General features: G+C 38.7%; 1 pseudogene; it reads right to left on the bottom strand.

The window, feature by feature from the left end:
* Window positions 1–11,506: 11,506 nt before the first annotated feature.
* Window positions 11,507–38,803, bottom strand: LOC101107311 (RAB7A-interacting MON1-CCZ1 complex subunit 1-like; annotated as a pseudogene).
* Window positions 38,804–70,794: the final 31,991 nt, after the last annotated feature.

Here is a 70,794-nt window from a genome sequence, read left to right as displayed (position 1 = left end):
AAACTGAAATCATCAGAGTGGCTTAAACAGAAAAAAGAAAATGAAACGCCGAAATATGTTGACTACAAGAAACACACTCTACATACAAAAACTACATCTAGGTATAAAGGAAAGGGGAAAGATATACTAACAAACATCCAAAGAAACCTGGAATAACTACATTAACTTCACATAAAGCTTATTCAGAAGAAGAAAGATTATCCAGGATAAAAGAAGGGCATTGTATAATGATAAAAAGAGTCAGTCTTCAAAATACATTGAACTCCTAAATGCTGATGTACCTAACAGAACATCAAAATACAGGTGGGAAAAAAATGATAAAACTGAGAAAAGAAACAAATATTCACCATTACAGTCAGAGACATCAATATCCTCCAACAGTTGATGGATCAATTCAGCACAGCTTTGCATAACCTGCACTACAGTATACCTGATCTAACTGACATCTATGGAATATTCAACAGCAGCAGAATCCATTTATTTCTCAAGCTAATGTTGATTTCACCAAGATGGACCACGTTCTAGGCCATAAAACAGACCTTAATTTTAAAAGAACAGGAATTATACAACGGATATTCTCAATCAGCAGTGGAATTAATTTAGAAAACAGTCATCAGAAAGATAGATGAAAATTCCTAATGATTTAGAAATCAAGCAGCGCCATTTCTAAATAAGGTATGGGTCAGTGCGAGATAGGCTGGGGCCTGAGACCTTCCTACCAGGGTGCTTGCACCGGGACAAATGTCTCCTTGCCCAACAGACTACAAAGAAACTATCAGAGACTAAAACTAACCGCACACTTAGGCAGTTATTAATAAAATGACGCAAAAATGCCACAAAACAACTTTGCCTTTCTTAGATGCCACAAGAAAAAGCAGGCTACTGCTGGTGATGCCTGCACCGGGGACCGCTAAGGCGGTGAACAGACCACTCAAACTATACCTCCTGCCCAAGCCAAAGACCCACCCCCACCTCGTTACCTCATTTAAGGAACCAGCTGGCCAAGGACACCTGTTTCTTGTTTTTGCTCCCTCCAGCTGCACCACGAAACCTATTAAAGCTTTGTTGGAAATTTTCCTTGCACCTGCTAACCAATTTCTGTTGATTAAACAGTCCAAGGGCCCAGGAGGGTATCAAAAGCGAAATCGAAAAATATTTTAACTGACTAAAACTTAAAATACAACTTACTAGAATCTACAAAATGCAACTACTGTGTGGCTTAGAGGGAAAAGTTTAGGGATTTTGAAAATTCCTAGATCTTTCGAACTCTTGCCGGACCCCAGAAGTCTTTTAAAAACAAAGTAGCATCTCCAGCACAAGTGTCTGGCAGCCCCGAGCAAGCCATCAAGGAAAATGTTAGTTCTTCTCCCGTAAATAAGAACTCCCCAATCCTGGACGGCTTTCTGGGAATGTCTTCCCAAGACAGAAGAGAGGCCCACACAGCGCGGAAGGAGAAAACTGAAGCGGTGTCTGCACCTCCACCCCTTGGCCCCTAGGAGGAGCCCAGAGAGCTCCGGCCCCTGGCATGCCGCAGCCACTGCAGAGTATACGCCTCGTCGGGAAAACACTGACCCGCCTGCCCTCTGAAGGCCGGACGGGCAGCGTCCCCACGTCCTCAGAAGGAAGAGCCAATGCCCAACCAGACGACTCTTCCAGGAGTGGGCTCCTATAGCCAGAATTTGACGTCTCTGAGGATGCTGTCAACAAAGCCCCCACCCAACCCCCTCACCAAGGAGACTAGGAAAAGGGGCCCAGCCTCAAACCTTCCCTGGGAGACCGAGGCAGGTAAAGGCCCCAGAGCAGGTAGAGGAGGGCCCTATTCCGTCGCCTTTGCTTCCAGCGTGGACTAAGATGAGCTGGGTGACCCAAACTTTAACCTGTTCCAAGGATGCAGAGAGACCCGGCTCCCCACGAAGACCCTCAAACAGGCTGGCAGAGCCTGAGGCTGGACGGCTCAGAGCAGGGCCTTTGACAACCAAACTCACCTTGGTGGAGCAAGGTGCTTTCCGCCTCCGTTGGATGACACCCCTCCACTGTAGGCCAGGGCAGGGACCGCCAGGAGCAGCAGGCAAGCCGGGATTCTCTGGGTGTGTGGGCTTCTGCTAGCAGTGCGGTCCGGGGCTCATCCCCTCCTCCGTGTGGCCAGAGCTGCCTTGGATGTGAATGAGGAGCGCTTCTGACCCAACTGAGCTTCCGGGTAACGGGCGGGGTGGATGGACTCTGGAGCAGTTTGGGGCGTCCCTGGTTAAGGAATCAGCCTGGAGGAAACAGTCCTTATACCTCAAGTTCCAACTTCTCCTTTAAGGAAGGTCCACTAAGACCCGGGCCCGCGAGACCAGCCTGCACGCGTGCCCGAGGCCAAGCTCGCAGAGCCTGGTTTTCCACGAGCTCCGGATGTTCTCCGATCTGGCTGGCTCCTCTGTGTCCTCCTTGGCGTGGGATCCGCTGCTGCCTGTGGGGCGCATCATGGACATGCTGTCGCCGCACAACAGAGATGCGTGTTGAGAACTGCAAAGTGAGAAAGGAAGGCCAGAGACACCTGCCACGGAAGACCATGCAGGAGAGAAACCAAAGCTGGTAAAAGAGGAGCTTTCCCAGGTCCCAGATCAGGCCCAAGCAGAGGCCCTTCAGATAAGTGTGAGGAATGAGTTAGTGCATCCACTCCCTGGAGAAGACCATGGTGGAAGACAGCAATGACCGGAATCTGTGATGACCTCATTCTCCAAGATGGAGATATGACATGGAAGTCCGGAAACTGGGAAAGCCGAACTGAAATCAATTCCATACTATTGTCTCTGCGTTTAGAAAGGTAAAATGTATGACTGTGTTCATATTTGTTTGTTCTTGACAGTTTATGACCTATTTGGGATTACATTTAATATCAGATAAATGCTCTCAGATCTAGATCCCATAGGCTTTGTTTTAGATTATTATGAAAGCCTGTGAGGCAGAATTTTAGTAAGGATTAAAACATAAAACAATACACAAGCTTGCCCCTTAGAAGTGATAGACCAAGATCCTACTATTTTCACAGTTTTCCATGTACTGACTTTAAGATGGAAGTAACAAGCAGGATGATGCAAGCAAACAGATATAATTAAAAACTGAAATTTCTCTAATAAAAAGAATAAATTTGGAACTGAGAAAACAAGAGTTTGTTTTAGTACAGAATTTAAATTTGTTAAATGTGGGAATCTTTTGTTGATTTTATAGGTCTAGGGGAATATAGCTTATTTCTACTAATAAAAATTAACAATTCAAAATAATCCCAGGTGAGGGGCTTACTCATTTGTCCATAAACATTTAAAAGGGACCCCCTCCATCTTTATAAAATGAACCTGGAGAAAGTCAAGCTATCTGCCAAGATCCAAGAGTAATTAAAAAGCTGATGGAGTAGATGTACCTTTAGGTCAGGAGCTGCACTTTGACCTTCATAGTGGGCCATTGAGTAAAAAGGTATACTTTATGGCAGCAAAATCTGTACTTAAAACTTTTAGTCAGGATAAATTTAACATACTAAAATAGACACCATGATGAGATCAACCCCCATGTACCCTCCTAGTTTTAATAATTGTCAATTCATGAGACTCATGAATTCATCCATTTCCCAACTCCATATCATTATGAAGCAAATCTGCCGTCATGTCATGTCATCCATACATATTTCACTATCACTCAATGATAGTTTTAAAAGGCATAACCATACTATTATAATAAGTTGGTTATTATCTTTAAATAAGTGAGTAAAATTTCTAATTTCTTCATAAGTGTCATTTCTTCTTGACAGTTTATTTAATCAGAATCCAAATAAAGCCCACACTTTGCGGTTGGTTGGCATGCCTCATATTTCTTTTATCTTTTTTTTCCTTGCCACTTTCTTTTGAGAAAAACCAACTACTATAGAGTCATTCTCCATCTGAATTTTGCTGATTGAATCCTCAAAGTATAAACATCTATCATCTAGATTTCCCGTACAATGTACATTCCACTTAGATCAAACTCCAGTATGATTTGGAGAAATGGACTGCTTCCTACCTGTTAACTGATGATCAAGTACTTAGATTCAATAAATTGATTAGCCATTACAAAATGTTATTCTGGTCATTCTTATATTATTATCTGAAAACTTCCCATAAACTTAGTCTCCCTCTCTTCTATTTCACTTGCTTAATTCTTTCACGTTATTTTCCAAATATTTTCCTTATTTTCAAAATAAGGAATGGATTTACTTGTACCCTACAACATTGAAAATTAGTATTTTTATGTATTAGTATTTTCATTAAATGTTATCTCATTTCAGTATATGTGATATATATTAGGATTTTAAGTATCTCTTATTTTCAGTCAAGGGTAGTTATTGGTCAAATTGTGTTATATTTGGGCAACAGAATCCCCTTCATTTTGGCTCTTGAGTTCTTTTGACACAACTATTACCAACGTGGGTCCTTGGACTCTGTAATCAACAGAAACTTATTACAGGTCTGAGGATTTCAGCAAAGCTTTACTGATGCTCATGTTGCAGTGTGAGGGAGCAAAAACAAGAAACAGGTGCCCTTGCTTGTTCCCTGGGTGGAAGAGTGAGCTAGTTTCTTAAATGGAGTAACAGCTGGGGCGGGTCACCATGTTGGCCAGAAGGCATAGCTTCTGTGGTCTGCCCACTCCTTTGCTGGTACTGTGTGCAGGGATCATGCTCAGTAGCCTGCCTTTGCTACTGGCATCTGAGAAAGGCACAGCTAAGGCTAACAGAGATCAAGAGGGTGGCAACCATCCTCCATTTAGATCATTAATCACCACTGGAATTAACAGATTCGGAGGGACTGCAAGCAGAGTCAGTACCTAATTGAGGTTGCTAATGGCTTATCCAGCATTCTCTTAAATGTCCTCCTTCAGATGTGATTCTGGAAACGTTGATGAGTGAGTTTTGCACCATTGTCCCCTGGTTACAGGGACCAGTGAAGTGATCAGAATCAATGGGTGGGGCATGCTTGTGGAGTATTTCCCTTAGACCTAGTGAGGACGAAGGAGCTGCATTCCTGGTGGGGGTCACTGAGCAGACCAGCAAAAAGCAAGCAGAAATACCCCAACAAGAGTGGCAAATAGAAATCCAACCCACCACATCAGTTGTTACTTATCTGTTGATTGTCTTGTCTTTTGCATAGGTATCTCAGATCTTCCGCCAGCTCACAGGCGAATTCCTCTGTTGTGGCCTGCAGAGTTTTTGGAGGTAAGAGCTTTATTATGGACAAATGTACCCAACTAGGTATCATTTGCATTTTGACGGCTGTAGGGGGTGCTCAGATTACGCTTTCATTTTGGCAATTGTCCCTATCAGGGGGATCCTTCCTTCCAAGTTTTAAGAAGAAACTGGTCTCCAGGGTTAATTTGTGAAGGGACTGCCCCTTCTGGTTTTGTTTTTTTTTTTTTTTTAAGCAGGATCTTGCAGTGGTTTGTTGGCATAGTCCAGGATTGCCATTTGAATTTGTCTGAGATTAATAATAAACTGCTCAGTTTGGCTCATTTCCTTTTCAGATAGAATGTCAATAGTAAGAAAAGATCATAGGTCATTTCAGACGGGCTGAGTTGCTGATTACTCCTGGGATATATACAGACCCTAAGGAATACAATAGGAAACTGGTTGGTCTAAGATTTAAGAGCCTTCTGGCAAAACTCTGCTAAAGTTTTCTCTAAAGTGTGGTTCATTTTCTCTATCTTTCCTGAAGGTTGGGGCTACCATGAGGTGTGTAGGTAGGTTATAACCTGTTTCTAGAACACTTGAGAGCCCCTGTGTGATTTTGGCTATAAGAGAGAACTTGTTATTGCTCTGGAGTGATTTTTAACTTATTTCCTTTAAGAGGGACTTACAGATTTTAGTAGCCTTTTTGCTTGGGGTAGGAAAGGCTCCAGCCCATCATGTGAAGGTGTCAGCAATTTCAAGAAGATATTTATATCTTAACTGCAGGGTCATTTGGGTGAAATAAACCAGTCTATTTTCGCTTGGGTGTTTCTGTTGGTGATGAACTAGCTTGAGAAATGAGGGGGGTGGGGGATTGTATGGGGCTGTGGGTTATTATGAACACACAGATCACAGGTCAGTGTTACTTATTTTGCTGTTCTTTTAAGCGCCTTCCCTAATAAGGTCTTTTGCATTAAATTCCATCATGTATCCCTCCCCTAGTTGGTGGCATCAGGTAAACTTGTAACATATTTCCACTGTTTAAGTCTCAGAGATAAATAAGCACCTTGCCATCCTTCATATACCAACCAGTGCTTCCTTTCTCATAATGCTGTTTTTTCAGTTTTTCTTATTCCTGTTGGAAACACTGGAGAAGGCCAGGAAGCCCCAAGGGGGAGGGGGTCGATCACAACCTGCTCAACCTCTTGCACTCAAGCTGCCTATTTTGTAGCTGGATCAGCTTTTCTGTTCTCTTGGTTCACAAAAGATCCACCCTTCTACAGTAGATTACTGCCATCTGGGTCAGGAGCTGCTCTGCCTCTAAAAGAGCCAGGATTGAATGTTTATATTTTATGGGAGAGTTTCCAGCAGTTAACATACCTCTTTCGTTCCAAATGGTGGCATGAGCTTGCAGCACATGGAACCCATACTTAGAGTCAGTAAAAATATTTAGTTTCTTATCCTTCCCTAACTGCAGAGCTCTCACTAATACATTTATTTCAGCCTTCTGGGCCAAAGTCTAGGGTGACGGAGCCTCAGCTTCTGTGACTTCTGGACTATTGCATACCCTGCCTTTCAGGTTCCGATTTCTATAAAACAACTCCCATCAGCAAATCATTCAAACTTTGGGCTGTCAAGAGGTTCATCTAGAAGATCAGACCTGCGGGAATAATTTTGTTCTGTAGTTTTTGTACACTGATGCAGTAAGTCTCTCAACAGCTAGAAGCAGAGTTACTGGGTTCAAAGTTTGGCACATCTTTAAGGTAATGTTGAGGGTGTCCATTAGGAGAGGCTGGTATCTTCTTAACCTTCCCAGGCAACAAGTGATGCTCTTCTCGCGTGGATTGTAACTGATGAGGAGTTAATATGAGTAAATGTTGCTTTAGTTAAGCAACAGGGTAGCTGCTCCACCTGCAGGCAGCTTGACCATCCCAGGGCGACTGAGTCCAGTTGTTTTAAAAAGTAAGCTGCTAATTTTTGACCCCAGCTTTTGGGTCAGGACACTTAGAGCTATTCTCATGACATTATAGGATGAAGGGTTTGTCTAAATTTTGAAGCCCCAGTGCTGGTTTTCGGCTCAATTTGGACTTTAGAATCTTGAAGTCTTGCTGGTGGTCCTTGTTCCATTGAAGTGGTTCCCTTTCTTCCCCCATCAAGGTCTCATATAGAGTTTTCGCTATAAGTCTATTATTCAGAGTCCAGGTACAACAGAACCCAGCCATCTTAACACCGTAGCCAGGAAAGCCTTAGAGTTGTATCTTTGTGGTTGAAGATAGTAATGCACTAATTGCTGTCTTCTGCTCTGTGGTCAGGGCTCTCACCTCGGGGTCAAAACAGATCCTAAATGTTGAATCTGCTACTGTGAGATCTGAGCCTTGAGATCTAGTATATGAGACTTCATATCCCTTTTCTGCCAGAAAACTTAAAACTTTAACAGTATTCTCATCTGAATCTCATTTTGTCTCACAACTGATCAGTAAGCCATCAAGATTTTTTAACTGACTTCCATTCTCTTTCAACTACTCTGTTAAAGCATTTTCAAAGAGAAGAGGGCTGTCTCAAAAATTCTGTAGAAGCACTGGCCAAGTGTATCAAGTAGCTTCCAGGGTGTCAGGGTCCCACCATTCAAAGGCAAAAAGGTATTGAGTCAAGAGGCAAGGGGATACAGGAGAATGTACCCTGTAAGTCCAATGCAGAACACTGAGTACTCCCTGGCATTTGGGTGAGGAGGCTGCATGGGTTTGACATCACTGGGTGAATAGGGATGACTCATTTATAGTTCCTATGTCTTGCACAAACCAGTAATCCCCACTAGGCTTTGGAACAGGGAGAATCAGGGTGTTGCAAGGGAATTTGCAGAGCCTAATGAGTTTGTGTTTTCAGAATTTGGTGAGCAATGGTTGGATCTCCTTTAGCTTCTAGGGCTTTAAAGGATACTGTTTCTTCCAGGGGTATTTTCTCTTAGGTGTTAATCCTATTTTAACAAAATTTTATTTAATAGCAGAATATACTTGATTAACAATTTGGAAACAGTCCTTTGTTCCATGTCCGGTTCTAAATGTTGCTTCTTGACCTGCATACAGATTTCTCAGGAGGCAGGTCAGGTGGCCTGGTATTTCCTCCTCTTGCAGAATTTTCTAGTTTGTTGTGATCCACACAGTCAAAGGCTTTGACATAGTCAATAAAGCAGAAATAGATGTTTTTTCTGGAACTCTCTTGCTTTTTCGATGATCCAGTGGATGTTGGCAATTTGATCTCTGGTTCCTCTGCCTTTTCTAAATGTAGAACATACGAAAGTTCTTGGTTCATGTACTATTGAAGCCTGGCTTGGAGAATTTTGAGCATTACTTTGCTGGCATGTGAAATGAGTGCAATTGTACAGTAGTTTGAACATTCTTTGGCATTGCTCTTCTTTGGGATTGGAATGAAAACTGACCTTTTCCAGTTCTGTGGCCAATGTTGTGTCTTCCAAATTTGCTGGCATATTGAATGCATTACTTTAATAGCATCATCTTTTAGGTTTTGAAATAATAGCGCCACTGTAATTCTATCACCTCCACTAGCTTTTTTCATAGTGATGCTTCCTAAGGCCCACTTGATTTCATATTCCAGGATGTCTGGCTCTAGGTGAGTGACCATACCATTGTTTATTCCTTGGTCTTTTATTCTTTTTTATGGAACTATTTTTATTTTAATTTTATATGCTCCAAAACATTCTACTTGGAAATTTTCACTAGAAATAAGAAAACAAAAAAATTAAGGAACAGCAGCACAAATACCTAATGAACATTTTAATTATAGATATATTAAATGTATATTAATGTAATACTTCCATAACATGAAAGCTCATATTGTGTTCAAAAATAATACAAAGAGATTATACTAGAGAACTACATAATCTTGTACTCTGTAGCAGAAGGGATATCCTCATGGGAGCCAAAAAAGGAGCCCTGGAAAGTGGAGAGAGAAAAGTTACATGTGGTCTACAACTCAGGTATCAGCCAGCTGTGGGTTTTTAAAACACGGTGTTAAAATGAATCTGAGAATGCCTTTAGAGATAATTCCCCCTTTAGAGAACATCAGAGAATTCCCAGTGGGATTGTAAAGGCAAGAATGGAAATTGTATTGTGAAGTTTTAGCCATGACTTTCACCTCACTCTGCTGTATGTGAAGAAATAAGGGAAAGTGTTCAGTCATGATGCGCACTTTAATCAGCGTCAAACAATTCATGTTAGCCAGAAACACTGTAAATGCCTCAAAGCAGACAAGCCTAACTAAGTCTCAAAGCCTAGCTAACATAAGAAAATTCGTACTGGAAAAGAACCATGCAATTTAAGGATTATGAAAAATGCTGTAACAGAGTTAAAATTTTAGTAACCATCAAAGAGCTCAAAATGGAGAGAAACTCCAAGTGTAATAAATTCTACAAGGCTTTGAGGTTATCATTTACCCATTAGTTAACCCCACACTGGGGAGAAATCCTTTAAATGAGATCAAAATGAGAAGTTCCTAGGTAGTGATTCATGCATTTCAGCATCAAGACTTCCATAAGAAAGAGAAACTTTATGAATATACTGAATGTGTATTGGAGCATTTGATCCTGTTTAACAGAGGAGCAACACAGATGCTGAAGTAGATAGGTGCATTGAGGTGCCTCCCCAACCACCTGAAATAAAACACCATCCTTCTCGAGAGTCACACTAGCCCTGTGCCCTGCTTTATTCTTTATAGCCCTCACCACCCCTACTGCTACTGCTACTGCTGCTGCTGCTGCTGCTAAGTCGCTTCAGTCATGTCCGACTCTGTGCGACCCCATAGATGGCAGCCCACCAGGCTCCCCCATCCCTGGGATTCTCTAGGCAAGAACACTGGAGTGGGTTGCCATTTCCTCCTCCATGCTACACATTTATTTCTAAAAATGCATTAACTTACTCCATTAGAATGCAAACTCCGGGGTTTTACAAAGCTGTCCTAATACCTAGTGTGAACCTAGCATGTAGTAAATACATAATAATTGTTGATGAGTGAATTATAGTACTTTCCTTAGGTGGACTATTTGGTATCTTGAAGTTAATCCATTCTAAATGAAACAGAATTGACTTTAGCCGGCTTTTTGTTCATTGTTTTGTAATGCGTCAGAGTAGAAAGCATTGTAACTGCTATGATCTACAAATTATTCTCCAACTTTGTGGGGGATGAAAACGTTGTACAAGAAGCACCAGCACCCTCATTAGTGTACTGACCGGTGAGAGACCCAAGTGAAGTGCTTCAAAAGAATCATGAAGACAACATGGAGTTCCCAGCTTCTGGAGACAAAGTTCCCTTCTTTTCTCTGATTCTAAATCTAAATAACACCTTACTCCTCTGAGGAATAATTCTCTCTTGGCCTTGTCAACCACTGGTACAGAGGGCATGGCAGTTTGGAATCCAAGAGCAGTAACCCTCTTCTGGCAAAGTTAGGCACTTAGGAATCACATCTCTTATTAATTCAAAACACAATACTAAGGCCGTACCATTCATTAAGTGCTATGCATAAGGATAAATTTTTAAAACATAGAGTTTGCCAACTCATAAGAAAAATGACTGTAAAACAGTGTGATCAGTGTGAGAGATTCAAGGAGTAAAAGCAGAGGAACATGCAACTTTGACTGAAAAGGGCTGGCAGAAGCCTTCTGAATGCAGTATCACTGGAGCTGAGTTCCAGAAGTTAAATAGGCATTCACTTGGCCACAAAGAAGCGCAGAGCATTCCAGTCAGAAGTCACAAGGATATCAAGGGGAAAAAACACACAGCACCTGGAGGAAGTAACTGGTATACGTGCAACTGATCATGATGCTCCAGAAAGGGTGGGATGAGGGTGGGCAATCTGTGATTTAAATATTCAGAAAGCACAAAGGTATTTTCATAGCAAAACCTGTTAAAAGTTAAGTTAAATAAACATCTTCTTAGCTGTTTAATGATAAGGAGACTAAACATCCTTTTAGCTGTGTAAGGATGAACAAGGAGAGATAAGGAGAGATTCTCCTTGCCCCAGGAGGGACTATCAGAATGTTTATCAAAAAGGAGCCTAAGGAGCACTAAACTAGGATATGATCACCCAGCGAGATCTGCAGAGATGAGGCTGGCAAGGTAGGTGGAAGAAAGAAGGTTACAGCTTTCTATGTTGCCCTGCTTTGTGGAAAATCAAAAACAGAGAAAACACGAACCAGTAAAGATTTTAGATGAAACATGAGGATTAGTTGTTTGAAAATATTGAAATTACAATTCCTAGGGGATGTCTAAGTGAAGATATTTAATAGGCAGTTAGAAGGTTAAGAAAGCAAAAACAGGGATTCAAACTGTAAGTCTGGGAGTCAGCCTAACGTTACAGGTTGTAAAAACCTTGGCTGTGAGTAACATCACGTAAAAGTACAGTCGACCCTTGACAACCTGGGGGTTAGGGGTGCAACCCTCCTGGAAGTCAGAAATCTGAGTGTAACCCTCCGTATCTGTGATTCCTTCAGATGCAACCAACCACTGACTGTGTACTGCTGTGGTATTTACTATTGAAAAAAATAATGTTTAAGTAGACCCATGTAGTTCAAGCCTGTGTTTTTCAAGGGTCAACTCTATTTAGAGTAAGTGAAAAACAAGAAAAGGAGAAAGCAAAGAAGGGAAAAGGGGAGAAGAGGGATGAAAAAAGAGAAAAAGCATAGTACTCTGGGAAAGAGCAATACCTACAGGGTATTGGCTGAAAAAAAGAGAAGCTCCAGGAAAAAGAAGAAAAACAGCACAGAGAAAAAGTGGTCTTCCGTAAGAAGCGGGAGACCTCTTTCCTTCTAAAAAGAGGGAAAATGAGTAGGGCAAGGTGGGTACGCAGACACTGATCTCCTATAGTCTATTTTCTGTAAAACAGGACCAAGGGCTGTGTGATAGGGAAAGGAACAAAAGGCCAGAGAAAAGCGAAGAGGCAAATCAGAGGTCTGGGTTAGCCATAGTGGAAAAGGGACAGGGGCCATGCTAGTAACCGATGAAAGGCTTTATTTACTCTGAGGGCTCTTCTAACGTTGAAGGCGAGATACTTAGAATGACTCCAGTTTGAGGAGAACTGGAACTTTATGGGAACTTCACGTGGAACTCAGCATTCCAGAAAGGAAGAGGGAATGATAATGATTAGGTTGAAGGGCAAGGGGAAGATAAATTTGAAAGGGCTGTGGAGAGCACTTCATATGGTGTCAGATAAGGCCAAGGCTGGACAGAGAGGGAAGAAATTCTGAAAGAGGGTGATGGTAAGGAGAAAAGGGGGCAGCAAGAGGAGGAAACTATGAAGAAGCTAAAGAGAGAGAGAAAAATTAGTTTAAGTGAGAAAGTGAAAAGCTGGAAAGATGAGAATCTCATTAGTTTTTGAAATTTAAGATAACAGAAAGAGAAACTTAGGATGGTGATATCTGTGGTATGGCCATGATAGTTCCTGGAATGTGATGAAGCCAGTCGAAACAGCTCAAGGATATTGGCAAGCCATCATACAGGTCATCCCAAGATGACAGTAGGAACTGGGATAAACAGACAGACTGTCAGCAGGATGCCAAGTTAGGCTTTTGAACTTTCAGACTCACCCCTACAATTAAAGACAAAAAATGTTAAAAATTTCAAAATGTATGAAAAGATGTGCCCTAGAGATATGACTAATGACAGACGAACCTAACTTGGTTTTATCTTCATTATTCATTTAAGAAACCATGCGTATTCCTTTAAACAAAATATGAAAATCACTGTAAAATTTTTATAAAATGCATAACAGACTAAAATTTTTAAATGCAATTAGTAGTATGTGGTGAAACAAATGAAAATTCTTTTGTGAAATCTTTTATTATTTATCTTATTGTGGAAATTCTATTCTGGATTTGAGTCACGATTTTTCTATTTAACAATTTTTAAATATATCCATAGCATATATCCAAAGCAAAGAGTTGACATAATTTTAATCTCTGAAGCACAGCAAACTTCAAGATAGAGAAACTAAAGAATGATCTAAAAACAGTTAAAATGTTCAATTCTATGTTTATGTGTATTGTACCAAAATAAGAAAAATATAAAGTAATAGAATAAATCTTTATAGAGATAAAATGGATTCCTCCTTAATATTAGTTATAGGGTATCAGTAGTTCAAACTGAGTTATAATAACATAAATGCAATTTTTTAAATTAAAGAAGCAGTCTTTCACAAGTTTAAGGATATATAATAAAAAACGGTTCAGTTAAGTTCAGTCACTCAGTTGTGTCTGATTCTTTGTGACCTCATAGACTGCAGCACGCCAGGCCTAGGGAGTGCTCCATCACCAACTCCCAGAGTTTACTCAAACTCATGTCCATAGAGTCAGTGATACCATCCAACCATCTCATCCTCTGGTGTCCCCTTCTCCTCCTGCCTTCAATTTTCCCAGCATCAGGGTCTTTTCAAATGAGTCAGTTCTTCGCATCAGGTGGCCAAATAATTGGAGTTTCAGCTTCAACATTAGTTCTTGCAATGAATATTCAGGATTGATTAAGATGGACTGGTTGGATGTTACTGCAGTCCAAGGGACTCTCAAGAGTCTTATCCAACAGCACAATTCAAAACCATCAATTCTTTGGTGCTCAGCTTTGTTTAAGTCCAACTCTCACATCCATACGTGAGTACTGGAAAAACCACAGCTTTCACTGCTGCTGCTGCTGCTGCTAAGTCGCTTCAGTCATGTCCGACTCTGCAAACCCAGGATGGCAGCCCATCAGGCTCCCCCGTCCCTGAGATTCTCCAGGCAAGAACACTGGAGTGGGTTGCCATTTCCTTCTCCAGTGCATGAAAGTGAAAAGTGAAAGTGAAGTCACTCAGTCATGTCTGACTCTTAGCGACCCCATGGACTGCAGCCTACCAGGCTCCTCCATCCATGGGATTTTCCAGGCAGGAGCACTGGAGTGGGGTGCCATTCACTAGAACTATGTTTTTTGTCAAAGTAATGTGTCTGCTTTTTAATAAGCTGTCTAGGTTGCTCATAACTTTTCTTCCAAGGAGCAAGCATCTTTTAATTACATGGCTGCAGTCACCATCTGTAGTGTTTTTGGAGCCCCCCAAAATAAAGTCTGTAACTGTTTCCATTGCTTCCCCATCTATTTCCCATGAAGTGATGGGACCAGATGCCATGATCTTAGTTTTCTGAGTGCTGAGTTTTAAGCCAACTTTTTAATCTCCTCTTTCACTTTCATCAAAAGAGTCTTTAGTTGTTCTTCACTTTCTGCATAAGAGTGGTGTCATCTGCATATCTGAGGTTATTGATATTTCTCGTGGCAATCTTGATTCCAGCTTGTGCTTCATCCAGCCCAGCGTTTCTCATGATGTACTCTGCATATAAGTTTAATAAGCAGAGGGACAGTATACAGCCTTAACATACTCATTTCCCGATTTGGAACCAGTCTATTGTTCCATGGCCAGTTCTAACTGTTGCTTCCTGACCTGCATACAGATTTCTGAGTCTATGAAAGTGCTGCACTCAATATGCCAGCACATTTAGAAAACTCAGCAGTAGCCACAGGACGGGAAAATGTCAGTTTTCATTCCAGTCTCAAAGGAAGGCAATGCCAAAGAATGCTCAAACTACCACAAACTTGCACTGATCTCACACGCTAGTAAAGCAATACTCAAAATTCTCCAAGCCAGGGTTCACCAGTACATGATCCAGGAACTTCCAGATGATCAAGCTGGATTTAGAAAAGGCAGAGAAACCAGAGATCAAATTGCCAGTTTCTGTTGGATCATTGAAAAAGCAAGAGAGTTCCAAAAACATCTACTTCTGCTTTATTGACTATGCCAAAGCTTTTGACTGTATGGATCACAACAAACTGTGGAAAATTCTTAGAGATGGGAATACCAGACTGACCACCTGACCTGCCTCCTGAGAAAGACAGTGATGGCATTGAAGAATTTCACGATTTTCAGGCTGTTGATCTACACAATTCTTCAATCCCCAATAACACATGTCTCCACTGTACATCATAGCCAGCAGATGAATGCCACTGTGTATTCCTTCACTCAGTTAATTAGCTGTGTCTAGGTCTTGGAAGGAGAAGGCAATGGCACCCCACTCCAGTACTCTTGCCTGGAAAATCCCATGGACAGAGAAGCCTGGTAGGCTGCAGTCCATGGGATCGCCAAGAGTCAGACACGACTGAGTGACTTCCCTTTCACTTTTAACTTTCATGCATTGGAGAAGGACATGGCAACCCACTCCAGTGTTCTTGCCTGGAGAATCCCAGGGACGGCGGAGCCTGGTGGGCTGCCGTCTGTGGGGTCACACAGAGTCGGACAGGACTGAAGTGACTTAGTAGTAGCAGCAGCAGGTTTTGGAAAGAAACACCTTTATTTAACTGGATGGGACACCGAAAATTCAACACCTGTAGCAAGTAACTGATTCCATCAACAAGGTACTTTTTAAGCAAGTTGGATTTTCTTCTGAGCCATTCTGTCTTTTTGGTCAGAGAATGACAATACATGTAGGGTAGAGCTCCTCATCTCCAAGGGATACATTCCAGGAGTTAATCCCCAGGGAAATCACAGTGTTTTGGATGCGCATTATTTTCTTTAAAATTTCTGGTTCTGAAAGAAAATGGATCAACTCTTTTTGTGCAGTATCTTCAGGAAAATCTTCATCTACTAGCTTGTTCTCCACAAAATATGTCCAAATAGCCTGTTTGGAAAGTTGTTGATTTAATGGATTTAAATATTCTTTGTCTTCTTCACACAAAAGTTTCAGTTTTTCTAGAAGTGTAGAAGCCAGAATTAAAAAGGGATTATCTTCACCAGCGGAGTTGCTAAGCTATTGTATGTGGGCCTGAGCCAGGTCTCCAAGCTCCTCCACTTGCCTTACCACACTGGAACCTGCAGCGGCCTTGACCACAACAGGCAGACACACCCCTATTTTGTTCTTCTTGATGTGATGGTAAATGGGATTGTTTCTTCAACTTCTCTTCCCAGGTGGCTTAGTTGGTAAAGAGTCTGCCTGCAATGCTGGAGACCTGGATTCAGTCCCTGGGTCGGGAAGATCCCCTGGAGGAGGAAATGGCAACCCACTCCAGTGTTCTTGCCTGGAGAATTCCATGTACAGAGGAGCCTGGCGGGCTACAGTCCATGGGGTCACAAAGAGTCAGACGTGACTGAGTGACTAACATACTACCTGTTGTTAGTGTATTTTTTCACCTTTTCTTGGCCCATATTATTTTAATTTTTTAAGTATTTCATTGAAGTATAGTTGTTTTACAGTGTTGTTACTCTCAGGTGTACAGCCGAATGCATCAGTTATACATGTATCCACTAATTTTTTTTTTTAGATTCTTTACCCATATAGGCCATTACAGAGTACTGAGTAGACTTCCCTGTGCTACACAGTAGGTCCTTATTAGTTATCTATTTTGTATGTAGTAGTCTGTATGTGTCAATTCCAACCTCCCAGTTTATCCCTTCTACCTCTTGTATGCTGGTAATTATATTGTGTTTTCTATATCTGTAACTCTATTTCTGTTTTAGATAAGCCCATTTTTACCATTTTTTAAGTGATACCATATATTTGTCTTTCCGTCTGATATAGTTCACTCAGTATGACCATCTCTAGGTTCATTCATATGGCTGCAAATAGCATTATTTCTTTCTTTTTGCGACGGAGTAATATTCTATTGTATACATGTACCACACCTTCTTTTTCCATTTTTCTATTGATGGACGTTTAGGTCACTCCATGTCCTGACTAATGTAAATAGTGCTGCAATGAACATTGGAGTGCATGTGTCTTTTTGAATTATAGTTCCCTCTGGATATATGTTGGAGAAGGAAATGGCACCCCACTCCAGTACTGTTGCCTGGAAAATCCCATGGACAGAGGAGCTTGGTAGGCTACAGTCCATGGGGTTGCAAAGAGTCTGACACGACTGAGCAACTTCACTAGTGACTGGATATATGTGCAGGCATAGGATTGCTGGATCATATGGTAGTTCTGTATTTTGTGTTTTAAGGAATCTCCAAACTCTTCTTCATAGCGGCTCTACCAATTTATTTCCCACCAGCAGTATGGGAGGGCTCCCTTTTCTTCACATCTCCTCCAGCATTTATCATTTGTAGATTTTTTTGATGATGGCCTTTCTGATGGATGTGAGGAGATGCTTTGTTGTTTTGATTTGCATTTGTCTAATAGTTAATGATGCTGAGCATCTTTTCATGTACTTTTTGGCCATCTGTAGGGCATCTTTGGAGAAATATCTCTTTGGACCTTTTGCTCATTTTTTTATATTTTTCTATAGTGGGCTGCATAAGCTGTTTGTATATTTTTATATTAATTCCTCATCAGTTGCTTCTTTTGAAAATATTTTCTCCTATTCTGAGGGCTGTTGTTAGGTCCTAGTTGTTTATTTTTGTATTTTCATCACTCCAGGGGATGGATTTAAAAAGATCTTGCTGCAGTTTATGTCAAAGTGTATTCTATGCTTTCCTCTAAAAGCTTTAGTGTCTGGCCTTGCATTTAGGTTCAATCCATTTTGAGTTTAGTTTCATGTATAGTGTTAAGGAGTATTCTAATTTCATTTTTTACATGTAGCTCTCCAGTTCCCAAGCAACACTTATTGAAGAGATGGACTTCTCTCCATTGTATATTTTTACCTCCTTTGTCACACATTAGGTGACCTTAGGTGCATGAGTTTATCTCTGGACTTTCTATCTTGTTCCATCGATCCATAATTCTGTTTTTGTGTGAGCACCATACTCTCTTGATGAATGTAGCTTTGTAATATAGTCTGAAGTCAAGAAGACTGATTCCTCCAGCTCCAATTTTTTTTCCAAGATTGCTTTAGCTTTTCAGGGTCTTTTGTGTTTCCACAAAAATTGTGAAGTTTTTAACTTTACATTTGAAATGTACTTACTTTACATTTACATTTAAAGTAAGTACATTGTAAATGTACTTTAAATTGTAAGTTTTTAAAGTTTTCTACTTCTGTGAAAAATACATTTAGTAATTTCACAGGGATGCATTCATTCTGTAGATAGCTTTGAGTAGTATAGTCATTTTAACAATATTTATTCTTCTAATACAAGAACATGGTATGTCTTTCCATTTGTTTGTGTAACTTTTTATTTCTTTTATCAGTATGTTATAGTTTTCTGGCTATGGGTCTTTTGCGTCCTTAGGTAGGTTTCAGTTCAGTTCAGTTACTCAGTCGTGTCTGACTCTTTGCGACCCCATGAATCACAGCACGCCAGGCCTCCCTGTCCATCACCAACTCCCGGAGTTCCGTCAGACTCACGTCCATCGAGTCCGTGATGCCATCCAGCCATCTCATCGTCTGTTGTCCCTTCTCCTCCTGCCCCCAACCCCTCCCAGCATCACAGTCTTTTCCAATGAGTCAGCTCTTCGCATGAGGTGGCCAAAGTACTGGAGTTTCAGCTTTAGCATCATTCCTTCCAAAGAAATCCCAGGGCTGATCTCCTTCAGAATGGACTGGTTGGATCTCCTTACAGTTCAAGGGACTCTCAAGAGTCTTCTCCAACACCACAGTTCAAAAGTATCAATTCTTTGGCACTCAGCCTTCTTCACAGTCCAACTCTCACATCCGTATATGACTATTGGAAAAACCATAGCCTTGACTAGACGGACCTTAGTTGGCAAAGTAATGTCTCTGCTTTTGAATATGCTATCTAGGTTGGTCATAACTTTCCTTCCAAGGAGTAAGCATCTTTTAATTTCATGGCTGCAGTCACCATCTGCAGTGATTTTGGAGCCCAAAAAAATAAAGTCTGACACTGTTTCCACTGTTTCCCCAGTAATTTGTTCTTTTTGATGCGATGGTAAATGGGATTGTTTCCTTAATTTCTCTTTATGATCTTTCATTCATAGTGTGTAGAAGAGATTTCTCTGTGTTAATGTTGTTATGCAACTCTACCTAATTAATTGATGAACTCTAGTAGTTTTCTGATAGCATCCGTAGGATTGTTTATATAAAGTATCATGTTATCTGCAGACAATGACAGTTTTACTTCTTCTTGTCCAATTTGGAATTATGTTTTTTTTCTTCTATGATTGTTATGACCAGGGAATGGACATTTTGTTGTACCCCTTAAAAGAAATGTTTTCAGTTTTTCCCCATTGAGTATGATGTTACTTGTAGGTTTGTCTTATATGAGTTTTACTATGTTGAGGTAAAGGGCTTCCCTGATAACTCAGTTGGTAAAGAATCCACCTGCAATGTAGGAGACCCCGGTTTGATTCCTGGGTCAGGAAGATCTGCTAGAAAAAGGATAGGCCACCCACTCCAGTATTCTTGAGCTTCCATTGTGGCTCTGGTAAAGAATCTACCTGCAATGTGGATGACCTGGGTTCTATCCCTGGGTTGGGAAGATTGCCTGGAGATGGGAACTGCTACCCACTCCAGTATTTTGTCCTGGAGAATTTGATGGACTGTATAGTCCATGGAGTCACAAACAGTTGGACACGACTGAGTGACTTTCACTTTCACTTTCCGGTTGAGGTGTGTTACCTTTCTGGAGAGTTTTTATCATAAATGGGTACTGGATTTTGTCAAAAGTTTTTTCTGCATCTATGGAGATGATCATATAGCTTTTATTCTTCAATTTGTTGTATCACACTGATTGATTTGCAGATATTGAAAAATATCAGAGACGTTGGGATAAGTTTCACTTGGTCATGGTATTTGATCCCTTAAGTGTATTGTTAAATTTGATTTGCTATTATTTTGTTGAGTATTTTTGTGTCTGTGTTCATAAGTGATATTATTGACCTGATATTTTCTTTTTCTGTGGTATCTTTGTCTGGTTTTGGTATTAAGGTGATAGTGGCCTCATAGAATGAGTTTGGGAGTGTTCCTTCCTCTGCAATTTTTGGAATAGTTTCAGAAGGATAGGTATTAACACTTCTCTAAATATTTGATAGAATTTGCCTGTGAAGCCATCTGGTCCTGGATGTTGGCAGTGTTATACCTGGTTCCTCTGCCTTTTCTAAATCCAGCTTGAACATCTGGAAGTTCTTGGTTCACATACTCCTGAAGCCTAGCTTGAAGGAGTTTGAGAATTACCTCACTAGCATGTGAAACAAGCAAAACTGTGAGGTCATTGAACATTATTTGGCATTGCCCTTCTTTAGGATTAGAATGAAAACTGACCTTTTCCAGTCCTGTGGCCACCACTGAGTTTTCCAGATATGCTAGCATATTGAATGTGACACTTTAACAGCATCATCCTTTAGGACTTGAAATAGCTCACCTGGAATTCCATCACCTCCACTAGCTTTGTTTGTAGTAATGGTTCCTAAGGGACTCTGATGCTGGGAGGGGTTGGGGGCAGGAGGAGAAGGGGACGACAGAGAATGAGACGGCTGGATGACATCACCAACTCAATGGACATGGGTTTGGGTGAACTCCCGGAGTTGGTGATGGACAGGGAGGCCTGGCGTGCTGCAATTCATGGGGTCACAAAGAATCGGACATGACTGAGCAACTGAACTGAACTGAAGTTCCACTTGACTTCACACGCCAGGAATACTGGCTCTAGGTGAGTGATCACACCATTGTGGTTACCTGGGTCATGAAGACCTTTTTTGTATAGTTCGTCTGTGTATTCTTGCCACCTCTTCTTAATATCTTCTACTTCTGTTAGGTCCATACCATTTCTGTCCTTTATTGTGCATATCTTGCATGAAATGTTCCCCTGGTATCTCTAATTTTCCTGAAGAGATCTCTAGTCTTTCGCATTCTATTGGTTTCTTCTATTTCTTTGCATTGTTCACTTAAGGCTTTCTTATCTGTCCTAACTATTCTTTGGAACTCTGCATTCAGATGGGTATATCTTTCCTTCTCTCCTTTGCCTTTCACTTCTCTTTTCTCAACTATTTGTAAGGCCTTCTTAGACAACCACTTTTCCTTGTTGAATTTCTTTTTCTTGGGGAAGGATTTGGTCACTGCCTTACAAACCTCCATCCACAGTTCTTCAGGCTCTCTGTCTACCAGATCTAATCCCTTAAATCTATTTGCCACTTCCACTGTATGGTCATAAGGGATTTGATTAGGTCATACCTGAATGGCCTAGTGGTTTTTCCTACTTCCAGTTTGTGGCTAAAGGATTTGATATATTAAGACTTGTCTTTGGATATAGGATTTTTTTTTTGATAGGCTTAACATTTTTTGCCAATGGTTTTTAAGCACTTAGTTGTGGTTTTGTGTCTTCATAAGAAGAGGTGATCTCATGTCTTTCTACTCCACCATCTTCTCTCCATCCCTCTAATCTTCTATCAGGGAAACACGTTTCACCCTTCCTGGCACAGAAATATCTCAGTCCCCCAAGTCTACCTGTTTAAGTCCTTGGGAAACACCTTAAGGATCAGTAGGCAGGCTGTTTGAGGTCACCAATAGGTGTATTCCCTGCTCTGGTTTGTCATCTGTTGAATCTCACCTTGTTCTAAGGAAATACAGGCTCCCATTTTATTTAGTAAGTCTCTTCCTTTTGAAGTGGGGGACAGTCATTCTGACATATACAAAAATGAATGAGCAAAAATATTAGGTAAAAGGAAATATTAATCACCTTAGCTTTGTCTGTCCATTAACTCTCATCACAATACAGCCATAGCTAGAGACGTGGCCAGCCAGCCAAGTCAGAACAGAGCAGGCAGTTCCAGTGTTCATAAGGAATTCCATTCTCCTACCTTCCTCACATCAAGAGTGACCCGAGGCTCTGCTGGGGTGGTAAGGACAGATTGAGTACGGTTAGGCAGGGCACTTCAGGCCCATCCATCCATGTGTAGGAATCTGAAAAATTTGGGAGGAACTGGAGCCAGTTAGTGTTGTCCTTCTGGCATCTCACAGGAGGGCACTTGGGACATTCTCTCTTCCTAGTGCCCTCCTTTTGAGAGAAGATACACTGATTTTGGCCCAGGAGGCTTCTCCTCTGTTTTTTTTTTTTTTGGTCTTCTTGGCCTCTAGGGTCCCGTCAAGGTGATGGGTGAATCAGAGAAACCAAAAGCTTTGTTTTCTTTACAAATGTCCTGTCCTGTTCTTATTGGCTTCCTCCGTCAAATCTCAGTTATTATAGACCTTGAGGATCTCTTCTGCCAAGGTTGACGTGAGGTTTGGGGCACAAACTCAAGCTTTTTAAATTTTCTCCTGATGTCAGGAGCAGACTGGGTGATAAAATGCATAGCCAGTGTCAGCCTCCCTTCTGCAGAATCAGGGTCTGTCTCAGTGTACTTCCTGAATGCCCTTATCACCTGGCTCTTGAAGACTGCCTGGTTTTCATCTCTTTCCTGTGTAACTTAGCAGACTTTATCATATTTTACAGGGTCCACCATACAAGTTTCACTCTTTCTGATACACAAGTAATATAATGCTCGTACTATCCTTGAGCACGTGGTCTTCATAGCCCTGTTGTGGGTCATGATCTGGGACTGTGCCACCCCTGTTTGATAAATCTGGTGGTGCAGATTTGTTGCCATTAGGCTATCTGCATGTTCTATGGCCTTCCTTGTATCCATTCTTATCACCTGAGGTGCAACCTCAGGCAAGAATAATTGTGATGTCCTGTCAGGTCAGAAAGAACCTTAATCCAAAGCTGATAATCCCATCCCTGAACTTGTTGAGGTTCTCCCAAGAACGTGCCAAACCTATCTTTATAGATTCCTTGTTCTCCCATTGAGAAAGGGACATGCACTCTAGTACTTGCCCCATTTCTGTCAGCTGTTTTGGAATAAAGGCTCTGTGAAGCAAAAGTGAGAACTAATTTTAAACCTGACTGGGGACAGCACTGGGAGCTCTGATTTGGGAATTTCTGACTTGAAAGGGTAAGGAAGGGGTGAGTCTAGAGGCTGAAAGCCATGTTAAAGGGGAGTAAACAGGTTTCTGAGGCGGAGACTTGCTGAGCTGATGGCTAGTTAGCCACTGGAAGCAGAGATCTGTGATAAGTTCTGCCTCCCAGTCTTTTGAAGAAATGGAAAGAGAGGCTACACAAACACACAGTAGGAGTGTCTTAGACTGGGGGTCTTGTTATTATTGTTTCGTAGCTAAAAGTTGTTTCTGACTCTTTTGTGACCCCCTGTACTGTAACCTGCCAGGCTCCTCTGTCCAAGGGATTTCTTAGGCAAGAATACTGGAATGTGTTGCTTATGCATTTCCCATATTTACATATAAATAGGAGGGCTGACAACTAGAGATCCTGGGGGTGGGGATGGAGGGAGCCCTCGAGACTAGAGTAACAAGACCAAAGAGGGAGATGGCAAAGGAGATCATAGAATTCCCTTCCTCAGAGTTGGTGACACAAAACAGAAAGATGTTAGGGGTCATGGAGAGGGTGACCCAGTATGGAGTGTCCAAGATGCAAGGGATAGGCATGTAGCTTTGAAGACCAAAGGAGAGTAAGAGGGAGAGTCAGAGAGATTACCAGTTAAACTGCTCCTCTGTGGGTACCTATGCAGGCACTTCCAATTTCCTGAAAGGCCAGGAACCAACCATTTCACACAGAAAAGTCCAACTGCTTCAGCCTGTTTCTGATACAGCTTCTCTTGGTGACGGAGGAGGAGGGTGGGGATGAGAATTTTGTGATGATTGGACTTTAGCCACTACTTGATATGAGCGTTGAACCTCTGTCACTCTTAAATCTCCTGTCAGGGAGAGGCCGCTGGGCCAAGATCTGTACAGTATGAGGTGAGCCTGTCTCACCTCTGCTCGTCACCTGCCATTGTGAGCTGTTGTCAATCAAGGAAGCCTAGCATCATAAGCTGAGAGGAGTTAGGCTGTAGCTGCCCCACATCCACTTTCTCGGAAGGAGAGGACAGGCAAAGTAGAGGTGATGAGACGGGAAGGGACAAGTGGTGCCTGAATGAGAGCTGTGGGGCCTGACGGAAGGCTCACCAAATGCAGTGAAATTGAGGCAAAAGGTTTAGGTGGCCACTTGTCAGCTGTGAAGCAGCTGCATTTGGCAGTCCTCAAATACCTATGTCCTCCCCACGAAGGGCAACATAAACAGAAGCTCCATGGGCATCCCTTAGTGGCCACTAAACATGTTACTGACCTAGGTCCTTGAACTTTTTAATTCAATAGACATTGGTAAGAGGCCAGCAAGGACTTCAGGCAGGGCATTTTTAGATCCATGCTGCAGCATGGGAAAATAAAAACAAGAAGCTTTGTTCTTGGGAGGCTAGCTAGTTCCTTAAAGAGAGGAATGCCGGGAGTGGATCAGTGGATGGGGCGGGAGGTATAGCTTGGGTGGTCTGTCCAACGTTTTGGTGGTCCTGTGATCAGGGATCATGCACAGAAGCCTGCTTTTGCTCCACACATCACAAAATGATGGTTGGCATGTGGCCTTTTTGTTCAGAATTGCCCCCAGGTGCACTTGTGTGCAGTTATTTTCAGTCCTTTATAGTTCATTTGTATTCTGTTGCGTGAGGAGAGGTTTATCCAGTTTGACCCTCATGGAGAGAGTCCAGGTCCCAGACCATCTCACAGTCTTGATAATTTTGTATAGTTTCCTGTATTTCTTGTACATAAAATACTTTAGCATCATCTTGTACATTTTCTATTCCAGATTTGACTTAGACAATTCTCGAAGAAATAGTGGCCCTTATTTTTTTTTTTTCCTTTTTCTTCGTGTTGAAAGATCACAATCTGGGTTCAAGTGCCTACAGTGTTTTATTTTTAAGAGATGTAATGAGTTCGTAAAAGCTTTACGTCTGTTAATACACACTAGTAAACAATTACAATATGAAAATTGAAGCTAGACTCAGTCTTGATTTTCCATCATGATAAGAAATTGAGACCCTTGAAAATTGACCCTTGATATTCTATAGAAAATTCTGACTTCGTTTTCTAACCCCTTCCAACTTCACTAATTCGACTAAAAAGAGTGAAATATGGGAGGAAAATAAAGATGTATTGAACACATATACAAAGTATGCAACATCACTAAAATATCCTACCTTTTTCAAACTCAGATATTTTTCTAATTCCAGAAAATCTCTGCCAGTAGGAAATAAATGAATTTAACATCCATTGACTCAAGAAAAAAATTATTTTCAGACTAGAAGAGATCATCTTACTGATCTCTTCTGAATTTTGTAGATAAGGAAACTTGCAAAAATGGATTAATTGATTTTTCTCAGTGAAAGTGATAGAGCTCACAGTTAAAGAGAGTGTCATATTACTTGCTCCTTTTGTTTCCACATACCACACAGACTCATATTATTTAACTTATGTTCAAGTGTAGTTGACTTACAATATCATGTTAGCTACACTTATAAAGCAAAGTGATTCTGCTATACACATATATACACACACATACATATAATACACATATATACACACTTTCTCAGAATCTTTTCTAAGTTATTACAATATATTGAGTATAGTTCAATGTACCATGCAGTAAATTCCTTTTGTTTACATGTTATATATATATATATATATAGAGAGAGAGAGAGAGAGAGAGAGAGAGAGTGGTCTGTGTTTCCTAATCCCATACTCCTAATTTATCCCAGCATTCCTTTCCTCTTTAGAAACCATGTCTGTTTTCTATCTCTGAGTCTGTTTTGTTTTGGATATAGACTCATTGTATTGCTTTTTAGATTCCACATATAACTTATATAATATTTGCATAGTAATCTCTGCGTCCATCCATGTTGTTGCAAACGGCAGTACTTCATACTTTTTTAAGGCTGACTAAAACTCCATTGTACACATATGCCACTTCTTTATGCATTCTTCTGTCAATGGACACTTGCATTGCTTCCATGTCTTGGCTATTGTAAGTAGTGCTGCAGTGAACACTGGGGTGTATGTATCTTTTCAAGTTAGAATTTTCATCTTTTCCAGATATAGCCCAGGAGTGGGGCTCCTGTATCATATATTAGCTTTAATTTTAGTTTTTCTTTAAGGAACCGCCATACTGTTCTCCATAGTGGCTATACCAGTTGACATTCCCACCCACAGTTTAGGAGGGTTCCCTTTTCTACACACCATCCCCAGCATTTATTATTTGTAGACTTTTGATGATAGCCATTATACCCAGTTTCAGGTGATACCTCATCATAGTTTTAAATTTGCACATCTCTAATTAATAGCAATGTTGAGCATCTTTTCATGTGTCTCTTGGCCATTTGTACATCTTCTTTGAAAAAGTCTGGCCAGGTCCTTGGCCCTTTTTTTTTTTTTTTGATTGGGTTGTTTGCTTGTTTAATATTGAGTTATATGAGCTGTTTGTATACTTTGGAAATTAACCCCTTGTAGTCATATTGTTTGCAAATATTTTCTCCCAGTTTGCAGATTGTCTTTTTGTTTATGGTTTCCTTTACTGTGCAAAAGCTTATGTTTGATTCGATCCCATTTGTTTACTTTTGCTTTTATGTATTTTGCCTTGGGAAACTGATCAAAGAAAAAATTACTACAGTTTTGTCCAAGAATGTTTTGCCTCTGTTCTCTTCTAGGAGTTTGTGTCTTTTATTTAGCCCTTTAAAATATTTTTAATTTATTTTTGTCTATGGTGTGATAGTAATGTGAAAGTGAAGGTCGCTCAGTCTGACTCTTTGTGACCCCATAGACTATACAGTCCATGGAATTCTCTAGGCCAAAATACTGGAGTGGGTAGCTTATCCCTTCTTCAGGGGATCTTCCTGACCCAGGAATTGAACCTGGGTCTCCTGCATTGCAGGCAGATTCTTTACCAACTGAGCTATCAGAATCCTGGTATATGGTTCAATGTACCATGCAGTAAATTCCTTTTGTTTACATGTTTTATATATATATATATATAGTGGTCTGTGTTTCCTAATCCCGTACTCCTAATTTATCCCAGCATTCCTTTCCTCTTTAGAAACCATGTCTGTTTTCTATCTCTGAGTCTGTTTTGTTTTTGATATAGACTCATTGTATTGCTTTTTAGATTCCACATATAACTTATATAATATTTGCATAGTAATCTCTGCGTCCATCCATGTGGTTGCAAACGGCAGTACTTCATACTTTTTTAAGGCTGACTAAAACTCCATTGTACACATATGCCACTTCTTTATGCATTCATCTGTCAATGGACACTTGCGTTGCTTCCATGTCTTGGCTATTGTAAGTAGTGCTGCAGTGAACACTGGGGTGTATGTATCTTTTCAAGTTAGAATTTTCATCTTTTCCAGATATAGCCCAGGAGTGGGGCTCCTGTATCATATATTAGCTTTAATTTTAGTTTTTCTTTAAGGAACTGCCATACTGTTCTCCATAGTGGCTATACCAGTTGACATTCCCACCCACAGTTTAGGAGGGTTCCCTTTTCTACACACCATCCCCAGCATTTATTATTTGTAGACTTTTGATGATAGCCATTATACCCAGTTTCAGGTGATACCTCATCATAGTTTTAAATTTGCACATCTCTAATTAGTAGCAATGTTGAGCATCTTTTCATGTGTCTCTTGGCCATTTGTACATCTTCTTTGAAAAAGTCTGGCCAGGTCCTTGGCCCTTTTTTTTTTTTTTTTTTGATTGGGTTGTTTGTTTGCTTGTTTAATATTGAGTTATATGAGCTATTTGTATACTTTGGAAATTAACCCCTTGTAGTCATATTGTTTGCAAATATTTTCTTCCAGTTTGCAGATTGTCTTTTTGTTTATGGTTTCCTTTACTGCGCAAAAGCTTATGTTTGATTCAATCCCATTTGTTTACTTTTGCTTTTATGTATTTTGCCTTGGGAAACTGATCAAAGAAAAAATTACAGTTTTGTCCAAGAATGTTTTGCCTCTGTTCTCTTCTAGGAGTTTGTGCCTTTTATTTAGCCCTTTAAAATATTTTTAATTTATTTTTGTCTATGGTGTGATAGTAATGTGAAAGTGAAGGTGGCTCAGTCTGACTCTTTGCGACCCCATAGACTATACAGTCCATGGAATTCTCTAGGCCAAAATACTGGAGTGGGTAGCTTATCCCTTCTTCAGGGGATCTTCCTGACCCAGGAATTGAACCTGGGTCTCCTGCATTGCAGGCAGATTCTTTACCAACTGAGCTATCAGAATCCTGGTATATGGTGTGAGGGGTATTCTAATTTCATAGATTTTCATGAGCCAGTCTAGCTTTCCCTACACCACTTGCTGAAAGACTGTCTTTTCTCCATTGTTTATTCTTGTGTTCTTTGCAAAGATTAACTGATCATAAATGTGGGGTTTATTTCTGGTCTCTATTCTGTTCTATTTGTATGTCTATTTTGTGCCAATAAAACACTATTTTGATTAATGTAGCTTTGTCCTATTGTATGAAGTGGGAGGGGGTGGTTATGTCTCCAGCTTTTTCTGAAGGAAACTGGAGGGTTATGTCTACGGTTCTTTTTTCTTAGGATTACTTTGATAATTCTGGTCTTTTGTGTTTTTTTTTTTTAAATTTTATGATTATTTGTTCAAATTCTGTGGAAAATGTTTTAGGTAATTTGATAGGGATCACATTAAATCTGTAGACGACGTTGGGTAAGGTGAGGTGAAGTCGCTCAGTCGTGTCCGACTCTTTGCCACCCCGTGGACTGTAACCTACTAGGCTTTTCCGTCCATGGGATTCTCCAGGCAAGAATACTGGAGTGGATTGCCATTTCCTTCTCCAGGGGATCTTCCCGACCCAGGCATCGAACCCAGGTCTTGCGCATTGGAGGCAGACGCTTTAACCTCTGAGCCACCAGGGGTATGGCCATCTTAACAGTATTATTTCTTCTAATCCAAGAGCATGGAATATCGTTCCATTTCCTTGAATCTTCTTCAATTTTCTTTACCAGTGTTTTATAGTTCTCATTTTATAGGCCTTTTACATCCTTGGTTAGGCTATTCATATGTATTTTTTTGATGCGGTTTTAAATGGGATTATTTTTTACTTTCTGATATTTCATTGTTAGTGTAATGAAATGCAACAAATTTCTGTATATTAATCTTGCATTAATCTACCTTGCTGAATTCGTTTCTCACTTCTAATAGTTTTAGTGTAGGGAATTTAGGATTTTCTATATAGAGTATCATGTCATCTACATATAATTACAATTTTATCTCTTTCGTTCTAATTTGATTACCTTTTATTTCTTATCTGATCGCTTGGCTAGGACTTCAATACTATGTTGAACAGACATGGTGAGAGTCAGCTTCCTTGTCTTGTTCCAGAATTTAGTGGAAAGGCTTTCAACTTTTCACCACTGAGCATTATATTGACTGTGGGTTTATCATAAATGGCTTTTATTATGTTGAGATGTGTTCACTCTATACCCAATTTGATGAGGGTTTTTTAATCATAGTCTTGCATTTTCCTTATCTATTGAGATCATTATATGGGGTTTTTTTTCTCTGCTTGATGTGGTGTATCACATTAATTTACATGTGAGGAACCATCCCTTCAACCTGGAATGAATTCAACTTGACTATAGTGTATTATGATCCTTTTTGTGTGTTGTTGGTTTCAGTTTGCTAATATTTTATTGGAGACTTGCATCTATATTCATCAAAGTTTGGTTTTGAGATCAGGGTGATGGTAGCATCATAGCATGGCTCAGGGAGTGTTCCCTACTCTCCAGTCTTTTGGAAGAGTTTGAGAAGGATCAGTGTCAGGTCTTCTCTGTATGTTTGGTAGAATTCCCCAGTGAAGCCATCTGGTCTTGAATTTTTGTATACAAGGAGCTGGGGTGGGGGGTGGTTGGTTTGGTTGATTTTTTACAGATCAGGTTTTACTTCTAGTGATTGATCTGTTCAAATTTTCTGTTTATTGACTCAATTTGAAAGACTGTATGTTTCTAGAAACATGTCCATTTCTTCTAGGTTCTTCAATTCACTGGCCTATAATTCTTTACAGTATTTTCTTGTGATTTTTTTTTTTTAATTTCTTCAGTATTTACTATGTCTCATCATTCATTTCCTGTGTATTTGGATCCCCTCTCTTTTCTTCTTTTCTCTTTTAGCCTAGCTAAGTGTTGTCAGTTTGTTTGTCCTTTCAAAAATTAGCTCTTGGTTTTATTGATCTTTTCTTTTTTTATTATTTTTTTTATTTTTATTTTTTTGCTAGTTCGTTTTTTTTTTTTTGTATGCCATGTTGTCCTTTATTATTATTTTTTTTAAATTTTAAAATCTTTAATTCTTACATGCATTCCCAAACATGAACCCCCCTCCCACCTCCCTCCCTACAACATCTCTCTGGGTCATCCCCATGCACCAGCCCCAAGCATGCTGTATCCTGCGTCAGACATAGACTGGCGATTCAATTCTTACATGATAGTATACATGTTAGAATGCCGTTCTCCCAAATCATCCCACCCTCTCCCTCTCCCTCTGAGTCCAAAAGGCCGTTATACACATCTGTGTCTTTTTTCCTGTCTTGCATACAGGGTCGTCATTGCCATCTTTCTAAATTCCATGATCTTTTCTATTGTTCTTTTAATCTCTGTTTTATTCTTTTCCTCTCTGATCTTTATTATTTTCTTCCTTCAGCTGAATCTGGTTTTTGTTCATTTTCTAATTCTTATAGGTGGTAGGATATGGTTGTTTCCTGTTTTTTTTTTTTTAATTTATTGGGAAAGGCCTGTATCACTATGAATATTCCTTTTAGAACTATTTTTTAATGCATAGATTTTTGTAAAGTTTTGTTTTCATTGTTTTTTTCCTCTGGATATTTTATAATTTCTTTGATTTCATCAATGACCATTGGTTTTTTAGTATCATGTTTTTTAGTCTCCATACAATCAGATTTTTTTTTCTTGTTTCTCTTTCTGTGGTTGGTTTTTAATTTCATATGATTGTGATCAGAAAAGATGATTGAAATCATTTCTGTTCTCTTAAATTTGTTGAGGCTTGTGCTCATTTCCATATCTTCTTCCATCATCTCACTTTCAATTTATGTCTGTCTTTCACCAGAGATGGAGTCTACTGTAGGCAACATATTATAGGTACTTGCTTTGCTATTCAGTCTTCCACTCTCTGTCTTTTGATTGAAGCATTGTGTCCATTATATGCTTAACTTCCTTTTTTTGATGTTTGTGATTCTATTTATGCTTTTGATTTGTGGTGGTGGTTGTTCAGTCACCCAGTCATGTCAACTCTTTCCAATACCATGGACTGCAGCACTCCAGGCTTCCCTGTCCCTCACCATCTCCTGGAGTTTGCCCAAGTTTGTGTCCATTGTATTGGTGATGTCATCCAGCCATTTCAATCTCTGATGCCTTCTTCTCCTCCTGCCCTCAATCCTTCCCAGCATTAGGGACTTTTCTAATGAGTTGGCTTTTCACATCAGGTGACCAAAATACTGGAGCTTCAATTTCAGCTTCAGTCCTTCCAATGAGTATTCAGGGTTGGTTTCCTTAAAGATTGACTATTTTGATCTCCTTGCTGTCCAAGGGGCATTCACGAGTCTTCTCCAGCACCACAATTTAAAGGCATCGATTCTTGCGCTCTGTCTGCTTAATAGTCCAGCTCCCAAAACCATATGTGACCACTGGGAAGACCACAGCCTTGACTATACAGACCTTTGTTGGCAGAGTGATGTCTTTGCTTTTCAACACCATGTCTTGGTTTGCATAGCTTTCCTGCTAAAAAGCAATCATCTGATTTCATGACTGCAGTCACCATCCACAGTGATTTTAGGGCCCCAAAAGAGAAAATCTGTTACTGCATCCACCTTTTCCCCTTCTAATTTGCCATGAAGTAATGAGGCCTGATGCCATGATATTAGTTTTTTTAATATTTAGTTTTAAGCCGGCTTTTTCACTCTCCTCCTTCACTCTCATCAAGAGGTTCTTTAGTTCCTCTTCGCTTTCTGCCTTTAGAGTGGTATCATTCACATATCTGAGGTTGTTGCTGTTTCTCCCATCTATCTTGATTCCAGCTTGTAACTCATTCAGCCTGGCATTTCTCATGATGTGCTCAGCATATAGGGTAAACAAACAGGGTGACAGCAGACAGCCCTGTCGTACTCCTTTCTCAGTCTTGAGCCAGTCAGTTGTTCCATACAAAGTTCTAACTCTTGGATTTGTGGTTACCCTTAGCTTTATCTACCAGCTTTAGATTGATAGTCATATAAGTCCAAATACATTCTATAAAATCTACAGTTTTTCCTTTTCTCTCCCAATTTTTTTTATTTTGATCTCATTTTACATCTTTTTGCCTTTAATTGTACTTGTCTCTTTTACACAATTCTGACTGTTTTATTAATCTGTGTACTGATTTAAGTGATCTTCAGTCCTCTTATATATTTTCCTTTCATATTATGTTTTCCTTTTTCATATAGATTCTTGTTTCTCTATTTAGGGAAGATCTTTAGGTATTGTTTTTTAGATTGGATTAAGTATTATATTCTTTTAGTTTTTTCTTATCTGAGAAATTCTTAGTTTCTGCTTCTATTCTAAATGATAATCTTACTCAGTAGAGTATCCTAGATTTCAGGTTTTCCACTTTCATGACTTTGAATATATCTTTCTTTTCTGTGAAGTTTCTACAGAGAAAACTGATAGCCTTATGGAGGTTTCCTTGTAAGTGACTCTTTATTTCTCTTTCTGCCTTAAGAATCCTCTAATTATCTTTAACTTTGCCATTTTAATTATGATATGTCTTGGTGTGGGTCTTTTTCATCTTTGGGACCCTCTGTGCTTCCTGTTCCTGGATATATGTTTCCTTCTTTAGGTTTGGGAAGTTTTCAGTCATAAGTTCTTCAAATGCATTTATGATCCCCTTTTCTTTTCCTTCTGGAATACCTATTTGAGTACATTACCATGCATTATATTATTGACTATCTCATAGAATCTCATATGTTGCTTTCGTTTTTTATCTATCTAATTGGATGATTTCCATTATTCTGTTTTCCAAATGATTATTCATTCTTCTGCATTATTTAGTGAACTATTCATTGCCTTTAGCTTGTTTTTTTATTTTGGCAATTGAGCTGTCTAATTTTAATTGGCTCCTCCTTATAGTTTCTAGTTCCTTGTTACAGTGATCTGCATTTCTTTTTTATAATCATTCTTAATTACTTTAACATCTTTATTACCTGCTCTCTGAAATCAGGGTCTGATAGATGGGTGTGGTCTGTTTCATTGTTCTTTCAGGGGATTTCTCTTTTCTTTTAGTTGGTGGTAGTTCCTCTGCTTTTTCATTTTATTTAAATTACTCTTACTCTGAATTTAGGAGAAACAGTTATCTACTGTGGCCTTTAAGGGCTGTTTTTATGTGGGAGCTTCCCGACGTAGACTGTGTGGTGAGTCCAATATTTTTGGTGCCGGTGCCCTTTTGTTGTAGATGCCTGCCATGTCTTTCATCAGAATGTCCTGGCCATTATCTGCTTGACAGCGGATGTGTTCGGTGTTGTGGTGATGAGAGCCTACATTGGATATTGGTGGTGTCTTCACTTTGCTCTCTGGCTGTTCACAGCCCTGTTGATGCAGGGTCTGCTCCCTGGTTGTTGGAGTAGAAGCCCCTAGATCCAGTTCTAAGCTGTAGTGTGAGGTAGGTAGAACTGAATCAGTACTTCTGTAAAAATAGCCAATGCCTTTTCCTTCTCAGGAGCTGTCACCAGTTGGCTACCTGCCACCCATTGTGTGCACCCACAAATTCCATTGCTGCTGCTCCAGACCTTTCCCTGTTGTAGAATCTCTGGCAGTTGGCTGGGCCATCAGTCCCACTCCTGGCAAGTCTAGGCTCTCCATTTCTGCAGCCACTGGAGCTGTACCTCATTGTGAGGCTGTTGACAAAAGGGCTCCTATGGCAGATGCATCCCCCACCCTCTGCAGGATAATAATGGGACTCCTCTGGTGAGCCCTCTCTCCATCCCATGCAAGCCGATAGCTGCCTGTACAATCTAGGCCCTTCAGGCTGTCTGCATGTAGCCACACCAAGTCCTCTCCCCAGTTCTGTGCACTGAAGCCTGAGTTTAAACACTCAGGTACCACACACTCAACAGCAGGAATGCAGGTGAAGGAGTTTCCCAGAGCAAGGGAACCTTCCCTCTTTCACAGCTCACTCCCAAGGGTACAGGTCCCATTTGATTCCATTTTTCCCTTTTGTTCTACCCAGTTACATGGGGATCTTTCCTGTGGCTTTGGTTATATAAGAAATCTTTTGTTGCTTTCAGTTGGCTTTCTGTGAAAATTGTTCCACATGTAGATGTATTTTTGATATGTTTCTCGGGGGCAGTGAGCTCCATGTTGGTCTGTTCTGCCACTTTGATCTTCTCCACTATTTTTTTTCCCCTTGCTTTAAAATTTTGACTCTCATGATATCCTTTATGCTATATGGATGTAAAACAGAACAAGAAAACATATTTTTTCAGAGAGTATAATTAATAGAGGGAAAATGTAATTGGCAATTATTGGTGGATTAAGTATTTGAAATAGGTGTGTTTGAGTCAACTAATTTCTAAATGTTTAACCTTTAAATTGTTCAAATAAAACTTTAAATGATCCCTCAGACTTTAAAAACAACTCTGAAAGACATTTTTGTAACTATTAACCTTTGGAGATTATCTGGACAGAATTTTCTTCTCTAGTCATATTAAAACCACTATAAAATTTTTCAGTATTATGATAACTCTTAAATGGAGAAACTCAACACTTTATATTTTTTGTTTCTGAAACTTTAATTATAGTTAGCCTCCTATCCAGATAGAAGGAATACTTTTTGTCCATTAGCTTTAACTTTTTCAATGGCAGAAAACTGCTTCAAGGCATGTCAATTCATATTGATGTGCCTACTCATTTTCTCAAGTCACCAGAAGATACCACTTGATCTCCTGTCAGCACTTTAGCCTCCTTTCCATTCAACGTATAATTAGCTGGGAGATGGGTCAGAACAATATAGATGCATGAAATTCTACAACGCATGCATTTGAACTGATTTTTGAGAGAATATTTTTGCTGCCTAGTAAATCAAACCTATAAAGCAATCTCTGTTCCATAATTAACATAATATGCTGATACCACTGTGTATCAGAAAATAAAAGGGCAAATACTTTCTGTCAGTAATTAGACCTTTTACCAAGTTTACTTAAGTCCTTAACAACAGTATCCATATAAGAGCAAGGTGCTGAGCCTCTAGGGAAGAGTACCATTATAGATAATGCCAAGTGCTGAAAAGAACACATTAAAATAGAGGTAATTTATTACATTTTGAAATTCCGCCCTTTTTCTACATTTGTAGTTTTTTCCATTTTAAAAAAGAGTCTTTTTACATATTTATAATGCATATCTTTTCTCTAACTTCTAACATGTGAGGGATATAATTACAGGTTGTCATAAAAAATGCTATCAGTGTTTGAAATGGATTAATTAAATGCCACTGCTATAATTGTGTTTTAAAAATATTTTTATGTACAGCAGTTGAAATTGTGAATGTTTGATTTATTCTGTACTACTTTTTATCATTTTTGAAATATATTGTTATATGGTATCAGAACATGTAGTCTTTTTTATATTAAAGCATATTTTGTATTTTCCTGTTTTTATTGCAGATGTGAGTTAATGGAATGCACTAATAGGATAAAGTAAATCAAACTGATCAAAATCACGAAATATAGTTTTTCTATATCCTGATTAATTTATATAGTTTTTGAACAGATTTTCACTGGAAACATGTTTTCTTTTTATCAAAATAGCTACACAAAAATTGATATAATATGGACAATTTAAATGTCTGCATCATTTTGAAGTTGAATCTACTAGGCACTGAAATAATTAACTCAAAAAGCAAAACAGCTTTAAATAAATAAATAAATAATAGACGGGAAAACATTCCTGAAAACATATACTATTTGTGAAAGATAATTCACAAAAACAATCGGTCAACTTGCCCAATATGAGGCAAAGCTTGAAGTGGATCTATACTGATGCATAAAAGTTTAAAAAAACAGTGATTTTGGTGGTCGATTTCCAGAGTCTGTTATTTATAGTCAGTAAAACTCATCTAGGGAAAATATCTTCTTTCAACTATTGTTACTACATCAGCAATCTTGGACAAAACACTTTCAGCAAAGGTATTTGTATGCTTTTCCTTTGGAGAAATAATATTGTTCTATTTGTTTTACTCAGAGTCCATCTATTAATCTAAAGATCAGTTTTACTATATTAAACATTTTACTGGGGTGTTCATGGTATCTGTGACAGTCCTTTTATTCTCCTTTACTCTTCTGAAAGATATGTACTCTTTCTGATCTTTTAGTAAATTTTATAGAAATTTTAATATGCCTTCTAAATTTTCTCAAACTCTAAAATCAAATGTAATGTTTATCCTTCTGCTGAGCAGTTTAGCTTCTATGATCCCCTTCCTGATTTAAATGCTGTTTTCTTGTGTGTATTTGAGTTCTCTCATAATCCACAAAAAAATTATCACTCAGTTCAGTTCACTTCAGTTGCTCAGTTGTGTCCGACTCTTTGCAATGCCATGAACCGCAGCCAGGCCTCCCTGTCCATCACCAACTCCCGGAGTCCACCCAAACCCATATCCATCGAGTCGGTGATGCCATCCAACCATCTCATCCTCTGTTGTCTCCTTCTCCTCCCACCTTCAATCTTTCCCAGCATCAGGGTCTTTTCAAATGAGTCAGTTCTTTGCATGAATGTCCAAAGTATTGGAGTTTCAGCTTCAACATCAGTCCTTCTAATGAATATTCAGGACTAAATACTGAAAAGTTTGAAAAGTTAACTACTGACTACTGCCTTTCTTTGGAAGTAAACTGTCTTTCAGGCTGCTTCTGAGATTCCTCTTTGCCTTTCATGTTTTGTAGTTTAATTTTCATATTAGAAAATTCATATATATATATGTACACACACACTCACATGCATATGAGAATTTCATTAAATTCTTCCATCTTGAAAGTTTGTAGACTTTCTGAGAGGCAATGACTTTGTCCGTAAGCAGTTCTACATGGGTCTTCTACATTCCTGTACATCTCGTGAAGAGATATTGGGAGCTTTGTTCCAGCTTATCTTTTTAAGGGTGTGTGCATAGAAAACGGCCTTGGAATATACAATTTTCCTTCAGATCAAAGGAGAAATTTGTTTCCTGATCAGGATAATAAAACAATATGTCCCTCTAGGTAAATTGGGCAGCATTGCTAAAATCACTTTTCTTTCTTTTTTTTTCTTTTTTTTTTTTTGCTATATCGCACTGCATGTGGGATCCTGGTTCTCCAACTAGGGATCAAACCTGTGCCCCCTGCATTGGAAGCAGACTCTTAGCCACTGGACCACCACTTTAAAATTTTGTGTTCCCTAAACTCAGAATTCCCCAGTTGTCACACAATCTACTATGAATATTATCCTCCTAGACCCTCCTCTTCATCTCCTTTATCAGATTTGGAGATCAGGAATTACTTAAACAAACATGAAGTACAATATCCCTACTTGTCCATGAGTAAAAAAGTCCTTTCTCTGACCAAGGCATCTTTTGTCTTCTGCCAACTTCTGTAAAACTGGCCACTTAACTCACAAGTAGTCTAAAATCTCAAACCCTTCAAAGCTCTAGAGTGATGTTTATTAGTTTTGCGTTATTCTTGAAGCCATTATTTTTTTATATATTCCCCTTGTCACATTCTTTTTCTCCTCTCTTTCTGGTACCCTACTGCAGTTTTGTTAGTACCTTTTACTCTATTCCTCTTTCATGATATTTCTCTCAGGTATTTCATCCTCTTCTTTGCCACATTCCAATTAATGTCTTCAGATATACCTTCAGGTTCACTAAAAGTATAATCTACTGAATTGATCTGCTAGGGCTGCCATAATAGAATACCACAAGCTGTGTGGCATAAACAATGGAAATTTACTATTCTCACAGTTCTGAAAACTGGAAATTCAAGATCAAACATCAGGTTTGGTTTTTGGTAAGACCTCTCTCCTTGGCTTACAGATTGTCACTTTCTCACTATGCCTTCACATGACCTTTTCTCTGTACACATGCATCCCTGACGTCTCTTCCTCTTCCCACAAGGACAACAGTCCTATTGGATTAGGACTCTCCCTGGTAACCCCACTTAACCTTAATTACTGTCTTCTTAAAGACACTATCTCCAAATACAATTATATTAGAACTTCAGCATATGAATTTGGGGGTAGAAGTGACATAGTTTAGTTAGCATCTACTAATGGCCATTTTTCATTTGGGGAGGATATAAGGCAAAGTATTTTATTTTCCAGAAGAATACAAAAGAAACTCTTACATATAGCAGACAATATTGGGGAGAATAAGATTAGGAGAGGAGGAGGTAAACCTTTACTTTTCACTTTATTTTATGCATTTCATGGTATATATTTCTATATGGCTTTAATTTTTACCATATGGCAGACTGACTCTAAGGTAAGGTAAATCCCTGTAATGCCTGTATCCTGGTATTTATGCCCCGTGCTTATGTCATCCCTTCCCCTTGAGTGCTAATGAAGCCTGCAAGTTGCTTCTAACCAATCGAATAGGGCAAAGGTGATGAAATGTCCTGAACTCACTTAGGATCTCTCTCTCTCAACTGGCTTGATAAAGTGACTATGCTGGGAGGCCATGTGCCTTGGAGTTGAGGTCAGCTTATAGACAACAGCCAGGGCCTTTAGTATTATACCTTCAAGGAAGTCATTTCTGCAGCAACCTGAGTTAACTTGAAAGCAAATTTTTTCCACATCACGCTACTCAGTAAGAACCCAGTCCTAGCCACCACAGTGATTGCAGCTTTGCAGAATCTGTGGCCAGGCTCCTGACCCACAGAAACTTTCAGAAAAGAAATATGGGTTGTTTTTACACTGTTATGTTGTAATAATTTGTTATGCAGCATGGAAAACTAACACATATCATGCATACATAACTTTAAACTATGAACTATATTTGATTAAAAATTACATCTTCATGTTTTGACAGGCAAACATTTTAAGGTTTTCTTTTTTAAATGAAATATGCTTTTCATTTCTGGAATTTTTATTTTATTTCATGTACTTCATAAGCATTTCATTATGCTTAGTCATTTTTCTAATCTGTTTCTTTTTTCCATATTTGTAATCCAGTGCTTATTTTAAACCATGTCTGACATTGTTGTGTTTCTGAATCTGCTTTGCATTGCTTCTGCTAAATCTTACTCATGACACTTTTGTTTTTATAGACATTTTCTGATTTCCTATGAGAAGCTCCCATTTTCTGGAACATTAAATATGCGAATTATTCAAGGTCTGTGTGGAAATGGGTTTCTCCGGAGAGTCTCTGCTTTTGCTTCTCCACTGTCAACTCAGTCACTTCAAACTAACCCCAGAGCTTGAGGGTTTTAAGACAAGTCAGGTGGTGACATCTCCTGTTATGGACGGCTTATGGTTATTGTTTCCCTTTCATTTTTTACTCAAGTTTAAAGGCCACTCTGACCACCTAAATTTTCAAAGTTTTCTGAACTGTTTCCTTTGCTTCAGCTCACCTTTACTCTCCAGGTTATTGCAGTTAGTGTCCTTCTTTCCCCGAGATTCTTCTCAAACTGCACTCCAAGGATACCAGTACATTTCATACTGAAAACCATTAGCTTCCTTTACTGTCTTTAGTTTACTGCTTATAACGCTGTACATCACTCTCCATGTTTGTTGTACTGTAGATTTTCTTGCTCCTTTTACAACCATCTCTTTCTCTCCACCTCAGTATCCTTCACATTCCTTATTCCTTTCCTTTCCTGACAAAATTCTTTCAATGCCCAATGTTTGGTCCTAACATGCTCCTCAATTTTTCATGTTTTCCCTCAAATTTCTCCTTCGTTTCTTACCTTTAAGTAGTAACTGCAATTTGCTGCTACCCAAAACTATGTCCAATAATTTTGACATACTCAGCAGTCCAGATCCATGATCATCTAAATAGCCCTTAATACTTTAATATTTATTAGATTCTATGTAATGGTCAAAGTGACCAAATATAAACTCACTGTTTTTTCAAACTCTGTCTCTTTTGCTTATTTTCAATAATAACAATGAGAAAAGCAACAATGACACTTAATATAGAGAATATATATGCCAGATACTGCTCTCAGTGCTTTGCAGAAATTAAACCAATATAAAAAGAATCCTGTAACATAAAGATTATCATTATTTCCTTTTTGCGAATGATAGAACTGAGACACAGAGAGGGTAAATTATTTTCTAAGGTGATACAGCCACTTAGTAATTGATCTAGCACCCACTAGGGCTCCAGGGTCCTTTCTTGGTAGATACGCTCATATACAGCTAGTTAATACAGTAGGTCACCAATTCCTTCTTCCCAGACACTTGCATACATATGTGAATTCTGTATCTAAACTCTCCCAATAACCAAACTGTCACATATTGTAATAATCAATAGAAATAAATTTTGTTGTAAATCCTAAGTCCTTCATTCTTACTAGTAGACTAATTAATGTGCTAGATGTAATTAAATCAGCATAAATATCATAGTGGAATATCATGAAAAATGATCAGAAAATGTTATGCCCATTAATAGCTTCTGTAGCTATTCAAGCAAATATAATGTAGCAAGGATAATTAAATCTTGTGCTTCGGGGAACAAGTAGATTTGCTTAAAGAACAGAAAGGAAAATATGCCTTTATTCTCTGCCCTAGGGAGAACAGTGGAATAACTGACTAGGTATATTAATGGAGTAGTATAAAGGGTAACATCTGCTATTCTCTGAAATATCAGCGCTTTGGCTGAGGTAGAATTAATTGACTCATATTTGGTATGGAATTATAGTAACTTTAATTTACCACATGGTGGAAACAGGCTCTATTTTAATTTCATTTTAGTTTTAATTTACTAACTACAAAAAAGCATGCTGTCTCATAAATACAACAAATATTATATTTTAGAAGGGCCTGGCAGGATATGCTTTTAATGATTTTCTATTTCTGTTTTCAAAGTTGATTTCAATGGTATTGAGTTCTCAGAGCAAGAGTTTACTTTTTCTTTCTGTGGTTCACACACTGGCCTGAATCTGAATTATCAATAGGCTATTACAGGCAGCAGGAGTAAACAGATAGGCATTAGCCTGATGAGCCTGAAATGCCAAACCAGCTATAGAGCAAAAGTCCCCAATTATAATTCATAGAATGCTGTCTTATTTTTAATACTTTAAATATGCTTTAGTATTGGTAGCAATTATCTGAGTAGACTGTGTAGAAGATTCAAATTTAATGCCCCCCAAAAATGATAATTTCTAATTTTAAATGTATACCTGCTTGCACCATTACCAATCTACCTCCTTAGTGGCCTCATATACTAATAGCAGTGAGCTTCAATAGGCTGAGTAACTCTAATTCCAGTTCTCAATTTCAGATTGTGAGTGTACTTTTAATACCTTTCTAAAATTAATTTTATTTCTATCTGCCCTCATTTTTTTTTAATGCCTGGGTCTCTGGGCTGTGCCAATTTGCATATTTGAATTAATGCACCAAATAATGTTTAAAAGTCTAATCTTATTAAATACCTTTAAATCTAGCAGTTCCCCTGACTGGTTAGACTTTATTAAATTAACCCATATGTTATCAAAACCTTACGCTGGCTATCTACTTGGTTGTCTCTGAGGGTCAAATGGACCAAATGGTTTCCTTTAAAAAAAAAAAAAAAAAAGCATTGAGGCTAGAAAATTTATGTGAGGTTAGATTTCCAAAGATTTTCCACTAACGCAAAATGCCATGAATTATAGAATTTACGGTTGACTAATTGCTTAAGAGTTGACAGTTGTTGAGCTAAGGATATTTCATCTCATTTTCCCACCCCTTAGTAAAGCTTTGTCACAAGTAATTTTAAAGAGGAGAGTGAAATGATTTATATGTTCCATATGCTGTGACTGTACTATGGTGAAAGAAATACTTCACTGGGTAGTAATAGATCTAAGGAAAGAAATAAGGAAATAGCTGATAGTAAACTGTGATAACAAATCAAAATATGAACAACTCTCTGTTAAAGATTACAAATAAATTCTGGTGGCCTTATACAAGAGAAAGCAAAAAATGCCAAAAGTATAGATATGCTACAAACTATGAGGAATATACTTAAAGTGTATGTGTCTGTGATTTATCCTGTCAGTTATATATAGGACATTAAGCAACAAACTATTTAAATGATATCAATACAAGTCTCAGAAGATACTCTACTTCTAAGGATTAAATATGAGGAACTCAAGATAAGAGATTTCCATAGTTACCTCAGGCTGAGAAATAGCATTTGAGCCAAAGGCTACAGTTGTCCTAGAGGAAAGGATTTCTTACTCTAAACAAGAATTATAGATATGATCTTCTGAGTAAAAACAGCCAAGTTAAAGCACAAGGTCACTGTCCCCAAGGGGCTAGCCAGATAACTATATTTATGGGATGTTATCCTTTACTATCCAATGCAAGTGTCCTTATGCATATGGCTGCAAGAGAGGATCTGAAACAGGCCCAGTTGCTCACCTATTTCTTTTCCATTTTATAAAAAATTTAATTATAGATGATTTACAATATTATGTTAATTTCAGGTATACATAAAAGTGATTCAGTTATATGTGTGTATGTATATATATGTGTGTATGTATATATATATTTAGGTTGATTTTCATTATAAGTTATTACAAAATGTTGAATATAGTCCCTTGTGCTACACAGTAAATCCTTGTTGCATATCTATTTTATTTATAGTAGCTTGTATCTAGGGCTTCCCTGATAGGTCAATTGGTAAAAAACCTACCTGCAATGCAGGAGATCCCAGTTCAATTCTTGGGTCGGGAAGATCCACTGGAGAAGGGATAGGCTACCCACTCCAGCATTCTTGGGCTTCCCTTGTGGCTCAGCTGGTAAAGAATCTGCCTGCAATGTGGGAAACCTAGGTTCCTACTGGGTTGGGAGGATCCCCTGGAGAAGCAAAAGGCTACCCACTCTCATATTCCGGCCTGGAGAATTCCATGGATTGTATTGTTCATGGGGTCGCAGAGAATAGGACGCGACTGAGCGACTTTCACTTCCCACTTGTATCTGCTAATCTCATACTCCTATTTTATTTGTCCCTCCCTGTCTTTCACCTTTCCTAACTGTAAGTTTGCTTTCTACGTCTGTGAGTCTCTTTCTGTTTTGTATGTAGATTTATTTGTATTATTTTTATGTTATACTTACAGTGATATCATAGAGTAGTCATCTTTCTGTGACGTTACTTCACTTAGTATGGATAGTATCTTGGTCCATCCATGTTGCTGCAGAGGGCAATATTTCACCCTTTTTATGGCTGAGTAATATTCCATTGTATGAAGATCACATCTTCTTAAACCAGTCATCTGTGGAAGGACACTTGTGATGTTTCTGTGCTTGGATATTTTAAATAGTGCTGCTGTGAACATTGGGTACATGTATCTTTTTTAATTAGTGTGTTCATTTTTTTTCTGGATATATAGTGTCAATAGGAACACTTAACAAGAGGGGTTATAAAGCCACATCACTTCTAAACCTGTGAACAAGATCTTGAGAGATAGTCCAGTGCAAAGTTCTGTTTATCATAATTCTTTAGTAATATTAACCTACTAAAATTCAGTGTAGCTTCTTTTAGAACCAGATGTAACCAATTTTTAAATCTACCTCTAAAAGTAATAATTTGTTGTCATTTAGTCACTCTGTCAAGTCCGATTCTTTGTGACCCCATGGACTGCAGCACGCCAGGCTTCCTTATTATTATGAAATAATAATAGCAACTTCATCTTACATACAATCAGGATTTATGACTTAGACTTGCTTCCCCAAAACTTGAGTGTGTTTGTGGCTGGCTGTTTGTGTGTATGGCAGAAATAAGGAGCAGGTCCCTTTTAAATCTTGTGATTTGTTTCTGAAAACAATAGTATAATGTTGGCTGAATAGCTCTGTCATAATTATAATAGAGTGACTCATAGCACACTACAAGTGCTGTTACAGCATTTTGTTGTACAAAAGAATGGTTGAATGATGATTCTCAAAATTAAAAAATACAAAACTAAAATGTAAATTGCAAAACTAACTACTATATTCACTTGGCAAATGAAAATTCTTAATGTAGGTATAGTCAAAAAACATTTCCAAGAGGAAAATCTGACCTAAAATTATTGTATTAAATATGCCTTTTCTTAGCTATTAATATATTCTCTTCCTATAAACAGTAATATAAAAGTTTAATAACCAGAATTTATAGTTGAAATTAACATATATCATTAGCATAGTTATGCAAGGAGATCATTGCCATTAAAAATAGGACATTTGAATAGACTAAATATCTTTGTTAATGGAAGAATTATATGTCAGAACAAATTGCAGTTAAAACATTTCATCAGCTTTCAAAGCCTTTGTGTGTCATCATGACTATTTATTGCCTTATTGAAAATGTAGTCTTTTAATATGCCAAAAATAGATATAAAATGAATTAAAACTGGTAATTCAGCTGAGAACAGCATGGACCACAATATACAGAGTCATCATGGTATGTCAGATTTGCATATAGTACATTAAATACTCATTACAATAAGATTAGGTATATATTATTAGTACCATTTTGAATATAAAGTGCAAGTAAGAGTTAGTATTTAAAATTCTAGTTTAGCTACTCAATATACTCCTCACCACTAGGCTACAATTTCATTTTTAACTGTAGAGCTAAGATCATGTCTTGCTAAAAGCATCTGATTCTCCCTTTCATTATCACAGGACTTGTAAAAGTTTCAACCAATCGTGATATCAGGTACAAAGTCCAGTATCTCTTGATCTGGTTGAAGTCTAGTTGCAGAGTCTCTTGATCTAAAGACTTATAAACTAAAGTAAAATTATCTCTCATATGATGATACAAGAGTCATGGGATAACAACAACAAATTCTCCCACTTAATTTTGGAAGGTGGGAAAGATTTAGTAATCACTGGTCCATAACAATTCTGAAATTCCACTTGACACTAACTGGGGCTTGAAAATATTCCTTGACTTATATCCTTTTAATAGGTCCATAGACTACTATTCTCAGCCCTGCCTTCTAGGAATTAATTTCTTTGTTTTTAATCACCTCCTTGGTCAATTATGAAAAGAAGATTCGAAGACATCTTTTTGGCAATCTATTTAACTACGTGCAGAATTTTGGAGACCAAGAGCAATTAATATCTCAAGAACTCTTGATCTCTTCTAGTCTAAGGTGGTGGTGCTTTTTGCTAACACAACTATACTTTACCCATAAATATATGTGGGGTTTTTTTTAATTTATTTTTCAGTTCCACTCTGCCAAAATTGGGCTTCCCTTGTGGCTCAGCTGGCTGCAATGCAGTAGACCTGGGTTTGATCTTCCCAAACTGGGTTGGGAAGATCCCCTGGAGAAAGAAAGGCTATCCACTCCAGTATTCCATCCTGGAGAATTCCATGGACTGTATAGTACAGAGAGTCACAAAGAGTCGGATGCAACTGAGAGACTTTCACTTTCCGCCAAAATCTATTATTATGTCCATAATTCTTTCCCCAAACCTCTTTTTCTAGATTCAATTATATGTATTTTGGATGTATCATGTTTTAGTAAAAATACTACTTTATTCATCCAGCATCACTGTTATCTTGCTGAATGGCATTTTGTTCATTTTATAGGCATAATTTTAAGGGATGTTAATTAATTTAGAAGTTTTAATAAAAGATTCGATAACAGGCTTCACTGAATCTTTACCCTGAGATTATTTTTAGTGATAACCTCTGAGTTAGGCATTTTCCTTGTCTTATTAGCCACACCTTTAATTTGTCAAAAAATAATTTCACTTAGCAACTCTATAATCTTGTATTATCTCTACTACTACTAAACACTGCTCAAAAACTGGCTGTTTCTTTTCAGATTTCATCATTTTTTGGTACCTCTGTATGTTTATCAGGTACATAATCCTCCAAAGGCAGGCAATAACTTTAGTAAAAGTTTCAGTACTAAAATCCACAGGTCAGATTTTTCTAGTATTTCATTAGAGTTTCCTCACTTTTTCTGGCCATTTATAGCAGTTTTCTTGCAGCCTGTAGCCCTGATCAAAATCACATTTTGTTGAAATGGCACCTCATTTTACAGTGTCAACTTCTGGTCAGCTATTGTCATAGTAAGGCTGCAGACTATATCTTCCCAAAACTCAGTGGCTTAAAATAACATTTATTCTTATTCCTGTGTCTGCAAGCCATGTGAGGACATCTCTGCTGTTACCAGCAAGTCTTAAATAGGTTCAGTCCCAGCTACATGTTTGGTTTAGTCTATTCTGTATCTCTCTCATCCCTCTGAGACAGTTTTGAGTGTGGAAAAGAGGATGCCTACTCTTTCCCAGTTGGGCATCCCAGGTGCCTCAGTGGTAAAGAACCTGCCTGCCAGTGCAGGAGACACAGAAGATGTGGGTTTGATCCCTGGGTCAGGAAGATCTTCTGAAGGAGGGTATGGCAACCTACTCCAGTATTCTTGCCTAGAGAATTCCATGGACAGAGGAACCTGGCAGGCTACAGTCCACAAGGTTACAAAGAATCAGACATGACTGAAGCAACTTAGCATGCTTGCTCTTTCCCAGTAGCTAATCCAAATTGTGTGTGTATGTGTTTAGATATTGCTCAGATGAATGTATTAGAGGTACATGGATACCACAACTTGTTGGTTTTGAAGTGCTGAGCCTTGTGTAAAATCTACTGCAAAAGATGGTTCTGGCCAGCATATTGTTGACATAAAATCCTTCTAGTCTAGTTGGTATCGAGCAAAGGTAAGAAGTTTAGCAGACCTGCTAATGTCATTCATCATATGTATCATTATGCCTGATCAAAAAGATATTTTGAAGGAATCACTTAGTGTCAAAGCCTGGAATTGTGGAGTAGAATAGGATTTTTTCCACTTAATCTGACAGTGACAGCTGTCAAAATTGCAGTGTTATTTATCTAGTGATCATATATTTAGCTTCTTGATTTTCAGGCAGAAACCAAAATAAAGAGACTTCTCACTTTTCCCTCCACTGTATCTGCTCTTATAGATGTAGCTCATTTTGCAAGCACAGCTGTGGAAGTCATTGCTGCCTTGGCAGTGATCTCCGAATCTCATACAGTCTAGAGGCACGAGATCCTTGCCAAGGGACAGGGGAAAGTAGTGGCAAATAGCACTAGAGTAAGAGGGTAATGGTGGTAATAGAGTGACATGAAACCTTGTTGGATCTTTGGACATATATCTATACATATTGCTAATGTAACTTTAAGCTCTCAGTGGTAGAATTGGGCAGAATGTCAAGTAAGTAACTATAACTGTGTAATTTATACATGACCAAGAATGATTAAGGGACTTCCCAGGTGACTCAGTGGTAAAGAATCCACCTGTCCATTGAAGAGACATGGGTTCAATCCCTGGGTGGGGAAGATGCCCTGGAGTAGGAAATGGCAACCCACTCTAATATTCTTGCCTGGAAAATTCCATGGACAAGAAGAGCCTGGCAGGTTATAGTCCATGGGGTCACAAAAAGTCGGACACAACTGAGCACACACACAAAAGTGATTAAAAACTGAGTTATCTTCATTGGAAAATCTAAGAATCTCTTCTAACTATGGAGCACACACTCTGAAGGAGCATCAGATTCCCTAAAGGGCTGTACCATATGCAAAATTTGTGACCTGATACACTCCAGGAATACAAATTATTTATTCACAGTCTGGTTAAAGAGTTAATGCATCCTTCAGTCATGAAGGAACTGAATTAGATGCTTCTAGGCCCATTTCCAGGTGGCACTAGCAGTAAACAAAAGAAAAAAAAAAAAAACCCCTCCTGCCAATGCAGGAGACATAAGGGATGCAGGTTCAATACCTAGGTTGGGAAGATTCCTCTGGAGAAAGGCATGGTAACCCATTCCAGTATTCTTGCCTGGAGAATTCCATGGACAGAAGAGCCTGATGGGCTACAGTCCATGGGGCTGCAAAGAGTCAGACATGATTAACATGACTTAGCATGCATGCAGGCCTATTTCAAATACGAAATGTCTTAGAATGGTTTTTTTTCCCCCCTTAATTTTAGTATTCTTTGGGTGAAAAAAAATCCCAGTAAAACTTCAGACTTAAGATAGAGATTCCCAGGCAACAGTACATTAAATCCTAGAAAGTCAGCAGTAGAATGAACTGAAGATCTGTGGGGGAAGAAAATCATTGCCTTGTTTCACCCTCTGCCACATTTCGGCCTTAGGTAATAAAGAAAGGTCTGAGAAAATGCAGTTTATGTGTTACTAAGGTATACTGGTTTCTGAGACAGGCACAGTGAATTGAGCCCTTTTTCTATTACTGCTTGTCTGAACTTGGGGAAAATCTCATAAAATACTAAATCTTGATTTTCTTACTTTAAAATGGTTATGATAGTACCTATGGCATAATGTTGTTGAAAGATGAAATGACTTTATATATATGGCGTTACTCTAGTATATGGTAAAAAGAAAATACAGAAAAAAATAGTACCATTCTGCTCCCTCTCTTTCCTCTTGTTTATGCCTTTTTCTTCTACCCACTCCAATCTGCCTCCTCTCCTCTGTATTTCCCCTACCCCCTTTTATCCACAAGAATCTAGATGTTTTCATAGATGTTAGATAGAATAATTATTTGATGAGTGCACAAAATTGAATCCTAGAGAAAAAATAATGAAAGCAAAACTCCTCTGAGATTTAGATCCAAATACTTAGGGACTTAAACATAAGGCTGTCAAAGTTTTAACCACAGCACAAAATGATTGTTTCCTATGAGCATATAAACAGCATAAGACTCAAACATTAGCAGATAGACTTGTACAACATCATGGTATTAATAGCTTAGCACTGAATAGATGTTCTCTTATACATTCATATATTTAGAATGCAGGTTGCAAAGAAATGCATGGCTTTAATTTCGCATCTTTGACTTATTGACCACCTTTATTCTAAATCTATTCTTAAATCAACTGAGGCCATGTCATATAAAAAATATTGTACTCTGTATCTAATTCCCAAAGCAAGAATCATAGTCAGTCTGTTTCAAGCCATTTTACTAGAGAAGCAAACAAATATGTTTTGTAGACAGCTCCATAAAATGCAGATTTGAGGGTCCTTTGAGGAAAAGAAACTATTGTGTGGTGCTCACTACTCATAATAATACAGATTTGAAACTGTGGAATTTACCTGTAAGGAAAAGGGATCATTGTATAGTACTTCAGACAACTCAGAGCTTTATTTTTCATGTTATAAAATGTCAGACAGGAGACAGGTGCTGGCGTTTTTATCAACTACTCTTGAAGGTCAGTTCTATGTCCAGTTCTAACTGTTGCTTCCTGACCTGTATACAGGTTTCTCAAGAGGCAGGTCAGGTGCTCTGGTATCCCCATCTCTTTCAGAGTTTTCCGCAGTTTATTGTGATCCACACAGTCAAAGGCTTTGGCATAGTCAATAAAGCAGAAATAGATGCTTTTCTGGAACTCTTTTGCTTTTCGATGATCCAGCGGATGTTGGCAATTTGATCTCTGGTTCCTCTGCCTTTTCTAAAACCAGCTTGAACATCTGGAAGTTCACGGTTCATTTATTGCTGAAGCCTGGCTTGGAGAATTTTGAGCATTACTTTACTAGCGTGTGAGATGAGTGCAATTGTGTGGTAGTTGGAGCATTCTTTGGCATTGTCTTTCTTTGGGATTGGAATGAAAGCTGACCTTTTCCAGTCCTGTGGCCACTGCTGAGTTTTCCAAATTTGCTGGCATATTGAGTGCAGCGCTTTCACAGCATAATCTTTTAGGGTATGAAATAGCTCAACTGGAATTCCATCACCTCCAATAGCTTTGTTCACAGTGATGCTTCCTGAGGCCCACAAGACTTCACATTCCAGGATGTCTGGCTCTTGGTGAGTGTGAGTGATCACACCTTCCTGATTGTCTGGATCAGGAAGACCTTTTTTGTACAGTTCTGTGTATTCTTGCCACCTCTTCTTAATATCTTCTGCTTCTGTTAGGTCCATACCATTTCTGTCCTTTATTGAACCCATCTTTGCATGAAATGTTCCCTTGGTATTTCTATTTTCTTGAAGAGATCTCTAGTCTTTCCCATTCTGCTGTTTTCCTCTATTTCTTTGCATTGATCACTGAAGAAGGCTTTCTTATCTCTCTTTGCTGTTCTTTGGAACTCTGCATTCAAATGGGAATATCTTTCCTTTTCTCCTTTGCTTTTCACTTCTCTTCTTTTTACAAATATTTGTAAGGCCTCCCCAAACAGCCATTTTGCTTTTTTGCATTTCTTTTTCTTGGGGATGGTCTTGATCCCTGTCTCCTGTACAATGTAACGAACCTCATTCCATAGATCATCAGGCACTCTGTCTATCACATCTAGTCACAGAACTGGACATGGCACAATAGACTGATTTCAAATAGGAAAAGGAGTACATCAAGGCTGTATATTGTCACCCTGCTTATTTAACTTATATGTGGAGTACATCATGAGAAATGCTGGGCTGGAGGAAGCAGAAGCTGGAATCAAGATTACTGGGGGAAATATCAATAACCTCAGATATGCAGATGACACCACCCTTATGGCAGAAAGTGAAGAAGAACTAAAGAGCCTCTTGATTAAAGTGAAACAGGAGAGTGAAAAAGTTGGCTTAAAGCTCAACATTCAGAAAACTAAGATCATGGCTTCAGTCCCATCACTTCATTGCAAATAGAAGGGAAAGAGTGGAAACAGTGGCTGACTTTATTTTTCTGGGCTCCAAAATCACTGTGGATGGTGAGTTCAGCCATGAAATTAAAAGACGCTTACTCCTTGGAAGGAAAGTTATAACCAACCTAGACAGTATACTAAAAAGCAGAGATAGTACTTTGCCAACAAAGGTCCATCTAGTTAAGGCTATAGTTTTTCCAGTAGTCATGTATGGATGTGAGAATTGGACTATAAAGAAAGCTGAGTGCCGAAGAATTGATGCTTTTGAACTGTGGTGTTGGAGAAGACTCTTGAGAGTCCCTGGACTGCAAGAAGATCCAACCAGTCCATCCTAAAGGAGATCAGTCCTGGGTGTTCACTGGAGGGACTGATGTTGAAGCTGAAACTCCAATACTTTGGCTACCTGATGCAGAGAGGTGACTCACTTGAAAAGACCCTGATGCTGGGAAAGATTGAGGGTAGGAGGAGAAGGGGATGACAGAGGATGAGATGGTTTGATGGCATTACTGACACAATGGACATGGGTTTGGGTGGACTCCAGGAGTTGGTGATGGACAGGGAGGCCTGGCGTGCTGCAGTTCATGTGGTCGCAAAGAGTCGGACACGACTGAGCGACTGAACTGAACTTAATGGTCAGGGCCCAGGACTGAGATTATCTTGGCTTTACCTTCATAATGTGAAGTTAGATAGTGAAGAAGATAGTGAAGTTAGAAGTTTTTGGTACCTTCAACACATCAGAATTTGATTAGTACATAAGGCTATTTATTATGTAAGCAACAAAGAGTCTCTCCTGCAGTTCACATCTAACATTCATACACAACATTCATATGCACATCTTCCCACCTCCTTAAATACTGCAAAGTGCCATATTTTGGGGAATCCAGGTCAAAATAAAAGATATCTGGGTAATGTTTACTCCTTCTCATCAGGTCTGACTATAACTCCTTGTGGTTTGATGATACATAAACTGAGTTATAAGTTACCTGCTCTTGATATATTTGGAGAGTGATCGAAGAATACAAGGAAAATTTTTAAAAACTACCATAAAAAGTGGAAAATAATGAGAAGTGCACAGCCCTCACTGGTCTCTAGCAATTGTGAAATCCTACTAGGAAGAGTATCAAGCAATACCTGCCTTGTGAATGAAGTTTTCTTCATCAACCTGTCAATTCCATGTTCTGTGTATTAAGAATTATCTGCTTTAAATATTGTTCTCAAAGGCTACAATTTAAGAGGACACAGGTATTATAGGGGCTAATTCGACTCTTAGCAACCTCATGAACTGCAGCCTACCAGGCTCCTCCATCTATGGGATTTTCCAGGCAAGAGCACTGGAGTGGATTGCCATTTCCTTCCCCTGGGGATCTTTCCGACCCAGGGATTGAACCTGGGTCTCCTGCATTGTAGACAGAAGCTTAACCGTCTGAGCCACCAGGGAAGTCCTGCAATTGAAGAGGACACTGGTATTATAGGGGCTAGGGGCTAATTCAGCTCTTAGCGACCCCATGAACTGCAGCCTACCAGCCTCCTCCATCTATGGGATTTTCCAGGCAAGAGTGCTGGAGTGGGGTCCCATTGCCTTCTCCGGATTAGAAGCCTGTCATCTGTCAGTGCCATTACAGAGACCCAGAATATATTCTGGATTTAAAAATCACTGGTTCTGTGGTCTCAACAGAGAAATTTGTATCAGACTAACACTCCCAATGAATGCAAGTCTAAAACATGCGTTTAAAAGAATAAGCTTTAGGATTACCAACAAAGGCGGGAGTACAGTGTTTATTTCATTCAGATATCTGCAAATTTCCTATGCTATGAAGAAAGGGCAAGTGTGTAGGTAGATAGGTGCTTGGGAGAGTTTCAGTGGGCTGTGGAGGCAAAGACTGGAGTTCAGAAACGCCAGCGGGCAGGGAATTGAGGGGTCATGATACTAGCAAGAGAATCATAGATGTGAGCCTGAAAGTCTCCATTAGCTTCTCCCTAAGTATTTGCCAACTCCTAAGCCTCTAATGCAGTGAACAAAATGCTAGAAAATACAAATAAGCAGAAAAGAGCCCTTGTAGACCAAAAATCTAACCAGGGATACTGACATTCTTATGGAGCTCATGCAGACTAATCTGCATGTAATCTCTGCTAGAAAGAAATCCAATTCTTTCGCTGTGCAGAAGTAAACATCATTCAAGGCCTCTACAGTTTTCCCATACAGTATTAGGAATTCTATGAAAAAATATCAGATATGCCAGTAGAAATTAGTTTCAAGGAGTTCTACGAACTTTACATGAATCTGGAATTAGTCTGTGTTTTGAATCTTAATTTTCAGTTATTTGATTTTAAAATTACAGATTCATGTGAGGGTTATTAGATCTCTTGAATGTTCCTCTTTCATGTTTTACTAGTTTTATAAATGTCCTAACCAATATACTACTTTAGTCCTAATTTTATGCATGCTAAATGCTAGTCCTTTTTTGATCATATCTAATACTTCACATAATCTTTCTACATTTCCATTTATTTTTTCTATTCTTTAATCTTCTTATTCAATAATACTATCTCCTTTTATATAACCTTATGAATTACTGTTATTATTCCTACCTTGTGCACAATCTGAGAATCAAAGATTAACCAACCACTAACCAGCCTGATATCACAATACTGTGAATCATACCTGGGCAATGTGGATTAAGAATCCATTTCCCTTACATTTATTCTATACTGTCTCACACAAAATAAAGTGGATTGGATTCTCATTATATAGAACAGAAATAGGAGGGAAATCTTTCAAGGTGTTGACATTGATTATGTGTGGGTTTTGTGTATGTGTGTAAAATTATTGATGTTTTATCCTCACTTTTGTTTTCATTAAAGTTTTAAAAAAATTGTATAAGCACTATTCTTATATTTGAATATACTTTCAAGGAAAAAACTTGAAGATGAGGAGTGGTATAAAATTATTCTATCCTACTAGCAATAACTATAAACAAGTGTTTTCTAGTTACAATGACTGTAAATATAAATAGTTACTGTGGGGCCAAGCAAGTACTTCCTTTGTGGTTCATTCTAATAAATGCAAAAATAATTTTACATCCTACAAATTTGAGGTAAATATAAATTGGTTTTTGAAAGATTTGTAAGTATATACTGTGGCTATCTATTTTGCAGGAAATAGTTCTTTTTAAGCTTTATCAACCATTTCAAGACACTACATTGTCATAAATTTTACTGGAATTAGCAATTTTCTCACACCACTTTAATGCCTTTATCAAATAGTTCTAGTGCATAAACAATGTACTTCTGTCACACTGTTAGAACTGAATTAATATGAGTGTAGAATACTTCCTCCCAAATTCAATTTCAACAAGTCTGAACTGCGACATACATAGTATATCATTGTAATATATAACAGCAATAGTACTAAACATTTGGTAAGATAAACAATGCCTGGTGACTTAAACCACAGCTAAACTGAAAGTAGATAAAAAATAAACTTTTTTTAAAAAGCAAAATCTATCAGCTTGTATAGCAGAAAAAGAAATTGCCTGAGCATGAAATCACACAATGGTATGAACAGTAACTGTACCACAGGAGAGAAGTCATTGGAGATAAAAAGCTGTGCACAGATGGATCACTTAAGCAGTTCCCGTGTCTGTGGCTGCACAGCTTTTCTACATGGTTTCTGCCATAACTCAGTCACACTGATGAAATACACCTCTTCTACCTGAGCCTAAACTGTGCAGAAACTCATAAGTCATTCTGATAGTGACAGAAAAAGAAAAGCTTTTGCCCAAAGAACTCCTGATTAATAACCCTAGTAGCCACTGATTTTTAGATAAATTTTTCATAAATGTTATAAATACTAATTCAGCCCACCTGTAGATATGTTGCAATTTGTAATTATCAATGCAACCAAAACCAAATCAAAATAATGAGTAATCCAGTAAGTTACAGTGTGAAGTATATAACTGGATAACTGGCGCAATATTTATTTATTTATTTTTAAGATAGTTTTTTCCAGTTTTCACAGATCTAATCAAGGGATTAGGGGTAGGGAAGTACACGTGCACCTGGACGCAGAACAAGGTTCACTTCTCACTTCTTTAGAAACACACCATTTCTTCCATTCCCGTCAGCATTTTTGAGTGATGTTTGAATGTAGTTTTGAGACTCCTTCCCAAACATCATACAAGAATACTGTATTTTAAAGAGATCAGATTATTCTATAGTATAATTAGAATTTTGCTATATTTTTTCCATGGGGATTATGAAGTGCTTTAACAAATGTGTCTCTTAAACATAAAAAGCAAGATTATGGACACAGAGCAAAATATACATTATTTCTTTAACTCATTAGTATATTCTACATATGTGACTTTATAAGCATCAAATGTTTGTATATATTTTGAATATGTGTGTGTATATTTTATTTTTATAGCTAGGCTACAGCTCAGGCTTTGGAGTTAGAGATCATAATCTCTGGGCTTACTGTATAGATGACTTCTTTTCCTCATTGAGTAATTCTATTCAAACATCTTTACACAATAGATATATATATATATAATTAGAAAAATATTTGAAATCATACTGCAACATAAGTCATTTTCCTAGCAAATATTAGATTTTTTAACTTAGATTTTATATATAAGCATTACTGCTTATTTTATTTTCCAATTTTATTGAGATATAATTGACATAACATTGTATAAGTTTAAGATGTACAGCCTGATGATTTGAGGCATGTATATGTTGCAAAATTATTACCAAAACAGGATAGTTAACACATCCATAGCCTCACTTGATTACCATTTCTTGTTGTTATTGTTGTGGGAGAACATTTAAGATTTACTCTCTTTAGCAACTTTGAAGTATACACTATTGTGTTGTTAACTACGGTTTACATTTGAGCCCCAGAACTAACTCATTTTATAACTAGATGTTTGTACCCTTTGACCAAAGTCTTATTTTCCCCCATCCCCAGCCCCAGCCCCTGGCAATCACCATTAAAACTCTGTTTCTATAAGTTCATCTATTTTAGATTCCACACAAAGGTGAGTTTTTGTCTTTCTCTCTGATTTATCCCTTAGCATAATACCTTCACATTCCATTATTAATGTTTCAAGTTTGCTTTTTTTAAATGCCTGAATAATATTCGACCATAACGTGTATGTGTGTGGCTATCACATTTTCATTATCGGTTTGCCTTTTGATGTAAACTTAGGTTGTTTCCATATTTTAGCTATTGTAAATGATACTATTAATACAATGGAAATGGCAGTGCAAGTATCTCTTTGAGTTCTTGATTTCATTTCCTTCAGATATATACTCAGACATGAGATTGCTGCATTGTATGATAACTCTGCTTTAAATATTCAGAGGAATCGCCATACTGTTTTTTATATTGATTGTAACATTTTATATTCTCAATAACAGTGTAAAAGTTTTCCCTTTTTTTCCACATCCTCGCCAACACTTATCTCTTGTCTTTGTGATAATAGCCTTTCTAACAGGAATGTTGTGATATCTCATTGTGATTTTGATTTGCCATTTCCCTGATCATTAGTGACAATGATGTTGAACATCTTTCCATGTGTCTTTTGGCCATTTGTATGTTTTCTTTGGAAAAACATTCACATTCTTTGCCCATTTTTTAGCCAGATTTTTTTTGGCTATTGAGCTTTATGAGTTCCTTATGTAGCTATCCATTATCCGATGTATGATCTGAAAATATTTCCTCTCATTCTTTTTGCTGCCTTTTAATTTTGTTGATTATTTCTTTTGCTGTGTAGATGCTTCTTAGTTGGATATGGTTCTGCTTGTTTATTTTTGCTTCTATTGCTTATGCTTTTGGTGTCATATCCAAAAATCATTGTCAAGACTAATGTCAAGGAGCTTTCTATGTCATCTTCTAGGACTTTTATGATTTCATGTCTTACATTTAAGTCCTTAGTAAATTTAGGGTTAATTTTTGAGCAACATAAGATGGGCATCCAATTTCACTTTTTTTCAAGTAAATATTCAAAACCACTTATTGAGTATCCTTGACTCCATTGTCAAAATTAGTTGACCTTCTATGTGGGTGTTTATTTCCAGGTTCTTAATTATTTTCCATTGGTCTATATGTCTCTTTTTATGCCAATACCATAATACTGTTTTGTTTACTCTAGCTTTGTGATATAGTTTGAAATCAAAAAGTATGATTTGGCAAGATTTGTTCTTTCTCAAGATTGCTCTGGCTATTTGGGGTCTTTAGGGGTTTCATATGAGTTTTAGAAGATTCTTTTTACACATATCTGTGAAAAATAACATTGGAATTTTGAAAAAAAATTGCATTGACTCTGTAGCACATACATATGCACTGTGACTGCAGGGGCTTGCCATCATTGTGTTCTCAGTAGTGGGTGTCAGTGATGAAAGTTGAGGCTAGCACTGAGTGAGTGTGCTGCTAAAGGAGCTGACTGTCAGCACAGGCAGCAGGGCAGACCATTGACAGAAGTCAGGGCAGATCTGGGCACTTGAAAAGCTGCAAGGGCCAAGGTTTCAGCCTGAACTCATGTGGCATCAGGGGCTAGCAATGGACATGTGTGTGGCAGTGAAGGCTGGAGATAAGAGTTGGGGCTCATGGTGTACACAGGCTAGCCATGGGCACATATGCAGTAGTAGAAGTGAGTGACAGGTGTTGAGGCTGGGACTATCCAGGAGCTCGATGTGAGCATAGACTACACTGCAACCCTGTGACATGAGTTGAGGTCAGGTCCTGGCCTAAGAGTAGCTGTGGAGGCCTTGACCTTCCGTGTGCACTCCTTTGGCTATAGGGGCTCACATGGGCACACACATTGCCGTGGAGATGGGTGACAGGAGCTGAGGGTGGCTATATGAAAGCATGCAGCTGCAGGAGCTATCTGGACATACGCCTAGCTGTGTAGGCCAGTGACAGGAAACAGAGCCAGGTAAGGCCCACAGGCATATAGCTGCTTCTTAAACATGGATGAATCTCCTTCTCTATGTAAGGTCAAATTGGCTTGGAAAGTTGCTAAAATAATATTTTACAAAACTTTAATGAGGAAGAAAAATACAATATTCACAGCAGTCAGTTTTAACTGGAGGATGGCACCACAAAGAAATGAGGCAATTTTACAGAAGTGAAAAAATGCATAACTAGAAGAAATAGGATTTTTAAGAATAAATAGTCCACATTGTCTAAATTTTACTCTGCCTCATGACGTTATATTACCTTTGGCTTTCCTTTTAGGACATAAGGCACTATGCTGAAATAGGCTGGATATCTAGAAAAGTTTGTTTTTTAACAGGTGAAGCCATCTGGTCATTAATTTGCCTTGAAATTTCTGTGAGATGCTGAGGGCAAAGCAGCAGATGTCATCAATGAACTGTGTAGAGACAATAATCAAATCATCTCCCTCTGCCTTAATGTATGAAACAAGAAAGAAAAGGGCATAAACACAGGGAAGAGGAATTTAAATGTCCTCAAAATTTTAATCCAAAAGCAAAAAAGATTATTCAATTAAGCTTCAGATACGCATTTATTTCTATAAGATGCACTAAAATTCAGAAATGTCTACTGAATTGGGAACAAATGTATTATGTTGATTTCTATTAGGATATAGAATCTTATATGTATTCACATCTCAGTTATCCAAGTGTGGGCATTATTATTCATAATGTCATATATTAATGATGAGAAATAATGGAATATTTTCTTTTAAGGCAGTGGTTTTCAATTGAGGATGACTTTTCTGCCCAAGGGACAGAATGGATACATTTTTCGTTGTCACAACTGAGAGATGTTACTGTTATCTAGTGGGTGGAGAACAGAGATACTAATAAATATCTGACAATGCACAGGACATCCCCTATAGTAAAGAATTTTCTGGCCCAAAATGTCAAAGATACCAAGATTGAGAAATTCTGTTTCAAAAAAAATATTGCATTTTAATTATTTTTAATTGAAGAGTCTTGAGAGTCCCTTGGACTGCAAGGAAATCAAACCAGTCCATTCTGAAGGAGATCAGTCCTGAGTGTTCATTGGAAGATTGATACTAAAGCTGAAACTCCAATACTTTGGCCACCTCATGTGAAGAGTTGACTCATTGGAAAAGACCCTGATGCTGGGAGGGATTGGGGGCAGGAGGAGAAGGGGACAACAGAGGATGAGATGGCTGGATGGCATCACCAACTCAATGGACATGAGTTTAAGTGAACTCCAGGAGTTGGTGATGGTCAGGGAGGCCTGGTGTGCTGTGATTCATGGGGTCGCAAAGAGTCAGACACAACTGAGGGACTGAACTGAATGTGACTATTAAAAAATCCAGAATTTTTAAGTTATAAGAATTAGCAAATTTGATCATTTTAAAAGATAATCTTTTTGCAGAATTCCTTCTATACAAATCAGTAGGTTACAAAAATGGGGAAAGATCCTATACACAGTGATACTTTAGACACATGGCATTTTAATGCTTTCAGGCCTTTAAAATATTTTTCAAAAAATTCATATATGTGTGTACATGTATACATAGACATGCACATATTTGTACACATACATGTATGTATGTATATATGATTTATTGGTGAAGAGAAAACTTTCCTCTTAAAAATTAGACCCTCAGAGAGCCTAAAACAGGTAAGAGATTTTTTAGGTCTTATAAAACCCACTGATAGGAAGTCTGAGGCTGAAGTTCCAATGCTTTAGCCACTTGATGTGAAGAGCTGACTCATTAGAAAAGACTGTAGTGCTGGGAAAGACCAAAGGCAAAAGGAGAAAGGGAGGCAGAGGATGAGATAGTAAGAGAGCATCACCGACTCAATGGACATGAATTTGAGCATACTCTGTGAGATAGTGGAGGACAGAGGAGCCTGGCATGCTGCAGCCCATGGGCTAGCAGAATTGAACATGAATTAGCAACTAAATAACAGCAAATAATGCCCACAGCTACAGATATATAAATGTCCAAGAAATGAGGATAAGGCATCTGTACACCTTAGGGAGAGTTGAAGGTTAACCTTCAAAAGTTAACAACATGGAAAATTCTGGGGCAGGGGATTTAGACTATGGGTTAACAGATATCAATCTGTCAATAACCTATGTATATTGAATCATAAATATTCATTGAAAACTAAAATAATTCCAAAAACGTGTTTATCTTCTACATGATTATTAATTTCTGGATATTTGGAATCATAAGGCCTAAAGGATTGATTTGAGAGTCGGCTGGTTCCAAGCTCCTGCTACTCGGGCTTCCTTGACTTTTACTATACTTCTCTGATCGCTATCAGTCCTCTTTTGTGAAGAATCAGAGAACATCCTGAAGAATTAGTTATTATTTCCTTGCAAAATGACTTCCTTGTGACAGAGAAACTATATTTGAAAGTGTTGTGAGTATGTCAGCAGGGGCAATATATGTATTGACTGCAGTGTATCAGTCATCTGAAATGCTATTTTGAAATATTTTGCCAATCTATAAATTTTCAGAAGTTTTTCAAAAAAGGAAACATCACCCTTCTTAAAAGCCTGATTGCATTAATTATACAGATGCCAGTAAAACACCATATGAGCCATTTGTCTTTTATTATGCATAATACTAAGACAGAAACATTCAGTGCTATTCACACTTGATTGATTAAAATAATTTTCAATTAAAACCATATTGTTTTAAAACAGTAAGAAGCTTTTGTGATATCAGTTTTAAAAATGTTGTTAAGAACATTTATCACAGGAGAGCAGTTTCTGAACACAGTCCGGATCAAACAAAAGCAAATGCAAGAGTTTGCTTTTGGTTATTGGGGAATAAAAGCCAGCAGAATCGCCATATGGTAGTCTTTTATAGGTTCCTTTTATTACTTTGCACCTTTAAATGTTTTTCTGTGTTTTTGTCATTAAATGCCCTAAATATTTTTGAGAACCTTTTATATTTCCAAGGAGTGAGTTTGGTTGTGGAACCTGAAAATTACAGCAAGTTGTCATATTAGAAAAGAACAGAGAATTTGAGTTGAAATGTAGAATACTGTAATGGAAATGTTTCCAGTTTAAATGTATGTGCATTTTTGCCTGTGATTCAATAAATCACTCAAAAGTGCTAAGGCTTTGTGTAGCCTTAGCTATCACATAGGCTATAGTATTTCTTGAGCACTGGAAAATAACAGAGTGGTGGAAGGCAGACTAATGTTTAAGCCCACAAATTAAAACACTTCTGGGGGTGAAAGGAAGTTTCCCTGTGCTCAAGCTTTCCCCAGAATAAGCAACCTTCTTTTTCCATCTGTGGGGACTGGGAGCCACTCATCCCATCTATCCTATCCAGCCCTTCTGTGTCTGTAGAGTTTACTGCATTGAAGGGATTCCAGCTCCTCTCAAAATACTCATGTGTTATCCTGTACAGCAAAGAAATCAATGCATGTAACACGAGTGTAGATAACAGACACCTGAGAATGTGGATCAGGAAACATATACTGAAAAACACCAGCGATAAGGAAGGTGAGTGCTCTGGTAAGGAAATCCGAGTAAGAGATGGACTGAGATGATCTGAAAGAGCTGTAAGGCAGCCGGATACTTGGAGAGAGGAAGGCAAGAAGACTCGCAGCTCATGCTGTGAGCTATAAATTAGCCTTAAGTGGACTTCAGGAGATGAAACTATGTATTTTATTTCTAGATTGTACACGCTATTTCTCTGAATTCAATATTACAATAAGATTAAAACATAAGGAGCTCCAGAATTAATTCAAGTACATTTACATCTATTTAATTATTTAAATTCTAAAAAGCAAATAGGTCCTTGCATTCAAATTGCCATTTTAACCAGAAGTCTATTACTTCTATATTTTAAAGTAACATAGAAAGTCTGTATTTCCCAAATGTATTAGAAAAAATATTTGGGGCTCTAAATCATCTAAGTAGTTGCCTAATTATCTCAGTTTATTGCATATATAGCAATACCCTATTTTGTGCTGATAAATAAAGCACATGTTTCTTATTTACTGTTAAAATCCAAATAAATATAATGACATGATATTAAATTCCCAGGAAATATGGATGGTTGTGGTAAAAATGTTATTGATTTCATTTTTTTTTCCACTGAATTTAGACTGTAAGTTTTTCTTTGTTTCCTCTGTAGGCTTAACTATCAATCAGGAGGTTCCTATAAGCTAGGGTTGAGCTTCATGAAGAAGAGTTGTCCCAAAGAAATCTGTAACACGATGTGCAAAAATCGTGATTTACAATATATTCCCAAAGACATCATACTTCTATACTGAATCAGAATATTAATGTCCTCCTTTGAGCAACACCCAGAATTTCTAAAGGTGTGGTTTCAGTGTGCTCTTTTTGCAGTCCAAGAGCTGCTATTTACAAAATGCAAATAAGTGTTATTGACAAACAAAATTAGCAACTGGAAAGTGCTATGGACTGAACTGTGTTCCCACAAAATTCATATTTGGAAGCCCATTGTGGCTGTATTTGGAGGTGGGGGGGCATTTTTTGGTGGTAATTAGAAGGTCCCTTGGAGTGCAAGGAGATCCAACCAGTCCATTCTGAAGGAGATCAACCCTGGGATTTCTTTGGAAGGAATGATGCTAAAGCTGAAGCTCCAGTACTTTGGACACCTCATGCGAAGAGTTGACTCATTGGAAAAGACTCTGATGCTGAGAGGGGTTGGGGGCAGGAGGAGAAGGGGACGACAGAGGATGAGATGGCTGGATGGCATCACTGACTCGATGGACTTGAGTCTGAGTGAGCTCTGGGAGATGGTGATGGTCAGGGAGGCCTGCCGTGCTGTGATTCATGGGGTCGCAAAGAGTCGGACACGACTGAGCGACTGAACTGAACTGAACTGAAGGTTAAATGAGGTCATAAGAGTAGATCCCTGATTCAATAGGATTAATACCTTTATAAGAAGAAGACAGATCTCTCTCCACATGCTCACACTGAGAAAAAATATAATGTGAGAACACGGAAACTGGGTACATGCAAGGCAAGAAAAGAGCTCTCAACAGAAACCAAATTGGCTGGCACCTTGATCTTGGATTTTTCAGCCTCTAGAACTATAAGAAAATAAATATCTATTGTTTAAGCTATCAGTATGTGGTATTTTGTTAAAGCAGCCTGAGCAGACAAAATACAAATTTTAGTATGAAGAAATGGGCGCTACTGCAACAAATATCTAAAAATGTTGTAACGGTTTTGAAACTAGGTGATGGGCAGAGGCTGGAAGAGTCCTGAGGTGAATGTCGGAAATGTGAGTGTTAAAGGCAACTCTGGTGAGAGAAAAAAAGGACAGCTGGAGAGAAAGCTTTCATCTTCGTAGAGAACTCATGAATAATTATGACCATAATGTTGGCAGAAATGTGGATGTTAAGGGCCATTCTCTTGAAGTCTCCGACACAAATACAACATGTTATTAGAAACTAGAGGAAAGATGAACCTTGTTCTTAAGTGACAGGGGATTTGCATGAATTGTGCTGTAGTATTAATGTGGAATTCAGTCCTGAACATTCATTGGAAGCTGAAACTCCAATACTTTGGTCACCTGATGCAAAGAACTGACTCATTGGAAAAGACCCTGATGCTGGGAAAGATTGAAGGCAGGAGAAGGGGATGACAGAGGATGAGATGGTTGGATGGCATCACCAACTCGATGGACATGTGTTTGAGCAAGCTCCGGGAGTTGGTGATGGACAGGGAAGCCTGGCTTACTGCAGTCCATGAGGTTGCAAAAGAGTTGGACATGACTGAGTGACTGAATTGAACTGATTAATGTGGAAGGTAGAATTTGCAAGCAATGATATTGTGTAATTAGCTGAGGAGATTTCCAAGTGAAGGGTTGAAGGCACAGCTTGTTTCCTTCTAACTATTTACAGTAAAATATGAGAAAAGAGAAATGAATTAGAAAAAAAAAAATCATTGGTCAAGAAACACAGCTTACAAATTTGGAAAATTCTCAGCCAATCCCCAGGTGGCGCTAGTGGTAAAGCAGCTGCCTGCCCTTGCAGGAAAAGAGACTTCTGGAGTTGATCCCTGGTTGGGAAAATCCCCTGGAGGAAGGCATGGCAACCCATTCTGATATTCCTGCCTAGAGAATCCCACGGACAGAGGAGCCTGGAGGACTGCAGTCCATAGAGTTGCAGAGAGTCGGACATAACTGAAGCAACTTAGCACGCATGCACCCTAAAGTGAGAACGCTTGTTCTGAAGGGAGTACTAAGGGTGTAGCTATATTATCACTTGACGAAGAGATAGTAGATGTGACTCAGGGATCGAATCAGCTATCTCAGCAGAAGTCAGGAATAAAGATGGAATTACACCAGAATATGAACTGATATTTTGGACAAAATGGCAGGGAGGTGGGGCGGTTGTAAATGAAAGAAGACTGTTCAACTTCTTAAGATACTACAGGAATAGACCATAAAGCAATTCAGGGGGCAGATATGCACTGTTCTTCTTTAAAAATGGAAACATGAACTCTGAAGGTAACTCAGACCATCTGAGCTGCTTCATTGGTTTTAAAGTGTGGGGCCATTTCCTTTGTTTCAATAGGTCAGAAGATCTCTGGCTGGATGTCAGGGTCATCCTATGGAGCCCCAGGAATGGAGACCCACTTGGCAAAGCTTGCGGGGGCACAGTTCCCACACAGTGGAGCCGTGGAGCTGGGACTGCCGTTCCATTAGGTCTAGAAGGTGAAACCACCACCCCAGTAGGTCTGGAAGATGGGACATAGAGCCAAACAGGATTATTCTGGAATCTTAAAATCTTGTGTTATTTATCTTGCTTGATTTTGGACACTAGCACCCTTTTTTTTCTTTCCGATTTCTACCGTTTGGAATGGGAACATCCATCCTATGCCTTTCCCATCATTGTATCTTGGAAGCACATAGATTGTCTCGTTTCACAGGTTCACAACTAGAGAAGAATTTTTCCTTCAGATGAATCATATCTTGAGTCTCATATCTGATTTAGATATTTTCATGAAACTTTGAACCTAAGATATGAAACTGGGATGAGTCAAGAGTTTGGGGCTGTGGGGATGAAATGAATCTGTTTTGCATGTGATAAGGACATGTACTAGGGCGAGGGGCAAAATGCCATGGCTTATATTGTGTTCCACCAAAATTCATACACTGAAGCCCTACATTCCAATGTGACTGTATTTGGAGATAGGGCTTTTAGGGGACAATTAAGGTACATGAGATCATAAGGGTGAAATTGTGATCGAATAGGATTCAGTTCAGTTCAGTCGTTCAGTCATGTGCAACTCTTTAAGACCACATGGACTGCAGCAAGCCAGGCTTCCCTGTCCATCACCTACCCTGGAGTTTGCTCAAACTCATGTCCATCAAGTTGGTGATGCTATCCAACCATCTAATCTTCTGTTGTCCCCTTCTCCTCCTGCCTTCAATCTTTCCCAGCATCAGGGTCTTTTCCAATGAGTCAGTTCTTCACGTCAGGTTACCAAAGTATTGGAACTTCAGCTTCAGCATCAGTCCTTCCAATGAGTACTCAGGATTGATTTCCTTTAGGATTGACTGATTGGATCTCCTTGCAGTCCAAGGGACTCTCAAGAGTCTTCTCCAACATTACAGTTCAAAAGCATCAATTTTTTGGCACTCAGCTTTCTTCATAGTCTAACTCTCATATCCATACATGACTACTGGAAAAATCATAGCTTTGATTAGACAGATATTTGTCAGCAAAGTAAGGTCTCTGCTTTTTAATATGATTTCTAGGTTGATGATAGCTTTACTTCCAAGGAGCCAAGCGTCTTTTAATTTCATGGCTGCAGTCACCATCTGCAGTGATTTTGGAGTCCGAGATAGAAAGTCTGTCACTGTTTCCATTGTTTCACCATCTATTTTCCATGAAGTGATGGGACCGGATGCCATCATCTTCATTTTTTGAATGTTGAATTTTAAGCCAACTTTTCACTCTCCTCTTTCACTTTCATCAAGAGGCTCCTTAGTTCTTCTTCACTTTCTGCCTTAAGGATGGCATTATCTGCATATCTGAGGTTATGGATATTTTCCCAGCAGTCTTGATTCCATCTTGTGCTTGATCCAGCCTGGCATTTCCCATGATGTGCTCTGCTGCTGCTGCTAGGTTGCTTCAGTCGTGTCCGACTCTATGCGACTCCATAGACAGCAGCCCACCAGGCTCCCCTGTCTCTGGGATTCTCCAGGCAAGAACACTGGAGTGGGTTACCATTTCCTTCTCCAATGCATGAAAGTGAAAAGTGAAAGTAAAGTCGCTCATTCGTGTCCGACTTCTAGCAACCTCATGGACTGCAGCCTACCAGGCTCCTCCGTCCATGGGATTTTCCAGACAAGAGTATTGGAATGGGTTGCCATTGCCTTCTCCGGCAATCTTGATTCCAGCTTGTGTTTCTTCCAATCCAGCGTTTCTCATGATGTGCTGCGCATATAAGTTAAATAAGCAGGGTGACAATATACAGCCTTGACATACTCCTTTCCCAATTTGGAACCAGTCTGTTGTTCCATGTCCAGTTCTAACTGTTGCTTCTTGACCTGCATGCAGATTTCTCAGAAGACATCTAAGGTGGTCTAATATTCCCATTTCTTTAGGACTATTCCACAGTTTGTTGCAATACACATAGTCAAAGGCTGTGACGTAGCCAATAAAGCAGAAGTAGATGTTTTTCTGAAACTCTCTTGCTTTTTCAGTGATCCAACGGATGTTGGCAATTTGATCTCTGGTTCCTCTGCCTTTTCTCAATCCAGCTTGTACATCTTGAAGTTCTTGGTTCATGTACTCTTGACACCTGGGTTGGCGAATTTTGAGCATTACTTTACTAGCATGTGAGATGAGTCCAATTGTGTGGTAGTTTGAGCATTCTTTGGCATTGCCTTTCTTTCGGATTGGAATGAAAACTGACCTTTTCCAGTCCTGTGGCCTCTGCTGAGTTTTCCAAATTTGCTGGCATATTGAGTGTAGCACTTTCACAGCATCATCTTTAGGATTTGAAATAGCTCAACTGGAATTCCATCACTTCCACTAGCTTTGTTCGTAGTCATGCTTCCTTCAGTCCACTTGACTTTGCATCCAAGGATGTCTGGCTCTAGGTGAGTGACTACACCATTATAATTACCTGGATCATGAAGATCTTTTCTGTACAGTTCTTCTGTGTGTTCTTGCCACCTCTTCTTAATATCTTCTGCTTCTGTCAAGTCCACACTGTTTCTGTCCTTTATTGTGCCCATCTTTAGATTAGAAACCTCAAAGAAGAATAAAAGACACCAGAGGCTCCTCCCTCTACGACCTGCGAACTCAGCAAGAGGGCTGCAGTCTGTAGCAATCAGGTTAGCTGTCACCTTGAACTTGGACTACCCAATCTCCAGAACTGTGAGACAATAAACTTCTGTTGTCAAAGTCACCCAGCCTATGGTATTTCGTTATGGTAGTCAAAGGGGACTATTAGAGAAATGCACAAAAGAACCACTGTCACTTTCAAGACTGATAATTGCAGGGATTTATATACATGTATATGTACTGCTATCTGCTAAAATGGTACAGATTAGGAATTAGAAGATCTGGTGAGAAAGAGAAAAGGATATTTTTCAGGAAATGTCAAGTTTAAGGTAACTCTTAGTCAACTTGAGGAAAAACCAAGGAAGGTAATAATTGAGTATATGTTTTGAGGCTTCTAGAACGAATTCATGAAAGAACATGAGTATATCAGAGCTCTGCTACAGAGAAGGGGAGCTATATGCACACTTAATACCAAGAAACCAAATGATCATAAATAATCAGAACATGGTAGTAGAAAAGAGGCCAAAGTAGTGGGAATTTCAATATTTAGGGATCAAGCCAGTAGTGAACAGAGTCCTACTCAGAGAGGATGCTGAATAGGAGAAAACAGCAGAGAGAAAAGTACCATAGAAATCAAAAATGAAAAATGAATAGGAAATTTCTAACTGTAACTAATGTTGCTCAGAAGTCAAGTAAGATAAAAGGAGAACCTTGTCAATTGCATATTGTAGGTCATCTTCGATATAGCATTTTCAGGGGAGTTGTGGGACAGTAACACAATTGAAGTTGGTTGAAGGAGAACTTGAAATGTGGTAGTGTGAACAGTGATTATAGCTTAAGCATTCTTTAAAGTGCAGTTATGCAACTGTTGCTAGAATAGAAGTTAAAGAAGTTGTTTTGTTTTTATAAATTAAAAAAATGGCTACAGTAATATTATTTTTTGAAAATGAACCCATGGTGAGAAAGAGGGATGACAGTAGAGAAAGCGAACACCTTGCAAATCTTTGCCAGTGAGTTAATTTTGGAAACGCATGCTAGAAGGTAGTGGTATACTTAGAATAACATACTGGTTACATATTAAAATATTGGTTGTGTCATCAAATATTTGGTAAATAGGGAGATGCCAGCCTGCTTGAGGACTTCCCTTGTGGCTCAGCTGGTAAAGAATCCACCTGCAATGCAGGAGACTTGGGTGAAAAACATATTCAATCATTTGACTTGAAGGGGAAGATTAGAAATAGACACAAGGCCGCTGTTACCAAAGTTACTAGGGAGTGCAAAAAGAGATTAAGATTAAAATCATAAAGAGATTAAGAATTACAGTGTGGTTAAATGGCAACCCATGCCAGCCAGTACTCCTGCCTGGAAAATTCCATGGACAGAGTAGCCTGGTAGGCTACAGTCCATAGGGTTCCAAAGAGTCAGACACAACTGAGCAACTTCACTTTCTTTCTTTCGCTTTCTTAAGCACAAAACAGTGATGGGTCCAGCATAGGTTCCATTGGGTGGATGAGAAGCTCAGCTACTAAAGGCAGTGATTTTTCCATTGCTTTATTCCATGGGGCTTAGTGCTATAGCAGGTATAGACATGCACATCAAAAGAAGGCTTTCAGTTCTAAAAATGTTTTAAGACTTAGAATATCTCTATGAATTTCTAGTTACCATAATTGTTAAGTATAAACATAAATCCATAGAAAGGATTTCTACAAAGGTTTGGGGATAATTGACTAGTCATACAGGAAAATATTGCTATAAAATTTAATTCCAATAAAAATTGAAATGCAAAAAACAAAACATAAATACAAAGTAAACAAAAATACACATATGTCCCCTTACAGTGATGAAGGAATTCTAAGGCTAACATAGGAAAAAAAAATCTTGAAGGAAGTATATAAGACTTGAAGCTAAATTTTTCATTTTTTTAAAAAATATTGAGTTATAGTTGACTTACAATCTTGTGTTAATTTCTGGTGTACAGCAAAGTGATTTAGCTATGCATACATATAATAGCCTGCATTTGCCAATCCCAAACTCCCAGTCTATCTCTGCCCGACACCCCTCATCCTTGGCATCCACGAGTCTGTTATCTATGTCTGTGAGTCTTCTTCTGTTTCATAAATAAGTTAATTTGTGTCATATTTTAGAATCCACATGTAAGTGATATCATGATATTTCTTTCTCTGTCTGACTTCCTCACTTAGTATGATAATCTCTAGTTGCATGCATGTTGCTGCAGATGGCATTGTTTCATTCTTTTCTATGGCTGACTAGTATTTCATTGTGTATACACACACATATACACATATATATACACACACCCCACGCTTTCTTCATCCATTCACCTGTCTGTGGGCATTTAGGTTGCTTCCATGTCTTGGCTATTATAAATGATGCTACTATGAACATACAGATGCATGTATCTTTTTGAATTATAGTTTTATCTGGACATATGCCCAGGAGTGGGATTTCAGGATCATATGGCAATCCTATTTTTAGTTTTTTGAGGAAACTCCAAACTGTTCTTCATAGTGGCTACACCAGTTTACATACCCACCAATAGTGTAGAAGGGTTCCCTTTTCTCCACACCCTCTCTAGTGTTTGTTATTTGTAGACTTTTTAATGGTGGCCATTCTGACCTATGTGATGGTAGACCTCATTGTAGTTTTGATTTTAACCTCTCTGATAAGTAGCAAATTAGGCCTCAGAGTACAAAATGAGGCAGGGCAAAAGTTAACAGGTTTTAGCCAAGAGAATTCACTGGTCATAGCAAACACCCTCTTGCCAACAAGGTAAGAGACAACACATGGACATCACCAGATGGTCAGTACCAACATCAGATTGATTATATTCTTCACAGCCGAAGATGAAGAAGCACTGTACAGTCAGCAAAAACAAAACACGGAGAAAAATGTGGCTCAGATCATGAACTCCTTATTGTAAAATGCAGACTTCAGTTGGAGGAAGTAGGGAAAACCACTAGACCATTCAGATACGACCTAAATCAAATCCCTTAGGATTATACAGTGGAAGTGACAAATAGATTCAAGGGATTAGATCTGATAGAGTGCCTGAAGAAGTATAGATAGAGGTCCATAACATTGTACAGGATGTGGTGACCAAAACCATCCCCAAGGGGAAAAAAATGATTATCTGATGAGGCCTTACAAATAGCTTACAAAAGAAGAGAAACGAAAGGCAAAGAATGAAAGGAAAGATATATCTATTTGAATGCAGAGTTCCAAAGAATAGCAAGGAGAGTAAAGAAAGCCTTCCTCAGTGATCAGTGCAAAGAAATAGAGGGAAAAAAATAGAATGAGAAAGACTAGAGATGTCTTCAAGAAAATTAGAGGTACCATGGAAACATTTCATGCAAAGAGGGGCACAATGGAGAGAATGGTATAGACCTAACAGAAGTAGAAGATAGTATGAAGAGGTGGAAAGGATACACATGAGAACTATTCAAGAGATCTTAACAACCCAAATAACCATAATGGTGTGATCACTCACCTAGAGTCAGACATCCTGGAGTGCAAAGTCAAGTGGACCTTAAGGAGCATTACTATGAACAAAGCTAGTGGAGGCAAGGAATGCCAGCTGAGCTATTTCAAATCCTAAAAGATGATACTGTTAAAGTGCCTCACCAGTATGCCAGCAAATTTGGAAAACTCAGAAGTGGCTACAGGACTGGAAAAGGTCTGTTTTCATTCCAATCCCAAAGAAAGGCAATGCGAAAGAATTGTCAAACTACTGCACAGTTGG

Source organism: Ovis aries, chromosome 18 (assembly GCF_016772045.2).
Source record: "Ovis aries strain OAR_USU_Benz2616 breed Rambouillet chromosome 18, ARS-UI_Ramb_v3.0, whole genome shotgun sequence".
Classification (NCBI taxonomy): domain Eukaryota; kingdom Metazoa; phylum Chordata; class Mammalia; order Artiodactyla; family Bovidae; genus Ovis; species Ovis aries.
This window is presented reverse-complemented; position numbering and strand designations above follow the sequence as displayed.